This window comes from Haliotis rubra, unplaced genomic scaffold (assembly GCF_003918875.1).
Source record: "Haliotis rubra isolate DU_JTF1 unplaced genomic scaffold, ASM391887v1 Scf68, whole genome shotgun sequence".
Lineage (NCBI taxonomy): Eukaryota > Metazoa > Mollusca > Gastropoda > Lepetellida > Haliotidae > Haliotis > Haliotis rubra.
The window spans coordinates 491,708-563,796 of record NW_025767390.1 but is presented as its reverse complement, the minus strand read 5'-3'; the positions used below and the strand labels follow the sequence as shown (position 1 = coordinate 563,796).

At 40.8% G+C, this 72,089-nt stretch overlaps 4 protein-coding genes across 4 annotated transcripts in view; 2 read left to right on the top strand and 2 right to left on the bottom strand.

The window, feature by feature from the left end:
- The window catches only part of LOC124257963 (NADP-dependent malic enzyme-like), a 20,548-nt gene extending 14,189 nt beyond the window's left edge, over positions 1-6,359 (bottom strand). Inside the window, exons 1-3 of the mRNA XM_046692037.1 lie at positions 6,230-6,359; positions 2,626-2,770; positions 199-482 (exon numbers count right to left, since the gene is read on the bottom strand). Coding sequence (XP_046547993.1) covers positions 199-482; positions 2,626-2,770; positions 6,230-6,288 — 488 coding nt within the window. The 5' untranslated portion in view covers positions 6,289-6,359. The remainder of the gene's footprint in view (positions 1-198; positions 483-2,625; positions 2,771-6,229) is intronic.
- Positions 6,360-16,115: 9,756 nt separating this feature from the next.
- Positions 16,116-17,261, top strand: LOC124258014 (spermidine/spermine N(1)-acetyltransferase-like protein 1). Its single transcript, XM_046692089.1, has one exon. It carries the CDS (start codon positions 16,116-16,118, stop codon positions 17,259-17,261), a length of 1,146 nt encoding a protein of 381 aa, XP_046548045.1.
- A 9,798-nt stretch (positions 17,262-27,059) lies between these two features.
- On the bottom strand, positions 27,060-49,794 carry LOC124257973 (eukaryotic translation initiation factor 2 subunit 3, Y-linked). The gene is made up of 14 exons (XM_046692048.1): positions 49,700-49,794; positions 47,772-47,890; positions 46,737-46,800; positions 45,437-45,498; positions 44,964-45,029; positions 41,629-41,750; positions 41,400-41,494; positions 39,302-39,460; positions 37,348-37,482; positions 36,813-36,907; positions 36,321-36,465; positions 35,093-35,262; positions 28,580-28,752; positions 27,060-27,909 (listed from the first exon to the last, which is right to left on the bottom strand). Exons 1-14 carry the CDS (start codon positions 49,773-49,775, stop codon positions 27,855-27,857), a joined length of 1,536 nt encoding a protein of 511 aa, XP_046548004.1. The 5' UTR covers positions 49,776-49,794; the 3' UTR covers positions 27,060-27,854.
- LOC124257974 (membrane-bound transcription factor site-2 protease-like) lies at positions 48,177-70,728 on the top strand. Its single transcript, XM_046692049.1, has 9 exons — positions 48,177-48,532; positions 51,407-51,676; positions 54,323-54,426; positions 55,621-55,867; positions 57,030-57,210; positions 57,768-57,862; positions 66,437-66,632; positions 67,493-67,568; positions 69,154-70,728. The coding sequence occupies exons 1-9, from the start codon at positions 48,458-48,460 to the stop codon at positions 69,371-69,373; spliced, it is 1,464 nt and encodes a 487-aa protein (XP_046548005.1). The 5' UTR covers positions 48,177-48,457; the 3' UTR covers positions 69,374-70,728.
- Positions 70,729-72,089: the final 1,361 nt, after the last annotated feature.

The following is a 72,089-nucleotide window of genomic DNA, read 5'->3' as shown; positions in this document are numbered from 1 at the left end:
GGCATTGATCTACGCAATTGGGATACGATGACATGTGTCAACCAAGTCAGCGAGCTTGATCACTCGATTCAGTTAGTCGCCTCTTATGACAAGCATGGGTTACTGAAGATCAATTCCAACCTACATCTTCACGGGTTATGCATCTTTAATCAACAAACAACAAATACCATATGAAGTCCCACCAGCCCAAAACTTTACCTAGGTCTCCGAAACACGACACCATACTCCTGACAAGCCTGACCAACAATAGGAGTGTACACGATGGGCATCATCTCTTCTGTATGTTCTGTCAACACACGATAGAACAGACGCTCATTACGATCCTGGAGTGCCGTCAGGTACACATAACGGTCAAGATCATTTGCACGTTTGTAGAAGTTTGTCATGACCCTGACAACTTGTTCGTCCTGGCTTCTGACTGCCGGCGGAATAAGTCCATGGATTCCCATCAGCTGGCGTTCCTTCAGAGAAAAGGCTGTGCCCTAAAAAACAAAATCTGCATGGTTAAAACATGTGTGTTTACCCAGAAGTTGATGCTGAAATCAGGAATCTTAATGGGACCATCACCACTTTTGTATCAGTTCTTTTTCAAATAGCATTCTTTGAAACTTGGTTCTAAACATGAAACAAGCATTCAATTAATGGATCCATGATTTTGTCAGCATTTGTGTGGAAATATAAATGACAAATGCAGAATATACAGAATTCATAAGATCAGCAAATAAAGAAGCCAGTGAATCCACAACATACACACTTGTCAGCATGCAGCAAGGTTTGAACCAGTACTTTTCTATGTGTTTTGTTTAAAACCTCACTCAACATTACCTGCCTGTATGAAAGTAGTGGATGACATCATGAGAATCAATCCACATAATTGGGATACACTGAAAAGCCTCAACAAGCCTGACGAACCGATCTCATCACTTGTCTCTTACAACAAGTTTCGGTTGCTAAAGACCACTAATAACCTAATGCTTTAAGCATCCTACAGTCCCATCATTGAACAATGAATGAATGAGCATGGGTTTACGCCGCCTAACAATATCATGGCGGGTGACACCGGAAATGGGCATCAAGCATTGTTCCAATGTAGGGAATTGAACCTGGGTCTTCTTCATGACAAACATACACTTTGACCATTAGCCTCCCCCACTGCCCCAGTGCTTCAGCCAGAATTTTTTTGAATTGCCAATTGGCACCTTAACTACTAAAATGTGTGCCACTGCAGTTGAGACTTTTGCCAGTCATGGTGATCATGGTATAGGAGACCTGTGGATTATATTAAATGTTGCGCCAATGGGCGCTCTAGCATTGAAAAAAAAAGTGCCATTACATATTTTTCAGTGTGAATGGCGCAATGGTGCTTGCCTGGCTGAAGAACTGCTGCCCCATGTCATGGAATAAAATGGCCCTGACAATTATTGAACAGTATTATATTATTATAGGATATTTATATGGCACACATATCCATGGAACTAAAGTACTGTCGGAAATAGAAAAAAACTCTTTTTAGGCTGTTACTCTGTATCCCTAAAATTTAGACAATTGCAAATAGCATATGTCGAAATAACCCACTTCGGCCTAACTGGGCGTTCAGTGGGATGAATAATATGATATCCAGAAAAGCATGTTTACTCGTAAAATCGGGCAAAACTTAGAAAAAATATGAATAGCTGCTGAAAACAATAGATCAGACTACAGATGGCAATTAGGTCGCTCAGCCAGGTATGATGACGGACCGTCGACTCACCTGGCATGAAATGCACATGTTGCCTACAGGCACAAGGGGTCATCTCAAAGATATTTTGTGCTTTTTCATGTGTGTTGACTATGTCTCATCTATTGATTAACATCTTACGTGTCTTTCTTTCATATAGTTTCATATAGTTTATGTTGAGATATGTAAAAGAGTATGATACCCAAAAACCATAGAAACGCATCGTAGAATATAGATGGCATGACCACCCGAAGATCGACAGGACTGGATATTATTTGTAAATTGTTATGACGTGCCGTGTACCTCCCCGGTATAATTGCCCTAAAGGATTATCTTATCTTAGCTGATATCTCTATCCCCAAGCCCGACCCCAGGTTTTGCTTTTGAGATGGCCCCTCCTATCTGGTTCTTTTTATAGTGACAGTGAGACTGCATGGTAGCTACATCCTTAATAGTTTGAGCATAAAAGTTATTATTTTTTACGCCAGCTATCGTTTATAATGAATCTACGTCTAATTTCAAATTGGGCATTTAAAAAGTGTCCTTTGTAATACAATATCGTCGCACACTAATTTGCATAAAGCCATGGTCTGTTCCCAAAAAGTCTTTTTGGACTTAGAAAAAAACTGCATTGCTCATTTCTGCACTAATTTCCCCTCAGTAAAGTCCTTTTTCTCTGTTTCCTATCTCTCTACCACCGAGACTGTAGTTAGGCCGAACTTAGTTTAACAGATATTTCACACTTTCACATATCAACAACATAAATTGTAGAGATAAATGAGAAAATACAGTTTTTTTCTATTTCCGACAGTACTATAGTACATGCTCAAGGTGCTGTGTTTTCCCTCGATCATTGGATGTCAATCTCAACAGCACTACAGCTCATATACTTGAAAATGTCTCCATACCTTGTTCAGTTTGGGGTTCCTAAGAATGTCCATCCCTCGGACCCTGGAGTGATTGATTAGGTACTTTGCTGGCCTTGTCGACACATGTGGTTTGTTTGCCTTCCTTTCCGTGCTTGTGTGTAAGCTTGAACTCGCTGGGATACATCTAAAACAAAACAAAAAATAACTCAGACCACACTAAATTATTTACCTGTCATACAGAACCCAGGGACATAAAGTTTGCTAAAAATGTTATTAAACTGACACGGCTGAAATTAAAGCCTTTAAAGTTTAATTCCAATACTGAGTTTTTCAAATCAAATCAATCCAACAACCTTCATATATTGCAAGGCGAATAATAAAACTTATTGTATCATTATGTTTTGACAAAGATAAATAGAACATTATTGTGTCATGTGTCATTAAGTATATTTGTGGGTTATCATCTTTGAGTAACTCTGCCAAGGTCATCATTGATATAGAATCTCCTATCCCCAATAGAGAACGTAATATCAGTGGCATGTAGTTCTTATGAGAATCAGGGGTTTACTCAACTGCTGCTCTTTTGGCCTTGGGCCAGAAGAATGTCAAGGGGGCCTGCTTTTGTTAGAGGTCAGCTGGCAGGTGAGCTTGATGGCTTATACTGACACCATTCATGTTGCACTATACAGAGGTTTGGGGCCTTGCATGGAGGAATGTGGAATCTTTTGCTGTTGACATTTTATGATGCCTTACAGGTATATCGACAAAAACTTGTGTCACCAGAGCTAATTGGTTTGTTGTGACAAGTCAGGAAAATAAACAAGAGTCTGTGATCTTTACAAAATTGACAAACTTGACTCTTGAGGAACGTGCAGTGATCAAATATTTGTTTGAGTGGCATTCTAGAAGTTGGTGGTATAGAGATGAGAAATAGGGACAAAATTTTATGCATAATCAACTTCTATATTTTCACAATAGCGATGTTTCGGTATTGCTTCTTACGTAATGTCAAGCATATGCTTGAAAATGGTATACATGGTATAAGAAGACATACCATAAGGTCACTATTGTGAAAATAAAGAGGTTGATTATCCATAAAGGTAGTCACCTTAGTGATCAAGTACTTGCAGAAAAGCGTTTAACTGTAATAACACCAAAACCTGAAGATAACTGTGCAAAAGGACTGTCACAATTCATGAATTGAATCTTACATGAATTGAATTTTGAAATCAAATATTTAATGAAATGAGTGTTTTTCATTGACTTTGGGTTTTGAACTCAAGATATGAGAATCAAATATTCGGGCTAGATTTCTCACGGACGGTCTAGAATGTTTTAGAGAAATTGGTGTGTTTTACTCTGGTAACATTTTCAAGGTTGGGTTTTTGACTTATTTCATACACTGGCAATAAGGAATATATCCAAGCCAGACAGGACAGACCCAAGACTATTATACATTTTATTTGACACTCATATATAGTTATTGTCGTGATAAATTAACACTGTCAACATGGTCAAAACATCTCAAATATATATTTTGTTCCCATTTCCCTGGATATATTGAATAATACGTCAGCTGACAACTTGTTATCATATTTGTTACCCAATATGGTTTAAACAGTATTTATTCAAAATAGAGACAATACACTAGAAAGACAATACAGAGCTGAACAAAAAGGATTTGGCAAACACGCCGAACAAGACCTATATTACTGCCTCTCCCATTACACCCAATATGTGTCAGCAGTGTTGCAGGAGAGCCTTCAAGATGACCTCCCTGGAAGGGATGGCCCGTCAGCAACAAAAGAAATTATCCAGAGAATCAATGTTATTTGCTGAATGACACCAGCACAAAAATCAGTGTCATCATTATTGCCCACAAGTATGGCTTTGAACCTCCTTCAGCCTGTTCAACGCCCACATATTCCCCTGATCTGGTTCCTGACAACTTTATTGTATTCCAAAACACGAAGGCAAATGTAGTTGCTGACACTTTCGACTGGGAAAACAATCCCTTTTGCATAATTGGCAACAGTGTACCAAAGTGGTTGAAAAATACATCATTTAGGCCTTATATAAAAAAAATGCCATTCCGATTATTGTAACCCTCTGTGTCCAATGCTAAAGGAGCATCTCATTTGCTCTTTTATCAACTGCGGTGAAACTTGTATTACCACACTTTTGTCTGTGTCCATGTGAATTTTGCTAGCACCATGCATCGTTGTGGGTAATTCAGTTAAGAGGTGAGTATTTAGAAATGTTATATGTACAAAACAAATTGCGAAATCATAAAATACAAATTTGAAATTATAAAATAATGTTTTTCATCAAGTTAAACATATTGTTCTGTCAATTGAGAATTTAAAACACAATACAAATAAAACATTCACCTCTCTCTTAATTATGTCAATATTTTTCTTAAAAATGCTTTTCATTTTCCAGAAGATACAGTACATGTCTGAAAATGATATGTCACATGATATAAGGGTGAGGCAGAGCACAGCATTAAAATGATTAAGTTTTATAATGTTTTTTGCCTTATTGGGATTATAATATAATTCTGAATTGTTATTTTTTTTTTATGAACTACAAACCTACTTCTAAAACTGGTGTAACTGGAACCATAACATTCTTTCTGTGTGGCCTTAATGACTCTGGGTTTTAATCTTTCTTTGTGAAGCTCAGATAATGTAATTCATCCTGGAGTGTGGTGTGCCAAATTCTGTATATTTTGGAGGGTTAGTTATAACTGGAGATAAACATACTGGGTTTATTACAACATGGACCATAATAAATGTAACGTTTGAGATGCTAAATTGATGGGCATCTCCTAAATTAATTCTGTCATTGACTCATAATGGCTGCACAGGTTGGGAACCCAATCAATAATTTGAAACATTAGATCTATCTTCCTTGTTGCATTTCTCAGTTTTCAAATCATAAACAAATTTGAATAGGTCCTGGACCACACTGCCTGCTATCAAACAAATGAATATCACAGGTCCCTTTAAAGCAGGACAATGTCTACACCAGATCATTTAGGGTGGGTCCAGTATTTGATAACTGTAACTTCCCTGCTTCAGGGCATCCCTGGCCAGCAGGTTGGAGCTGATTGTGACCCTAACACCATTCACCAATTTTCAGTGACTCTCAGTAAAGGCAGGTTATAAACGATTTTAACCTTTCACATTTTAACATCTAGTGAAAGAATTTTTTGTTTGGTCTCAGCTTAGCACTGTCCTACTTTTCCGCCAATCACTGGCATGGGTGAAACCACACCCCCATCTGAAGGGGATTACCTAGGTCAGAGCTACTATAAATATATCGTACTATAATCCCAAAATTGAGGAACCTCTAGATCTATACCCCATTTATGAGGCAAGGCAACTCTCACAAGATCTTTGCAAGATATATACGATCAATATTAATATCATAAATAAATAATGTGGTTCAAATCGATACTGTAATTAACAATGCATGCAATAATTCAGTCAAAGCAAGAAATCTTAAAAGCCATGCAAAAGGTACTATCACAGATCAGCTGAGAAAATGACATTGAGAGGATAATGGGGTCAATCGTGTCAAGGCGAGACAGTAACGTCCTTTCTAAACACGCACATAATATCATGGAATATCAACTTACTTTTGAACCACTGATGGTGCCACCTTTTTGGCAACTCGAAGCGAAAGATTCACAGCCATTTTCAGTAGATTAATTAGCCAAATATCGGCGTTACCGGCGAAATGTACTGCTGCTATGGTGTCAGCGCCATCTACCGACAGCAAGTGCTCGAAGGGCAGGTAACTTAGGGAAGCGTATTTACCCGTAAAATCAAAAAAAAAAAAAGAAAGAGAAAAGATTTTCAATATTGATATATGCAAAATACAATTTACGAGTTTGTTTCGGTTAGTTAATGGTAAATGCAAAACTAAGAAACAGACAGATGGAATAAGTTGAATAAGATTGCCAACATAATGAAAATAGAAAACCTCACATTCACTGAACGTGAAACTTTCGGTCAACACCCTTAACTATCGCCCTACTTCTAGACATCAGTGAATACAGAGATATAGAGTTGCTGTTGACTTGCTCTCGTTAACAGATAATGCGACACCAAATCTGAAGTTCAAGACCGGGTACGAAATGTGAACCAATGTCACTGGGTGTCACAAGGCAAATATAAAATGTGGGTTAAAACGAGCAGCGGGTACAACGAGGTCGGAACACCTGAATAAAGCACAAATGGTAATTTCGATACGGTTTTGTACTCGTGTCGTTTGAATGGCGTTATGCATTCGCCAATGTAACACAATATGAGTGGGTGTGAAAGTTTGACTGCGGAAAATTGAATAAAAGCTTCAGTGTGGTAAGGGACCGTTCGTAATTTATGGCTAGGGGGTGGGGTTGTGTCGGGGTGGGGTGGTGATATGATAATTGGGGGCATTTTGTTCTGGGGAGGTGGGGGCATCAATTTCTATTGTATTAAAAGATTATGCTAAACGTGTGTGTGTGTGTGTGTGAAGTTTTGTCATTGTGTCATTGACACATGCTTTGTACATAACATTTAGGGGGTACATTCACATAGTACATGCTTCTCCATAAAAATCATCATGAAAGCCATAAATTATGAACGGTCCCTAACATCAATACGGTTCTCATGATATATTGTTTAACTGCCGTTATGCATTTGTCATTGGAATGGAAAAGTAACCCTCGATGAAAATATGCATGGCATCTCTGACATCATTACACCGACGCATTCTCCTAAATCTTCTCCAAAATGTCTCAACTTAATTTTCTGATTAATTCCCGCATGCCTGCCACATATTGTAACGTCTTTTGGTATGCATGCAATCGTGGGTTGAACCATCGACGTTCGTGTCTCACGGCATAATCTGTCCTCCATAGCACGCAGGCAGTGAAAATGTCTTCAAATAGGATCAGTAGACATAAAATAATATTCAACAAACGTCCAGCTAAGCCAGAGTCTGTCACACTGTCCCTGAACCACGTTATTTTCCCTACAGCCTAGCCCTCTCCTGCAATGCTGAAGCCGTAAATGAAACAAGTCCAGATTTCTCCAGATCGACCATGAATCTCCCAACTCACTGGGTCTCTTTTCAATTTAAAGGTGTATATTTGTTACTATCAAAATTATATATATTCTAGGATACGTTGTGTGAAGAACGATCTCTCCTCCACAGCATCAGGCACTAAACATCTCTACCAATAAGATCTCCTGTATATGTTCATATTCAGCAGACGTCTGGCAAGGCCACAACTGAATCCGTTGGTTGACAGCACGTGCAACTATCCTCTCTGGGGGTCGGGATACGACGCCTCACAATATTAACAGCAGCAGCAGTAACAACAACTACAACATCCCCACCACCGCTAATAATAATCATCATCATCAACATCAACATCATCATCATAAAGCAGCGGGGGCGGTGGGGTAGCCTAGTGGTTAAAGCGTTGGCTCGTCACGCCGAAGACCCGGGTTCGAATCCCCACATGGGTACAATGATGAAGCCCATTTTGGTGTCCCCGCCGTGATGTTGCTGGAATATTGCTAAAAGCGGCGTAAAACCAAACGCAGTCAGTCAGTCAGTCATAATGCAGCGACAACAACGAACGACAACATCATCACCACCACCAATAATAATGATAATCATATATAGCAGCGACATGAACGTCAACAGCATCGCCATCACCAATAACAAAAATCAGTAAAGCAGCTCCTTGGGTGATATTTTCATGTTTCCTCGAATGACCGATTACCCTGCATGGCAGCTGAAATCTGAGGAAGAGATTACTGTTGACTGGAGAAGTGTGACTGTTGTTTCCGTGTTTCCGTGTTCCCGTGAACTGATGTAGACACACTTCCAACTACAGCCCATCTGTAACCCCATTCTTCCCCTGAATGTGATGTAGATATGAGTTTAGATGGTGATATAAAGAACAACCCATATTGACAAAGGTTCTGTCGGGAATTAATTTGTATAACACGGAAGCTTATAGTACGTTTGCATCCGACTTGACTCCAATATGAACACTTTTCCTACAAATATTGACACGGGTTCCGTCGAGTATTAATACGGAAGCGTATTGTACGTTTGGATCAGATTTGACTTCAAAATGACCATTTTTCCTGCCACAAAAAAACCAAAAACGTCTGCATGAAACGAAAACAAATGTCCAGCGAATAGTTTCGCCTTGGTAAGGAAGGTCTAATGAAACACGGCAGGCAGGTGTTTTCAGGTACACGTCTTGACACCCGGTGTCTCATTGTTTGTGTATGTAGCTTTGTATACAATGTAACGCTAATCATCAGTGATTTCTGTAAATGTTTGATTCAGAGATTGTCTTGTATTGATAAGTTATATCGACTTTTGAATTTACGTCTTTGGTAAAATTAATTTTCAAGCCTATCCGTGTCGTCGTTTTCATATTCGGGATGGTGTTTGGGGCCGTTCCCGCCAGTGAAACAAATTTCCGTTTTAGCCAGCACCCTTATCAGACACGTGAATGTACACGCGGCCCTTATTACCATTTCTATGAGGTGAGGTGAGGTGAGGTGAGGTGAAAGTGGGTTTAACGTCGTGCTTGAGAATATTTCGCTCATATGACGACGTGCATGCGTGTGTAAGTGTATGTGCGGCTGCTTGTACTAGCCCAGACTAAAGCTGGTTTTATAGTGCTAGCCCACCGAGATACCATGCCGCAGTGAAGCATGAATACCCCACTCAGACCCATTATACTGACTCCGAGCCGACCAGTCCTTGTTGCAGCCATTAATGCCGAGCGCCAGGCAGGGACCAACAAGTACCATATTTTAACGTCTTTTGGTATGACGCGGTCGGGTATCGAACCCGCGACCTTCCGCTCTCCGGGCGGACGCTCAAACCACTACACCACGGAGGCGGTATACCATTTCTATGAGAGCAGTATACCCAGTGGAGACAAAAATATTACCTTGGCTGTATAGCTAGTTATTAAAGGTCTTGCTTCAAGAGCAGATACGGTATGTCGATTCTGTGAATGAGTGAGTGTGATTTGAGTCCACTCTCACTCCATAATATTTTAAGCTCTAAACATCCACGTGTTATATTCATTACTGCTTTATTCATACACCAAATATTCTCTTTCAGATATATTAACTGGTTAATGTGAATGGCCACTGTCCATCTATATCTTATATTATGTAACTGTATTATGGGCAGTTAGGCCGACATTACAAAATCAAATCTGTCTGTCGATTTGTCTGTCTGTCTGAGTTTGATTTTACGCCGTGGTGTGTCGGCTTGATGTTGGAGCAAAGTAATGCGGACACTCTTTGCTTGCTGTCAAATTTACAAACATTTTAAGTTGAATTTTAAATTAAAACTCATGATTATACATTTTACAGTGAGTGGCTGAATATGGTTTTACGCCGCTTTTAGCAATATTCCGGCAATATCACGGCGGGGGACACCAGAAATGGGCTTCACACATTGTACCCATGTGGAGAATCAAACCCAGGTCTTCGGCGTGTCGAGCGAACACTTTAACCACAAGGCTATACCCACAGTCCAGCAGGTATAGAAATCCGTATGTGTAGAGACAAATACAACGGCTTCGAAGAAATCGACCATTTCCGAGAAGGACCTCAATTGACATTTTGATCCACGCCCCTCTCAACCAAAGCAGATCGCACTCGCTGGTGTGGGGCCTGCAATACATGTGTTCATTCGTAACTACTCGTGTCATTCCGGCAAGCCGCATGACATGTGTTGTTTGGTCGGAAGGGGGATAACTCTGATCAAACTCGCTTTACATGAATTTCTTAAAAGAAGATGATTACTCTAAAACGGGAGGTCGGTTACTTCACCAAACACAGGCATGTGCGTCCGCATCTCACGGTACAGCCATTAAAATGATTATTTTCGAATTTATTTCCAGTTTCACGTTTTCATGTATTCCAATGACGCCATGATATCTATCGTTACGTCATAGTTCAAAGTGTCATTCTTTTGCTTGCTCGCTAGCGCGAAATCAACCCTCGTGTTTCCAGACGTTTTAATCGGTAAACCACTCCACACACAAGATGGAATCTTTCAGGTGAGCTCTAAAATACATTGTTTTCATTGCGGATGTTCTGTAGTCGTATTAACTGTAACAAATACTGACATGTTAGACGAGGACTGTCTGAAACTACGAAGCATCGTTTCCAGACTCAAAATTCAAATGATGAAATGGCTTCAACAAAGGCCCCTCAAAAACGAGCTTAGCGCTAACACTATTGAGTCAGTGAGTATGGTTTTACGCCGCTTTTACCAATATTACATCAATATCACGACGGGTTACACCACAAATGGGCTTCACAAATTCTACCAATGTGGGGAATCAAACCATGCAGTGTCTTCGGCGTGATGAGCGAACCCTTTCACAACTAGGCTACCCCAGGGGCGGATACAGCTTTTTGAGAAAGGAGGGGTGCACACTATTCAGAAAAAGAGGGTGCACACTTCATTTTCAGAGTTTCAATGGTCATTTAATCAAATTTCAGGCCAAAAGAGAGGTGCGCACCCCAGCAAAACAACACCACACACACACACACACACACACACACCACACACACACACACACACACACACACACACACACACACACACACACACCACCACACGCCTATGTACCCCCACCGACCCTTAACGCTGGTGGTACAGTGGGGAATCAAGGAAACTCATAAAAGGGAAATGGACTCATTGTACGTAAAAAGTGACTTGGTCGAGGCTGCAGTATATACATGTCAGGTGAAAACAGTCTGGATTTGGGTTGCTCTCTGGATCCGCCAGGGACGTACAACCCAATGGTGGGGTTTTCATTTCGTGTCAGACACCTTTTTAGCTTTAAATGAACACACATCGGCGTCATAACATATTTTTATGCTATACTGTGCAGAGGTACAGATAAGCTGCGTATCTCCGTAAATTATGCAAATATTTATGTGAAAACTCAATTCCTATTAAGTTTATTGCGTCCAAGTACGCTTGACTTTTTGTAAATACATATACTCAATAAATGTGATCTTACATGCGTACAAACAAAAATGTCAAATCTTAGCTTGAGTACCGGTGGATAGATAAAATAACTGAGTTATATTGATTGAGAGGTTCTATTTCAGGACTTGAACTTGGCAACTTGCAGTCTTTCTTATCGTTTCTCATATTGCAGATCAAATATAAATAACAAACACTAACATTTAAACTTTATTATATTTTAAAAATGAATGGAAAATGGCAAAAAAACCCAATTGAGTTTGAGTGAGGTGAGTACAATTTTCAAATGAAAATTAGGATATCCAATTGAGATGAACACACGCGAGTACATCACTCAATTACCCAAAAAGTTATCTGTAGCTCTGACTGTATCATGTGTATGGTCTTGTGTAATTACAAAACCACCCGATACATCGTGTAGTAATGATCAGTCCAGTCTCTGTTTTATGATTAAGGTGTGATGGTATGACCAACACTGTGACCTGGCATGACATGGTATGACACACTCAATGACATGTTTGATCTGTAGGTTATCAATTATGTGTAGCGTAAAGCAAACAAAACGATTGACCTGCTTGATGAAAAATCAAAGCAAACCATGCATTGACTTCTTATAACTGAAACTATTTGTTTAAACAGTTGGACATCCAGGAATTCAGGCACACGTCCACACACAGATGCTATAACGAATTCCAAAGACTACCACTACATCATGTCTACAAAGGCATCTGACATAGGTTCCTCCCCGTTGTCATCCAAAGGTTGTCCTCGGAGACCTGAAGGTCCTGCCAAGAAGCCATTCCGGGTAGATAACTCCATCAAAGCAAAGGGCTACCTCTATATTATGGACGCCTCGGCTTCAGACGTGTCGTCATCTCCATCTCGCAAGGCTTCTAATGAATGTGTCAGAGTGTCGCCCCTAGCAGCTGTCAAATGAGTCCTCGTGAATTCGTAAGTGGATCAGACAATGTTAAGACAGAACCTCCAAGGACACAACATCCAGAGAACTTGAAGAAGCCAGATGACCGTAGCTACACTTCGCCTACGTCAGCTTCTGACATACTGCCATCTACATCCCTATATCCGGTCTCTCATTCCCTCCTACCATTCTGTCTGGTCGTCTGAGGTGCTGGACAGCATCTCTTCTGACTCGGAGAGTGTATTCGACTCAATCGTGGAGGACCACCTTCAGCCCAGACCTTCCCCCAGGGAGCCATCTGTAGATGCACAATTCCCGGTAGCTAAAACAATCTCTGAGATCTCCCTGGCCAACAGGAGTGATGAGTCGTGGTTCACAGGATCCAGGGAGTCGAACAGGAGCTCCGCACACGCAAACTTCTACTGGACCAGAGCTGAGTCAATCACAGACAGCAGATCATGTCGGACTGGGTGTCGTCTGTTCACGTCTGGGAGGAGGATGGTAAGTGTTTACAACAGTAAGAGGAACGACATCAGATAAGTTAGCCGTTTACCTGGTGATCCATCTGTGGAGGCCCAATTCCCAGTCCCTGAAACAGTCTCCGAGATCTCCCTGGCCAACAGGAGTGATGAGTCGTGGTTTCCAGGTTCCAGGGAGTCGAACAGCTTCCACCAGGAAGAGCTACATCTATGGAAGGTGATGATGGATCAGGCCTGGGTATATGGCAGGCAGCAGTCCATGTCGGACTGGGTGGCCTATGTTCACGTCAGGGATGATGATGGTAAGTAATTACATCATTAACATCAGTGAACATAGATATTTTTCTGGGTTACATCTTTTTATTCTTGAGTACAACGTTTCAGGGCTTGTTCTGGCGCCATCATGTTTTACCTGATGATGGGGCCAGAACAAACGTACTCAAGAATAAAAAGATGTAACCCAGAAAAATCTCTATGTTCATCAAATAGCATCTTCTAAACTGCCAATCAAGCAACTAACATCAGTGGTTGGAACATCATCATATTAGTAGCATACATGAGTGAGTGAGCATACATGAGTGAGCAGGACTCCAGATAAGGGCCGTATCAGCGTATGTAGAGATAAAAAATATGCACGATACGGTAGGAAATATTTTAGAAAACGTAGCAGATACGCACCACAGCAATGGTGTACGGTCTTAGAAATCATTTGCAGACGTATATATCTGAAAGAGTATTGTTTTATTGTTTATTGACCTGTTTACACAAGAGTAGCAATGTTGTGGTGCATATATGAAACGAAACACACGATTACTGGGACTCCATTAAATTCCATTCAGTACTCTAAATGTACTCTTACGTTTTTTCAGTACTCCTATATTGAAAAAATAAGGAGTACGTACTCCTGGGCCCAGATTTTCGAAGCTCTCTTAGCGCTGAGATCGTCGTAAGTTAATGTTAATGTATGGCACGTACGACTATCTTAGCGCTAAGAGCGCTTCGAAAATCTAGGCCCTGGTGTTTAAAGATTATCTGGAGCGCTGAGTGAGTGAGCGTACATGAAGTGTTGCGCTGTTTTCATCTAACCCCAAAACCGGTTGCGCCAACTTGTGTTTCACTCTTCTTGAAATCATAATTATAGTGAATCTTAATGAGCGTTAATTGTACAAACATTAGTTTGACTATCACCATGCAGTTTATACAATGTCTTCTCCATATAGCAGACAACCGAGCGGATAACGGGTTGGAATTGGTCTCTAAAGCCTATGCTGGTTTAGACTGACAACTAGTCTCTGAAATGAACGAATGTATAGTTAAAAAATTAAATATAATGAAAAGGAGCCCTGGGGCCTTTTTCATTGCCACATTTTCTAGACTTGCGTGGGCTTTCTTGCTTCAGGGTCTGTATGACAGACTAATGCTGTATGTAAGAGGCGACTTACTAGATAGAGTTTTCAGGGTCGGTGCGAGGTGGATAACTTGGATTCTTGCTCACAGTATCGACCATGGGGTGTGTATGGTTTAGACTCCATTACATACAGACAGCCGTGCAGTGGGAACATTGCAGAATGCAGCGTGCCACAGGCACACGCACACACACTACAAATAGCGCGAAAGTTCTCATCTCTGTGTACGGTAATATTCAATATCTGTGTTTGTTTCTGTTTGAAGGGGCGGTGGGGTAGCCTAGTGGTTAAAGCGTTCGCTCGTCACGCCGAAGACCCGGGTTCGATTCCCCACATGGGTACAATGTGTGAAGCCCATTTCTGGTGTCCCCCGCCGTGATATTGCTGGAATATTGCTAAAAAGCGGCGTGAAACCATACTCACTCACTCACTCAATTGTTTCTGTTTGAAAAGTTGCAATTGGGGTGGATTTCATCCTGACCAGACACAAGAAGCGGTTTCAGGTGAGTGCAGTAATGTCCGTGTTCTTGTCCATGTGGTCAGGTAGTGATGACCAGGGGGGTCCTTTCACGAAGCAACCTTTACTAAGGTTAACCTTAACTCCCATTCTTTAACATTGCACTAAGGTTACCTTAGTGACTTACGATCACCTTAGCGCTTTGTGAAAGGAGGCCCAGCTTCCTTACCCGACCTCTTCAGTACAAAGGAAGGCAAGCAGTTCTGTTGTATACAGATAATGTTTTTCAATGTATACTTTAGGGCAAGTGGTTGAGACACATTTATTTCAGGACACCCAGTAAAGAGGAGAGACGTAATCGTATTTCTTCCAGTTAATCACAGGTGTGGTTATGTTTGATTCATCATGATATTCACTAAACTATTTGTGCAGATCAGGGCCCACTTGCACAAAGCGATCCCAGCGCTACGACTACCTTAAGTCTATGTTGGAGAATGGGAGTTACAATCATTGTATCGCTAAGATCGCTTTGTGCAAGTGGGCACATTGCATGCTCAAAGCGCTGACATATTACCTCTGGTCAACGAGTACAGAACACTCCATGTGGAGAATACAACCGGTTGCCTGTCAGGCGCTCAAGGTTCAAATTCAGACTACCATTGCATCATACCAGGTACCCATTTTTACTGCTGGGTGGACAGAGGCAATTTTGAACAAACTCACTTGCCTAAGGTAAAGCCACATGTATCCAATGTGCTTCATTGTGGGGTAGGACTGAAGTCCTAGAAACTTTCAGGAGTCAAGCTGCCAAACACGGTCACCCATCCGAGGACTGTCCGCGACAAACGTTGCTTAACTTCAACTGATTGTGACCTGATCTCTACGCACAGGACCACACACCGCCACTGGGTTAGAATTGGTATACAGCAATCCATGCTTATCGAGGTGACTAATGGGATGGGTGGTCAGGTTGGCTGACTCGGTCGTCACGTGTCATCGTTTCCCACTAAAGGTCACACTGTCAGTGAGTAGAGCAGGGTGTTCCTAGTCAGGGTTAGTTTCTCCACAACCTTTTTCTTTTCATGGCGCGAAAATGTAAAACTACAAATTCTGAATACTGAATGTTCTTGCAGCAGCTTGTCATTCAGCTTGGTGTAAATGATCGAATTAATAGGGCAGAAACGGTGTGAGTATTATAGAGCTATTCAGTCTTTGTTTCCCCGAACATGTTGTGTGAACCGGTCGGTGTGCAGGTGTTAATGTCAGGCCCAGAGACAATGCAGGTGTCACGGTCAGGTCCAGACACAGTGCAGGTGTTAATGTCAGGTCCAGACACAATGCAGGTGTCACGGTCAGGTCCAGACACAATACAGGTGTCACGGTCAGGTCCAGAGACAATGCAGGTGTCACGGTCAGGTCCAGACACAATACAGGTGTCACGGTCAGGTCCAGACACAATACAGGTGTCACGGTCAGGTCCAGAGACAATGCAGGTGTCACGGTCAGGCCCAGACACAATGCAGGTGTCACGGTCAGGTCCAGAGACAATGCAGGTGTTAATGTCAGGCCCAGAGACAATGCAGGTGTTACGGTCAGGTCCAGACACAAAACAGGTGTCGCGGTCAGGTCCAGAGACAATGCAGGTGTTAATGTCAGGCCCAGAGACAATGCAGGTGTCACGGTCAGGTCCAGACACAATGCAGGTGTCACCGTCAGGTCCAGACACAATACAGGTGTCACGGTCAGGTCCAGACACAATACAGGTGTCACGGTCAGGCCCAGACACAGTGCAGGTGTTAATGTCAGGCCCAGAGACAATGCAGGTGTCACGGTCAGGTCCAGAGACAATGCAGGTGTCACGGTCAGGTCCAGAGACAATGCAGGTGTCACGGTCAGGTCCAGAAACAATGCAGGTGTCACGGTCAGGTCCAGACACAATGCAGGTGTCACGGTCAGGTCCAGACACAGTGCAGGTGTCACAGTCAGGTCCAGACACAGTGCAGGTGTCACAGTCAGGTCCAGACACAGTGCAGGTGTCACGGTCAGGTCCAGACACAATGCAGGTGTCACGGTCAGGTCCAGAGACAATGCAGGTGTCACAGTCAGGTCCAGACACAATGCAGGTGTCACGGTCAGGCCAAGACACAATGCAGGTGTCACGGTCAGGTCCAGACACAATGCAGGTGTCACAGTCAGGTCCAGACACAGTGCAGGTGTCACAGTCAAGTCCAGACACAGTGCAGGTGTCACGGTCAGGTCCAGACACAATGCAGGTGTCACGGTCAGGTCCAGAGACAATGCAGGTGTCACAGTCAGGTCCAGACACAATGCAGGTGTCACGGTCAAGCCCAGACATTCACCGGTCGGTGTAAGGCCAAGCCACAGTGCTGGTGTTATTGTAAGGCCCAGACACAATGCAGGTGTTATTGTAAGGCCCAGACACAGTGCAGGTGTCACAGTCAGGCCCAGACACAATGCATCCTGTATACTACATACTTGGAGATCTTAATGGATGTACCCTGAAGTGTGTGCTCCCCACCTACAATCAGTATGTAACATGTTGTACACGGAAAGACAATGTCCTTGACTTGTGTTATGGTAACATCAAGAACGCCTACTATAGTAAACCACCACTAGGAGCTTCGGACAATAATCCTGTGTATTTGCTGCCCACGTACCGTCAAAAGTTAAAAACAGAGAAGGCTATTGTTAAGACTGTCAAATCATGGAACAGAGAATCTATTGAAACCCTACAAGGATGTTTTGCGTGTACAGATTGGGACATGTTCTATGATGCAGAACAAACATTAGAAGGAATGTGTGACGTCATTACTGATTATATAAATTTTTGTGTCAACAAGATAATACCAGAAAATGAAATCAGAATTTTTGCTTTACCAATCTTGTGTAGAAAAACAATTTTTATGTTTTCAATTTGATTGTGACAGGTACGCGAGATTTTGAACAGACGCGTTACCAGGCAACCTAGAATTAATCGACACGTAACCTTACGTAGTTCATACAGCCTGGAAAGTGCTGATTACAGTTGACACCTGTCTAAACGAACCCAGAAACGATTTTGCCAAACAAATACGTCACCAACAGATACGTTACTCGTTGTCTGTATACGTACAAATTTTTAATTTCCCGCTAAAATTACAATTAAATCGCGCGTTATTTCAGTTGACACGTTACAAGCTAAAAAACTACACAGGAAGAAGATTTTTAAAGCTTATCAAAATATTTTGGGGGGACTTTGATGAAAACAGGTAATTAACAACATATGATGGCCATCGCAGTTCGTTTCTGGCTTACTGGGTGCTCTTTGACTTGTAGTTTAGCATGGAAGTTTGCAGGTTAAATAGAAATGATATAAATTATCTTTTCTGATTATTCTGTTAGTAAGGTATCTGATTTTCCAATAACGTATCTGTTTATTAAGCTCATATCTAAATCACGTTTTTCTGTGCATCAATATCAAAAGAGAAAGGTATATGGTTGAGGAAATTAACAAACAAGCAAGTCTAAAGCAACATCCAAATAATTTATCAAAATATTCCCGATAAGCCTTGTGATTGTTAGACAAAACCTGTCATCTGCAATGGTAACGCACAAAACCAAGATGAGGTTCTCATGGCTTTGGTGAAAAAGGATCTGAAAATGAGAATCTTGCAGTTCCTAGAGCCATCACTCGATGCTCACAGTTCTTTAAATCCAAGACAGGTACCAGATGCATGTCATTCATTACTGCAGTGCATGATGACTAGTGGTACGTGGTACAAGTTCTGGAAGTGAATGAAGTGGATTTAGAAGCGTTTACTTCCTCCATTGCCAGTCCACCAACGAAAGGTCAGAAACAATTCAAATGGCCCGATCAACCTGGTGAGATTTTTGTTCCATTTCAGGACATTCTCTGTTAAGTGGAACCCACTCCAGAAGGTCCTAAACGTTATCCACCGAAAGTTCAAGATAACTTTGCCAAGTCCTTTTAGTAACAAACATGAAGCTTGTCCAGTAGTTTTAAGGTAAATTTAAATTTAAATTGTTAATTCTAAAATTGTTATGCTAGCTCCTTGCAGCTGTTTTAGTTTGTCGTGATTTGTGTTACAGCGGGACTGAAATCTTGACTGTATTTGGAACAGATTCGTTACTGCACATTTGTCCTGAGCGAAATGAGACACATAATAATTTGTGATAAAATATTATTTTTTCAGTTTCTTGACAACACCATTTAGTGTAACAATGGTTGATTTGCTGCAGGATTCATGCCTGGGGATGGAACTGTATACCAAATGACATACTTGTATGATTTTATACTACATGCATTAGACAATGGCAAAGAAGTCAGGGCAGTTTTCTGTGACATAAGCAAGGCTTTTGATAAGCTTTGGCATAAGGGAATCATAGCGAAATTAGAAGCTTATGGTATTAAGGATAAGTTACTTGATTGGTTTTCCAGTTATCTTGACAACAGATTACAGAGAGTAGCTATAGACAATTACAATTCAGATCTAAAGAAAGTCACTGCTGGGGTGACACAAGGATCTGTCCTTGGGCCATTACTGTTTTTAGTTTACATAAATGATATCATTGAGGGTATCAGTAGTAACATTCGTCTTTTTGCCGATGATACTTCGGTATATGTTATTGTTGATAATCATGTTGTTACTGCCGCTTCCTTAAATAATGACCTAAACAGGATCTCTCACTGGGCTGAACTATGGCAGGTTAGCTTTAATCCTGGTAAGACTGGTGTTTTATTCACTCGCAGAAATACCGGTAATCAATTTCCAATTCCTAAGCTTAAAATGCATGGAGTAGACATTACTGAAGTCGGCAACCATAAACACCTAGGAGTAACCTTGCAATCAGACTGTAAATGGAACTCCCACATTGGTGAATTAGTTAAAAAGGTTCGTCCATTGGTAAATTGTCTACGTGGTTTTAAATATAGATTATCTAGAAAATCATTAGAGCAAATGTACAAGTCATATATATTACCAACGTTCGATTACTGTTCGCACCTTTGGGATAACTGTACTAAAGAACAAGAAAAACTTGTCGAAAATCTACATTTAGACGCACTGCGGGCGATTTGCGGGGCAGTTAGAGGAACAAGTCATGATTTAAAATATAAGGAAACTAACTCTATGCCCCTAGTTGACCGTAGACAAATAAGCCAGTTATCATTATTTTACAAAATGGTTCATCATATGACATTAGTTTATTTAACTGATCTACTGCCCGAAAAAGTATCACAGTTAAGTGACCATAGATTAAGAAACAGTAAAAACATTCAAACTATAAGATGTCGTAGTGATTTGTATAGCAACTCGTTTTTACCTGATACAATACGACAATGGAATGATTTGCCTGAGAATAGGTACGATACTGAAACCATAGGCCAATTCAAAAATGCATTCCAATCATCAAAACCACCCAATTTTAATATATTTGATAAAAACTTTGGTACACGTTTCTGCCAAATTATCCACTCACGCCTCAGACTTGGGGGGCAGTAATTTGAAAGCGCACGTTTGAACAGCACATTTCAGTTGATCCACTCTGTTCCTGTGGTCACCCCTATGAGGATACTTTACATTACTTCTTTACTTGTCCTAATTATTCTAACATCAGACATCGCATGTATTTTTACGAACATGGATATAATTTAAATTCTGTCCTAAATGGTAATCCAAACAAAAATGTACTTGTAAATTCTTTCATACTACAATCTGTCCATACTTTTATAATAAAATCGCATAGGTTTGATAAATGATTAATAATGTTTAATACGCAGGTTGCTTGCTTTCCTATCATGCTGCATATTATTTAATATTTGTTTTATTCATGTATCAATGAAATGGAGAGGTATTCAAATAAGCCATTACGGCTTGTTAACCAATCCTAGTTCAATTTATTTTGAATAAAATATGTTTACACTATTTGCTGCCAAACGAGTAACAGATGCATTACACTGGAAGCTGAATTTCTTCAGCGAAAATATCCTCAAGTCCTCAGTTGGTCTGAAAACATTGACTGCTATGTTAAGTGAAGAGATAGTGACTGCTATGTTAACTGAGAACTTTTCTTGACACATCGTGGAAAATAAATGTTTGTTTTCTTCAAATACAGACTGTTGATCTTGCTTTGAAAATTTGACAGATACGTTACTTTCTGCAACTCTATCAAGAAACATAATTCTTTCGTCACTGGCGACATATGTTTTTATTATTATACCTTATAAAGTTTGAGAATATAGAAAACAGCTTTCTCTAGAATAACAAATAACTAGCTAGTGTACCCTTACCACTTAAAAACCAGCTCATATGCATTTGGATGGGAAAGTATTTGGAACAATATCAAGAAATAATAAAATAGAATATGTTGTAACACTAAAGTTAAAAAACTGTCAATTAATGCATGTTTCTTCTCCAAAATACTTTGATACTCAGGCTTTAAAATCAATACATTAAAAATTGCAGGAAAAATGTAATTACGTGAAAACTTCACCCCAAACTGGCATTCTTGAGGTAACGTATGTCACGTGACAAAATCTTTGGTCTGTTTTTGAGAGTCTGTATCAAAATATCCCTGCGGAAGGGAAGCCGTTTTAACATCATATCTAGGCACTATCCAATTTTGATTTAATACATAGTATGAAAGGAAAAAATAAAGTTCATTTTTGAAAGTTAACAAAAGAGGACTGGCGCCTGTTAGTGGAGAATGACTGAAATATCAATAAAACTACAACAGTGCCATATAGGTGACATTAAATTAAACACTGAATACAGTTCCTAGCCTTAATAATACACCCACAGAACATCTGTTACCAATGTTCATGTAATATAAGTAAAATTAAGTAGTCGGGGACGTTTAGGTTTTCGAATTTTCTAAAACACAAATGCAACCTGCTTGCCAGGTGTGTGTAAAACTTGTACTGTTCTGAGAAAGGGATACAGTTGAACGTGTGTTGTCAGTTTGGTTTGGTTGTTGTTTCATCTATATACCTCGAAAGAGTGAGTGAGTTTAGTTTTACGCCGCGCTCAGCATTATTCCAGCTATATGGCGGCGGTCTGTAAATAATCGAGTCTGGAGGAGACAATCCAGTGGTCAACCATCAGTGAGCATCGATCTGACCGCAATTGGAATCCGATACCACAAGTGTGAAGAACCAAGTCAGAGAGCCTGACCACCCGATCCTGTAAGTCGCCTCGTTGAGCGACATATCGCAGTTGCTGTTGAGACCAATTCTAACCAGCGGATCTTCACGGGTTGTAATCGAGTCTGACCAGAAATCCAGTTATATATGTCATCTAATTGGGAACCGATGACATGTGAAGTCAGCGAAACTGACCACCCGATCCGTTGAGCGACGAAATATCTTTTTGTACACATGGGTTGCTGAAGGGGTGTTGACGGGAAGCACAAATATCTGGACTCTGAGACATGGAAGATTATGTTATCAAGAAGTATTTTAACTGTTCTCACTGATACTTGCTTATTATTATTGTACCTCGTGTAAAATATTGTTAGTCTACCAGAATTAAACTGTTCTTAAATTGTTGTGTGATCTCTGTTATAAAGGGGACAGTATTGTGAATCTACTCCTAACACGTGTAAGATGTTGTCTGTAGTACCTGCTAGCAGAGCGCCTTGTACAGCAGGTAGTACCTCTATTAGGCAGGTTATGTAGTTGTACCTTCAACGAGGCACGTACACTGTGACATTTGTTGTCTGACATACATGCTGGTGCTGCCGGTCGAGCATCCAATACAACACGAGCGTGTATGAACAGGTGGCATTGGCGTACACATCTGATGAGGCAGTTACACGTTGTCTGAAGTCCATGCCGCTGCTGAGAGAGCACACAGTACAATACTGGTCATATCATGTTTATCAAGATCATATTTGTGAAAAATGGGGATCGGAGGACTGAGTGAGTTTAGTTTTACGCCGCTTTTAGTAATATTCAAGCAATATCACGGCGGGCGGCACCAGAAATGGGCTTCACACATTGTTCCCAATATGGGAATATCGAACCCGGGTCTTCGGCGTGACTAGCGAACGCTTTCACCACTAGGCTACCCTACCGCCCAGGGATCGGATGATCCGCTCCCTTAGAGTAGGGCATTGATGGACGCCATTAGTATGCTAGTGTCATGACAGCTGTGGAGAACTTTGGGGATATTCTGGGTGGAGAACTTTGGGGATATTCTGGGTGGAGAACTTTGGGGATATTCTGGGGTTGTACGAGACTGGGATACATTTCTTTATCATAGGCGAAAGTATCAATGAGTGAGTGAGTTTAGTTTTACGCCGTACTAAACAATATTCCAGCTATATGGCGGCGGTCTGTAAATGATCGAGTCTGGACCAGACAATCCAGTGATCAACAGCATGAGCATCGATCTGCGCAATTGGGAAACGATGACGTGTCAACCAAGTCAGCGAGCCTGACCACCCGATCCCGTTAGTCGCCTCTTACAAGCATGGGTTACTGAAGGCTCATTCTAACCCGGACCTTCACGGGTGAAAGTGTCAATGAGGAAGGGGAAGCTTATTAAGGCTGTAACACTATTTGCCGTGTACACTTGTCAGAGGTAGGTCAAGCTAGTCTAAAATGTGACCAGCTAAGCTGACTACGCCTATGGGAACTGCCTGCACTTGTCAAACATATGTCAAACAAGTCGTGACCAGCTAAACAGATTGCTAGTCAGTCATCAGCCTTTAAAATGTTTATTTTTCAGCGTATTTTAACACCTCCGGTGCTCTTGAAACAACACGAGGCGTTGTGGCGTACAAAGAATGGGTTGTTCTCGCAGTACAACTTTGTGAGGGAGGGCGAACGGCTTACACACAGTTGCCAGAGTCCGACAGAGTCTACCAGGGACAGGCGGCCAAGTCATGCTGACAAATTGGGCCAATCCAGCCCATCTGCTGCCAAAGTGTCGGCCTGCCTTAGCTGCATTCTGTCGGACTCGGTAAACTCTACGCCCACCTTTACTGCCTTCCCCGTCTGTCGGACTCGGTAAACTGTTCGCCCACACACACAGTCTTCGTTCACTACTACGACTCGGGTTGTTTGTAGAGGGCCAGAATGAGTACGGTTTTACGCCGCTTTTAGCAATATTCCAGCAACATCACGGCGGGGGACACCACAAACGGGATTCACTAGGCTACCCCACCGCATATACTGTCATTGACGGGGTCTCAACACTATATATACATCAAACACAAGTTAAGCACCCCCATAATTAAGTAGTGACATCACTTCAATCCTTTGAGGAAGTGGTTTGAAAGGATATATTTGCTTGAGTAGATTATCATGAACCTGTTTTAGTAGTGATTAACGGAAAACGCAACCATGTCAGCACGCGAACGCAATAGCGCACGGTTTCCACAAAATGCAGTTTGCACTCGCCCCACAATATCTGTATTTAAGGGACCACCCGTATCAATACTGTCACATGGACCCACTCTCTGGAATCATCTTCCACTGGAGCTAAGGACAATACACAACCTGAAGATTTTCAAATCCAAACTGAAGACATACCTTTTTAAGAAAACATACAGAGCGCCACTGAGCAGTACTTTTGGACTGGAATTGGCGCTATATAAATGTTTTCATGATGATGATGATGATGTGGTCGTCATGGCGCGAATAAAGATAACTGAAGCTCAAAGATGGCGAATTATCGGAATGCATTCAACTGGAATGTCTTTTAGAGCGATTGGACGTCAGCGCTGAACATCCACTACACTGCCATCAATCGGGTGGTCAGATAGTACAGGCAGACAAACCAAGTCAGAGTTCGGCCCAGGTGTGGAAGACCACCAGTGACCTCACAGCGTGAAGACAGTGAGGTGAGGTGAGGTGAAATTGGGTTTAACGTCGTGCTTGAGAATATTTCGCTCATATGACGACGTGCATGCGTGTGTATGTGTATGTGCGGCTGCTTGTACTAGCCCAGACTTAAGCTGGTTTTATAGTGCTAGCCCACTGAGATACCATGCCGCAGTGAAGCATGAATACCCCACTCAGACACATTATACTGACTCCGAGCCGACCAGTCCTTGTTGTACCCATTAATGCCGAGCGCCAGGCAGGGACCAACAAGTACCATATTTTAACGTCTTTTGGTATGACGCGGTCGGGGATCGAACCCGCGACCTTCCGCTCTCCGGGCCGACGCTCTAACCACTACACCAGTGAAGACAGTGCATGCCCTAGTACGACATGTGTGCCGACATCCGTTTGCGTCGAGCAACGAACTGCGACGTCTCTGGTTACCAGGTCGACGGATCTCCATGGGAACTGTGAGGAATCGTTTGAGACATGCTGGTTTGAGGGCAAGGAGAATCATCAGACGTCTGTTAACAGATCGTTATTGGAGGTTACGTTTAGCATGTATCAACCAAGTCAGCGAGCTTGACCACCTGATCCCGTTATTCGCCTCTTAAAACAAGCATGGGTTACTGAAGATCAATTCTAACAGAACCGATTTATGTCACAATTATCACCGCTATTCCCTTTTTAGAAGGGGCGGTGGGGTAGCCTTGTGGTTAAAGAGTCCGCCCGCTCGTCGCGCTCACGGGTCACCAAAAAAGAGGTACAAAGTCCCTTGGTGCCTGTCACATCGACCACCACCAGTGGTAGACCGTTGCTGCAAACCACGAGGTCTGGCGTTACACCACCCACCAGGCTGTCTTATCCTTTGAAGACGCTCGCAGGGCCAGTTTAAAGAAAAAGAGGCAGAGGAGGAAGAACCGCGAAACCTCAGCACCAAACCCAGACCAGATCTTCACCTGCGGCTCCTGCGGTCGTACTTGCCTGTTCGTCATTGGTCTTATCGGCCACGAGCGTGCCTGCGGTCGACGTGGACCACCCCCTTCACAGATCTTCGTTTGCGAAGCAAGGTCGTGATGATGCTGCTTTATATTCTGTGTATGCCTCGAGAAGCTTCATGCTATGCCTACAGAACGGACATGTAGTACCCGCAATCATATGGCAGGCAATATATTTTTTGTGTACAATTTGTGAGAAAGGCTGGTATTTTAAGCCAGGCTAGACAGGCTCACCCTTTTCGTGAACACCTGCTGTCGTTCCTATTTTCTGGTGAAGCATCTATAACTTTCACTGTTTTGCATTTTCCGTCGAAAGAAATGTATGCCACATAATAGAGACTGGTGATTTTCTTGCACTTAAATGGGTGTGCTTTCAAATACAGCAATCCATCTTAGCTCCTTTGCTCATATACTTCCTGTCAAAAGTTTAGACTCACTAGTGTAAATATAGCCACTTATTTCAGGCAACTGTTCTTAACTAAATTTTGCAAAATATTCCATACTGTTTAAAGGTACTGTTTACACATGAACTGATGTATTGTAAAACAAATTCGTAAAGTTGAAAAGATTATTGTCATGAGTTCAATGAATGATAAAATTCAGTGACAATTGTCGAATTCTTAACAAAACCACATCAAAAACGCAGATATTCACATGCACAATATTTGCACATGCTTTTCAGTACAATTTGATGCATGATCCTCGTGCAATTCATCTACATACGGTTTGCAGTTGGTTCCCCCCAAGTTAGTGAAGAAATCAATCTTCAATGTAACTATACATATATATATATATATACATAATTTATAGTGAGTGTTTTAAGTGAGTAAACTTTTGATGGGAAGTATATATAGGTCTTGTATGATATTTGGTTTAGGGCTGGTGTGAAGGGTTAATACCACAGAATGTCCAAAACAGTAGGAAGCCTCATGTGACCCAGGTTAAAAATCTGACGTGATATGCCTGCGTGCACTGGACACTTGCATAGCGCCAGTCAACTGTCGTTTCATGCCCCACCTTCTGCCCCAGGAAGGAGCATTTCTCTCTAACCTTTGGACTTCATGATCTATGTGCATCCCCCCCCTTCTCCCAAATCCTTGATCCACACCTGGGTGGGGTAGCCTAGTGGTTAAAGAGTTTGCTTGTCACATAGAAGACTCTGGTTCGACTGTACACATGGGTACAATGTATGAAGCCCATTTCTGGTGTCCCCACTGCAATATTGCTGGAATGTTCTAAAGGTGGCGTCAAACTACTCTTTCATTCCTTCGTTGTACTCCACAGCATCAACATTTGTTTAGTTTTACAAAGAACCAAAACAATTTTTTTACAGAATTTACATGTAAATTTATTTTCACATGAATGTTGAATTATAGGATACATAAACATTGATAAGGACTCAAACCATCAGAAAGACCATCAGAAAGACAAACTTCTTCCTGAACATCCAGATAGTGTCAACTTGTTCAGTCCTCAGCTTCAGCAGGCGGTCGGTCACTACCTGTTTGTGGTTTGGGGCATGTACCAGTGTTGCTTAGTTACCAGTGTTGCTTAGTTACAGACACAAACCATCATACCTTTGCCATCGGGGAAACAGAAATTAAATAAAACCATCGGAACTGCTTGACGTAATATACCACTCAAAGTTAATGAAGAACCACTCCCATGTATTACGGTAGTAAACCCATTAACTACAGTAATAATAAAAGCTTGGTCTTAACTTTCTTTGAATAGTATACATTAATTAATACACTTTTCATCAATAAAGATGTTGAATAATGATTAAATCAATGTTTTCTCTAAAGTTTTATGTATTCTAGGTGATGTTAAAATCGGAACAATCAAATTGCAATGAATAAAGAGTATCACAAATTTAACCTTGAATCCTTGTATGTACATGAACTGTCGAGCAGTCATACTCTAACATCACATGACTGATCATATTTGAAATAGGTCTGGGTGTTTAACTGAATAGAAACATGATGTAGGTTTTAGTAAATTCCATGGCGATGCTTGCTTCTATCATGGCACTGTCAGTTGGTGCAGCTGTTTCTTTATGACCACTCAGGCACTCGAGTGTCGGAAAATTTGTTAATTTAGTCCTAAAACATTGCAGTTTAAGATTCAGGATTTACTTTCACGCCTCTTCGTATCTGACCCCATCCGATCAATCTGAAAAAGAGAACACAGTTGTTCAAGGAATGCATAAAATGTTCTGGAAAGTTACCATTGTGACCGAGTGATCCAAATTTACACAATTTGAACTTCAACCTTTCAATATCATCTCTTTGCTGTTTAATGCATTGATCACACATTTCAGCAATATGATGAAGATCTTAAAATAATCAAGTCCGAGCTGTACAATCCTGGAATCTGTTTTACAAGCATGATCCAAGCTGTCTGGTTTATGCCTTCAAACAAGTAAATAGACTCTGTTGTTTCATGCTGCACTCAACAATATTGCAGCCATGTGTCTGAACCAGACAACCCAGTGAAAAACATCATGAGCTTCGATCTACTCAATTGGGACATACTTAATGCTTATGACAAGCATAGGTTGCTGAAGATCAATTCTAACCCGTCTACACCCCAATACAGCCCTACCCAGCACACACCATACAATGGGGTAGCCTAGTGATTAAGTGTTCGTTCGTTACGCTGAAGACCCAGGTTCGATTCCCCACATGGGTACAATGTGTAAAGCCCATTTCTGGTGTCCCCTGCCATATTGCTGGAATATTGCTAAGAGCAGTGTAACACTAAACTCACTCACTCTGATTTAATGTAAAGTATCAATGTGCAACACTATACAATACACGTATAATGCAACCAGTCTACCTACCTCCAGTGTTTCTCAACTCTCCTACTCAGGGCAATTTTCTCTCCAATCTCTGTACATACAGGATTGGTCAGGCCGATCTTTGCCAAATCAGCCTTCACAGCCAACACACGACCTCCTGTCGACAGCGAGCCGATGTTCACCATCAAAATCTCATTCTTTGCCAGTCTTTGGACCTGTACAAAACAAATCAATTTTTCATGTGAACTTCAAACTTCATAATTACAGGAATATGAATGTGTAATACTTTATCTTTTATAGCTGAGCAATTTCCTTGCCTGCTTAGAGGTCAATATTCAGCCACAGGTCTTTAGAACTGATGAATTCCTGCTGCTAACTTATCAGCTGCCATATAAAGGTTATTACAATGTACTTATTACAATGTACTTATTATGATAAAGTATATATAACATTAATACAATGCTTAAGACTAATAGACTTAAGCTTGTTAAATTGCTAGTATAAACTCCTTAGAGTTTGTTAGCTAAATTACTTTTAAGATATAAACATAGTACTAAGCTTAAGATATGCTTAAACTTAAGCTAATTATATAATAGCAAAACTCTTTAGAGAGTTTGTTAGCTAATATACTTATATGATATGAGCTTAAGATATGAATAAGCTTTAGCTACATATATAATAGCAAACTCTGTAGAGTTTGTTAGCTAATATATTTTTTTACAATATGAGTATAGTACTGTGCTTAAGATATAATTAACTTAAGCTACATATACAATAGCCAAAACCTCTGTAGAGTTTATTAGCTAATAGACTTATATTGTTACCATAGTATTAAGCTTAAGATATGATTAGACTTAAGCTAAATGTATATAGCAAAAACTCCTTAGAGTTTTTTTAACTAATATACTTTTATGTTAAAAACATAGTACTGAGCTTAAGATATGATTAAACTTAAGCTATATATATAAAAAGCAAAACTCCTCAGAGAGTTTGTTAGCTAATACATTTTATAATGTAACCATACTGCTTAAGATGAACTTAAGCTAAATATATAATAGCAAAAACCTTTTAGAGTTTTGTTAGCTAATAATACTTATATGATATAAATATAGTATTGAGCTTAAGATATGAAGGAAACCTTAAGCTACATATATAATAGCAAAAACTCAGAGAGTTTGTTAGCTAATACATGTTATAATGTAACCATAAAGCTTAAAATATGAGTATGAAACTTAAGCCAAATATATAATAGCAAAACTCTTTTAGAGTTTGATAGCTAATATACCTATATGATATAAACATAGTACTGCGCTTAAGATATGAATAAGCTTAAGTTACATATATAATAGCAAAACTCCGTAGAGTTTGTTAGCTAATACATGTTATAATGTAACCATAATGCTTAAGATATGATGAAACTTTAAGCCAATTAAAAACCTCTTTAGAGTTTGTTAGCTAATATACTTATATGATATAAACATAGTACTGAGCTTAAGATATGAATAAGCTTAAGCTACCTATATAATAGCAAAAAACTCCGTAGAGTTTGTAAGCTAATATAATTTTTACAATATGTGTATAGTACTATGCTTAAGATATAATTAACTTAAGCTACGTATATAATAGCCAAAAACTCTGTAGAGTTTATTAGCTAATGCATTTATAATGCAACCATAGTACTACTTTTTAAGATATGATTAACTTAAAGGTAAATATATAATAACAAACTCTGTAGAGTTGTTAACTTATATTGTATGATGTAATAATCATAGTACTGTGATGATAAAAGAACTTAAGCAAATTATATATAGCATGTAGCTATTTAGTACTGTTATAAGATAAGTAGAAATCTGTAAGATTGACTTATCTTCTCGAGGAACTCGTCAACTGTTGTCGCGAGGACCCTGGAACCCAATTGGTGGATACCTGAGGCGTCCTTGACGGTGATATCTCTCAGATAATGGTTGGCAACCACCATATCGGATCTCCAGAAATAACCCCTCCATAATTTCAAATAACATTTTGTGTAGATCAATTGTAGAAGTTTAGCTCTAATATCATGAGTATTAGAAGCTCATGGAGGGTCGGATCGGGTCCATCAGTCTTGTAGGCACATAGTATGACAGTTCTGATCCAAGGAGATGGTAGTACATGAGACTTCAGTCTGCGTAACTTGAATATAGAGGAAATAATCTGATGCATTTTTCCCTCCTGTTTGGTTCGGTGGAGATAAATTTACAGTGCTCTTGCTGGCCATCATTGATAGAATCATCATTATCATGAAGTCAAGTATGTCATCCAAGCGTGTTCATAAACCTCACTTGTGAGGTGTTGGAGAACACTATATACAGATCGAAGTTGGGCGTGAAACTTCCGTTTTAATCCTCAATCAGAAAGCTTAAGTAGGTTTACTAACCATCTAGTTGTGTTAGTAGTTTGATGATGAAATTCAGTTGTAGACTGAGGCGCTGTGGATTTAGATCCACTTGTATTCCGTCGTCTAGGTAAATCCGCTCGCGAAGTCCTTGACGATGTAGGTGCACAACCAGGTGTGTCTGTCCTCGTTGAACTTTATGTAAAATCAGCCTGACTGCCGTGCCTCGTCCTAACTTGACAGGGGAGGTCTCTAACCTGAAGAAAGCAGCCCAATCATGAAGGTTCAGATTAACTGGACTGTAAGGAGCTTGCTTGCTCGTTCACTGATATATAGTTGTCACTTGTAGCGTGAGTCTTGAACTGTGAACTAAGACCGACCTCTCGTGGAGTCGTTGTCCATCATGGTCCAATCAGAACAAGGCATTTTGATTCTGTAGAATACCAGCTGTGATGTCACCGGTGTAGCAGGAAAAACCTTGTATAAAATCTTGCCGTCGTTTATATTAGCATAATCGTCGGTCTTCACCGTAGCTTTCGAAGTTACCCGAGTGACCACGTGTTTGAGGGTTAATGTAAAGCGAAACCTCCGGTAGCGAAATACCTCGCTCTGTAATATTAATGCTGGGTAGGTTATTTTCCTGGCTGTCGTGAAAGTAACTTCAGTTTTGAATATAATTCCGACTTCCTTATATAAAGGTACAATAAACTTGCAAGTTGTCAGCTTGTAGACTGTATACATGAATGTATCGTCATAATTGTAGAATTAAAGCTGAACTTGTTGTACATATTACTTCTCAGAAGCGTTGGCGATTATGAGTTATACTCGCTGTAACAGGTTGCTGTTCAATTTCGATATTGAATTGTCTGCAGATCTGCGTAATGGTCACGCATGTAGATAATCGTATCGTAGTGTGGGATAGTATATTCTAGCAATCTATACGGAAAGTTGATTTCTGTGAATATCTATGAAACGTCGTTGACTAATTAATATAGCGACGTTCTGTGTTGTAAATAGCCTGTGCAATTGTCTTCGCGTAGGCTTATAGACGGCATATGGCATACAGTTGATAGACTGACTGACTGACTGAGTTTAGTTTTACGCCGCTTTTAGCAATATTCCAGCAATATCACGGCTGGGGACACCAGAAATGGGCTTAACACATTGTGCCCATGTGGGGAATCGAACCCGGGTCTTCGGCGTGACGAGCCAACGCTTTAACCACTAGGCTACCCCACCACCCCAGTTGATAGACACTTTATGCGATGTCTTGAACGGACTGACGAGTAGCTATATATGACGAGTGGCTAGTATATGGAGACCTTGGAGGATACTTCCTCGGTGAACGACGGAGACTTCACGAAGCTCTCGAAGTATCCCTTCTAGATCTTCTGGGTGAAGCAGACTTGGAGCCACTTAGCCTTCGCGACCTTCGCGAAGGTATCGAGTCAGAGCCCGATCAGTATATATATATGTAATTTTTAGAGTAAAAATTGATATTTTATACTTATCCTGACTCATGCTTGCTTCGTGAACGACCTCTGTGTTCAACAGGATGTGGGGTCGGCGAAGCGCTACTCCTCCGTGACGTCCCTTGTAACTGGTGAGGCTCTAGTTCCTTTGAGGCGGCCTGGGACTTCCTTATCGAAGTGTCTAGAGTCCGATCAATATATGAGCGTTAGCTTCATACAGGGTGTGGTTCTTGCTGGTTCTGCATAAGTAGAGCCGAGTAGATCATCCTATCATCTTCAGAAGTCGTGTCCGCGAAATCTGGTGATAAGAATCTCATTGATCGTTCTAGATCTATTAAGGCCAAAGAACATACGCCTCTGGCGTTTGAACTTACATGCCTTTATGGTAGGCTGTGTCCACATTCTGTGGCACCGCGGCAATCGGGTCGATCGGAGGTAGGGTGGTGACGGCGTCTACATCGTCTTCCTTCATCAGGTATGTCTGCGCTGAGTTGCCACTCTTGGGCCGGTGAAGATAAATCTAGGTTGTTTACCATCCAATATCTTATCTCAGCGTCTGAGAAGATGATGTCTCCATCATCTTCTGTACCAGCATCGGTGATGAGAGGTTGATGCTCTTCTGATGGTGACCTGTGTGCTGCTATCTCTATGTCGGGTGACGCTGCCGACTTGTGTGGTGACCTGCGAGGTGATCGACGTGGTGATGTACGTGGAGATCGTCGTGGTGAACGGCGTGGAGATCGTCTAGGTGATCTGCGTCTATGGGATGACCTTGAGTCCGCATCTGAGGATGAGGCCGAGGACGGTGACGATCTCTCCCGTCTTCGCGAAGACTGTACATCTGAGTCCTTCGTCGAGGTGGTCTGTGACTTCCTTCTCGAAGGCTGCTTCGTCGTGGCTGCTACGCTGACTGGGGGTGCCTCTGGGGTGTTGTCTGCGTTGCTCAGGCCCTGGGCTGGCTGCTTCTCCCGTCTGTAGTGGCCCTCCATCATGGTCATGATCTGCCGCAACAGCTCGTCTGGGATGGTCTGCGACGAAGTGGTCGGTGCCCTCTCTGCGATGACAGCTGCTGAGCCCTCAGGGAAGTCGTCTGACATCAGTGTAGAGACATCAGGCTGCATGGCGATCTCTGCTGATGTCACTGGTCGCTTCTTGTGGCGTACGCCGGGGATGATGATCGGTTGATCATCGTAGAGGCCCAGTTCAGCGGCTGGAACAATCTCGGTTGAGAAAGTCCTAGTAGACTTCGTTGATTTCCCCTCAGAGGTCGTGTTGGTAGCGACGGGACCCTCAGGAAGATCATCGAATATCAGCGTTAGAACATCAGGCTGCATGTTGATCTGCGCTGACATCACTGTTGCCGACATCGGTCATTCTTTTGATGTACATCAGGTATGATGATCGGCTGATCATCATACAGGCCCAAATCTCGCGGCAGGGAACAATCTCGGCTGAGAAAGTTCTAGTAGACCCGTTGATTTCCCCTCAGAGGTCGGCGCTGCCCTGGGGTGTGAAGTCTGCGTTGAGATGCAGTAGAAGCCCTCTAGTCTTCGGCTGCGACGATGGGATGTCTGGGGAAGCAGGACGCTTCTAGGAGGCGGCGGACTACGTCCCACGCCTCTCCACCACTCTAGCGGAATACCAGACGGGAGGGGGGTCGACCAACAGCAGTAGACTGGCGAGGGTTCAGGTGTATCAGTCATGGCTAGACTCTGCATCGTGACCTATCTGCTGCTGCGTCTCAAACATAAAGTATTTATTTATTAAAGGCAGAATTGGATAAATTAGTACGCAACTGCCACGTGAATAAAATGAACATGGCGCAGTACAGCTAGGGCATATTAAATGCGGATCAGCAGCAGAATAAAAAGCGTAATCTGCAACAGTACAGAATTTTCATCAGCGTAATCCACAGAACAAACATGGCGTCCCGTGAATAAACAGTAGAAACCGCGACTAAATATCAATATATAATTGTTGAAGGATACTAGCTAAACCTCTATAGATGTCTATACTGAGGTAACTAACTAAATATAATCCAAGGATATAGTGTGTCGGGAGACACAGGCGCTCTCACGTCCAGCTCACTGGGCGAAGAAGGAGAGAGTGAGGCACATGGGTAGAGGTGGCGCCCTCGTTCCCGCGCTTGTGGAAGGGAGGTAACTCGTGGTGTACTAATTAGTGATTTTACATTGAAGGGAGCTTCAATTAGGGAGATACAAGTGTTCCACTATGTTCGCAAGAAGAAGAAGACAAGCAAAAAGAGCATGAGTCAGGATAAGGAAAAATAACATATTTCATATATAAATATATATTGGTATACCTACTGCCAGTCTGTAGATATGAAACAGGACCAATATAAAGGAAGAGACTTTAATGCCATGGTTAAATATTATCCCATCAAATGCCAATTTAAAAAATCAAGAGAATGAAATTAAATAAATACTAGGGACTAAGAGCAGGTGTCGGTCACCTATGTGTCATTGAAATGAAGATGTGAATTACCTCCCTTGGTTGGATACTCAATTTGGTGTTTCTTCTTCGGAGTCACATTTGTCAATATTCAAGCTATATGACTATAATAGAGGCTAAACCAGTGATTGATGTTACGAGCAGCCATCCACTCAAGCAAGTCTGCAGGCCTAACCACCTGATCCATTAAGTAGCCATGACATTGATCCTATGACCATGTGATGCACCACTACTGACCTTGGCGCCTTTCTTGTCTCCCTCTGTCTTGACCCCGAGGAGTCGTCGGAGCAGGAAGAATGAGATTTCCAACTCTGTGTAGATGTCCGGCAGGGCGTCCACTGCTCCAAGCACCTGTCCAACCATGCGGTCAGCTCGACACAAGGTGGGGTCAATCTTGGTACCAACACCTGTAAAGGTAGAAATATGACTGGATTATGAAACTAACCATTCAACCATATTCTCAGAAGATAAGGGAACAGACAGAGGACAGTGAGTGAGTGAGTTTAGTTTTACCCCGCTTTTAGCAATATTCCAGCAATATCATGGTGGGGACACCAGAAATGGGCTTCACACATTGTGGGGAATCGAACCCAGGTCTTTGGATTGACGAGCAAACGCTTTAACCACTAGGCTACCCCACCACCCCAGATAATGGACAAGAATACAGAACAAGACCACCTATTTTGACATAAAACATTAGGCTAAATTGAGCTGAGAATTTTGTTTATTTTATTAATGAAGTTAGTGTGAAGAAAAGTGACCTGTGGCAGAAATGTTCTCATTCAAGATGATAAACAAGGGTTCACATGACCCGGTGTAGCAGCCCAGAATAACCCCCCACCAGATTATACCCCGGGGTAAACTATAGGCTAGCCCAGTTTATACCCCGGGGGTATATTCTGGATCAGGCCAAAGTATACCCCTCCAGCCCAGACTATACCCCTAAAAAATTATGTTGACAATTCACTCAATATGAGTGTGTGACTCAGGGCAATGGTCTTGGCTAGCCCAGTTTAACCCTGGGTATAGTCTGGGACAGGGGTATACTCTGGCCTGTTACACCGGGAAAATCATTCACAGGGGCAAGGGCAACTCTTCACAAAAGGTTATTTTTCACCAGGACAGGGATACCACCTCTTCAAAAGTGTAGGGGTAACTGCTCACCAGTGTGAGGCAAACTAAAGTAAAATTCATTTCAACAGGCAATAATGGCATGACATGAAAATATTTTGACAATTCTGCTACCTTTAAAGGGGCGGTCGGGTAACCTACTGGTTAAAGCGTTCGCTCGTCAGGGTTCGATTCACCACATGGGTACAATGTGTGAAGTCCATTTCTGGTGTGTCCCACCGTGATACTGCTGGGATATTGCTAAAAGCGGCCTAAAAATAAACTCACTTTTTTAAGATCTCGGCCAACTTTATTAACCATCCAAGAATATTCAATCAAGGATTCATATTCTCACCTATAAGCCCACCAGGAACAGCATACTGCAAGTCATTCTGTTCAGCAAACAGAGAAACAATTCGGGACAGGATTGGCCGACACGTCAGTTTCCCCTCCTGGTCACGTGACACGATACCAGGCCGCACCTCAATCTCCTGCCCGACCTGTAGACCAAGACACGACATAAAGAAATGAGCTTGTTCATAGTGCCGACAAAACCTGGAAACATACATTGGATGAATTTCTGATTCAAACCTAAACTCATAGATTTTTGGTACACCTAAGGGACATAACTCTGCACAATGAACTGCAAGCTCCTTATGCTTATTTTGAGATACTTTCACCTGAAAAGGGCCCCTTGACATACATGGAACCTATTCTACCCCAGACAGCTCAAAGTCAAAGTGAGTTTCATCAGGATTAATGGCTGTTATGCACAGCCAATTGTAGGCTTGGTATGGACGTATTTTGCTTTGAGGAAAAGTCATAATATAGGTCGAGGTTTTCTTACCTTGAGAACACCTCTAAGGATACTTCCACCTGCCACGCCTCCCTTGAGATCGTCGACCTCACATCCTGGTTTGTTGACATCAAATGATCTGATAACTGAAAAATAGAAAAGTTTACTTAAAGCAGGTATTGACAATTTTATGATCAAGATGTGCATATTGACTTCTTACATGATCAATGATAAACACTGATAACGATTCGAATCAAAATTGCAAAACAATCAATGATATTATATATAATGCTTTGTTTGGATTTCAACAAACACAGTGAAAAGAGAGACGTCTGTCTCTTTCACCAAGTCTGACAACCTAATTCAGAATCATACGTAATCTGGAATTCCAAACTGTTTTTTATGTACGAAAGATTTTAAAGTTTAAAAGATATTGCAAGGCTCAGGTGTTATGCTTTAGAAACAAGACAGATAGATGGAGCCCATTTCTCTAACCAACAAAAAAATTCACTTTGTTTTTTTTTTAGGTTATTGCAGACATTCATGGGTAACAACATTGCATTTTTCAGTTGCCATGGAAACAGACCTATTAGCCTTGGTTCTGATGTGAAATCTCTGACTGGCACGGGGATACTCTTGACGACATATTCACACACAACGTCTATATTGTACTTGAGCTGAGCCGACACTGGAATAACAGGGGCCCCCTCAGCAACTGTACCTGAAACACAAATAGATGTCAGTTTGTTATGTTGGAGAACATCAGAGCTTTGGTAAACTTCACCTACAAAACTAGGGGTCCCATGAGCCCCTAGTAATGACTAGTGGTGTGATGATTCATCGATACGCATTGATGCATCAATCCATGGGCTGCCGATACACTGAATCGATACAAAGTTTTACATTGTTGTATATCCCGATACGATACTTCAAATGGGCCACGATACATCAATGTTTTACTTTGAATATTGCTGAATCACGATATCTGTCAAGAAAGATTTACTTTTGTTTGATGATTAAAATATATGCATACTTATTTTCCCTTCATAAGTTTCTCGGAAATCCTTGCGTCAAACATAGCGGTCGCATTTTATTAACATTCACAAAGTCTGTGTATAAACTTAATTCTCTCATTTACAAATGAACATTGAAAAACGCTGGCGGAATTTGGCGAAATACTTTAAAATGGTTTTGTTTGATCTTAAGGTGTTTTATAGTTGATGTTAGAATTCAAGATGTTAGTATCATGATACGTATCGTATGGCCACCCTTATATCGGGATTCGTATCGTATCGCAGCTTCAGTGTACAATACTTGGCAATATATCGTCGTGACTAAAATTTTAGTATCATGATGTATCGTATCGCAGGTTGTATGCCAATACCAGCACTAGTAATGACTGACATGATAAGCCATGACACATGCATCTATTATTTCCTCAGGTGGTGTGTGGCAAGGTAGTGTGTGGCATGTTGTGGCAAGGTGGTGTGTGCTATGTTGTGGTTGTATGTGGCGTGTGTCAAGGTGGAGTGATGCATGCAAGTCCAGGTGGTTTGTAGCATGTGGCAAGGTATTGTGTGGCATATGTACTAACGTCAAAATGCGTATCCATGTACCCCCAGTAATGACTGATTGATGGAGTTTAGTTTATGCTGCACTCAGCAATATTACAGCTATATGGAGGCTTCCCCAGTAATGAATTTGAGGCCCACTGCCCCATGTGAAACAGGTGTAGTAGTGAATAAAATCGTTATCAACAATCCACACAAAACAGGAAAACAATGTCACACAGATCAGCGAGTTCATCCAACCAGTCCTCATATTTGTCTTTCTGGTTGCAATGTGTTGAATACCATTAAAAAGTTAAACGGTGATTCTTTGGGACACCTGCACTTTTTGGGTCCCTGCCTTAGGTACTCTAACCCTAACCTAACCCTCGTTAGAGTAAACAAAACTGACGTAAACTTCTGGGGACTCGTAAAGTGCAGTCTACCCGAATCTTTCATAATACTACAGTATTATCTGACATGTAAAGCAGTGACACATACATCTATGTAATATGAAGGAATCTGGTGTCTCTGAGTAGAATAATAATTAGCAGTATAACTAACTTGTAACATGTATAAGCTCACAGTAATTGTGATTCTTTATATGCAGGTCAATTAAGTGAAGTCCCTTGGGCTGACAAATCATACCTGCAGTACTTTCATTAAAGTGTTTAACCCTTGCTGACAAGCATTCTAAAAATGAATTGGTTTAATAAGTGGTATCCATATCTCAAACTAAACCCATGAGGTGTACCTCACCTGGATAAATAGCTCAAAATGCCAACATTGAACAAAAATACTGAAAATTATGGTTATATCAACTCAAAGAGAACTCTAATTTCAGTCTGTTATACCTATTTGGACTAATAAATATAGACAGAGCATCAGACCCCCTACAAAGTTTACTTTCAAAAACATGTCTGTGGACAAGTGATTTCAAACACAAACATGAAAATTCTGGATAATACATGAAGTCTGGCACCACATTTTTACCTTTAACAAAAGCTAGGATCTGTTCATACTGCTCCTTGGCCTGTGTTTCTTTGACCAAGTCTATCTTGTTTTGGAGGATGAGGATGTGTTTCAGTTTCATAATCTCCACAGCTGCCAGATGCTCCGAGGTTTGGGGCTGAGGACAGGACTCGTTCCCAGCTGAAATGTGAAACAACAATAACTGACTGACTGACTGAGTTTGGTTTTACGCCGCTTTTAGCAATATTCCAGCAACATCACGGCGGGGGACACCAGAAATGGGCTTCACACATTGTACCCATGTGGGGATTCGAACCCGGGTCTTCGGCGTGAAGAGCCAACGCTTTAACCATTAGGCTACCCCGCCGCCCCGAAACAACAATAAACAGCAGCTCACATTGGTCAGAGGTCATTTATGGTCCATATCTCCAACAGCACTGAAGAGGACCAAGGCAGACCTTACTTCTAGAGCTAGTGACTAGTCCTGCTCAAACAAACGGAACTGTTGAGTAGTTTACATTTGTCACATATTTATTCAGTTTCAATATGTCCTAAAATAAAAGTGTCGAGAACTTGATTTATAATCCACAAATGCCATGTGTCAGTGAGTACTACCTCCAATGGATTTTACATGTCCTTCGTAGAATTTAGTTGTAGGGCTGTAATGATGAATCGAACTATTGATGGATTGCAATTGTTGAGTCTCTGATAGCAAATATTTGATGGAAGAAATGAAAAACTATTTATGCATCAATAGTATGTGTGACTATCGATAGTTTAGTAATTGACTTCCGTTGATAAATACGCAGGATTTATACAGGATGTGGGTACAGTCTTGCAGCTTCATTGAGTTTATGCTTTAACTGTTAACTTGATCTGGGTTTCAAGTTTCTTGTCAGTTACTAAAAGATACAGAAACTACTTCAACTTGTTTTTATTTCATATAAACTATACATTTGGGAAATGACTTCAGATTAGACAATTCAAGGAGAAACAACACTATTGCAATAGTTGTTTCCCCCTCAATAGTCACCCCTTTTTTGTAGTCTCGGACTAGTTAACTTCTGTGAGTTTTGGAAAGGTTGATGTGGAATGTTTATTTTGGATCTGTTTTATTTGGTTATTTGATACCAAAACACAGTAATACTACAGTCATATTACGGTTGCCTGTTTATAATTAAATCTGAAAGAGGGTCCACATCATCCAGTTATCCAGGGGCGGAAATAACTTTAAAAATGTACTAGTGTACTCCGGATACAGTTGCACATGTAAAATCACTTGCCCTGATAAGTTTTCTATATACCGGCTGTCTTCTGGTTGATTTTTTAAATAAACAACATAATTAACATTGGAAAGTCAAGTGGACACCAGTACAGTGTGATATACAAATTTGCTTGCCCGACAGAAAAAAACACTGGACTCGGACGTCGGGCAATGGGTTATTTCCACCCCTGTTATCGATAACAACTATCTCTGCCATCAGGGTTCGGTGACCTCACAGTGACATCATGGCCCTGACCACCATATCCTTTTAATCAAATCTTCGACCACTGAGCTGCATGGTGCAGTTTAACATGGACACCCATCTCAGACACAGTAGATGAACTATAAGCAGACCCCTCTCCAACTTATACCCACAAAGCTGTGCCCTCGTATGACGACATGCATGTGTGAATGTGTGGCTGCTTGTACTAGCCCAGACTTAAGCTAGTTAAGCCGCAGTGAAGCATGAATACCCCACTCAGACACATTATACTGACTCCGAGCCGACCAGTCCTTGTTGTACCCATTAGTGCCGAGCGCCAGGCAGGGACCAACAAGTACCATATTTTAACCTCTTTTGGTATGACGCGGCCAGAGATCAAACCCGCGACAATCCATCCTCCAGGAGAACCCTCTAACCACTACTCCACTTACATTAGTATAATACGGTCGTTGATCAACCCACTGTCCTTACACTCCCCTCGCAGACTATGTCCACTAGACGATGAACTCTATTGAATACACAGAAACTATGGCAACGATGTTTCAGTATCTTCATATTGCAAATAATGTTCACCCATAAGTAAGTCGCTATATGGCTGAAATAATGCTAATGTAAAAACTTGACTCCCTCACCTATAAGAAGAAGTGCAGCATCCATAACAGCTGCTCCGTTCAACATGGTTGCCATAAGAATGTCGTGCCCCGGGCAGTCAACAAAGGAAACATGTCTGCAAAAAAGTCAGTTCTTTCATTTGACATTTAATTAAACATTTTATTCCAATTTTTGTTATTTTCTCTGCAACACTTAACATGCAGTCATCACCACCAACACCATCATCATCATCAACCACCAGTGCCTCACCTCAGTAGTCTGAATTTGCCGCTGCATCCGATTCTGTCACAGGGAAAGACATCTTGGGTAGCGCTACCACATGACCTGTAACAGCCCGGTCTTGGACAAGACTCGTTTTCACACTTGTAAATCTGGAACAAGGATAATTTCTCATGTTATATCCTCAGGCTGTCATTATCTTGGGTTATCATTTTCTCAGGTGGTGTGTGACAAGGTGGTGTGTGGCATGTGGCATGGAGGTGTGTGGCATGTGGCAAGGTGGTGGTGTGGCATGTGGCAAGGTGGTGTGTGGGATGTGGTCTGTGGCAAAGTGGTGTGTGGTCTGTGGCAAGGTGGTGTGTGGGATGTGGTCTGTGGCAAGGTGGTGTGTGGTCTGTAGCAAGGTGGTGTGTGGCATGTGGTCCGTGACAAGGTGGTGTGTGGCATGTGGCAAGGTGGTGTGTGGGATGTGGTCTGTGGCAAGGTGGTGTGTGGGATGTGGCAAGGTGGTGTGTGGAATGTGGCAAGGTGGTGTGTGGCATGTGGCAAGGTGGTGTGTGGTGTGTGGCATGTGTTGGCATGTAGTCTGTGGCAAGGTGGTGTGTAGCATGTTGTATATGTGGCAAGGTGATGTGTGGCATGTGGGAAGGTGGTTTGTGGCATGTGGCAAGCTGGTGTGTGGCATGTGGCAAGGTGCTACATGGTCTGTGGCAAGGTGGAGTGTGGCATGTTGTGGTTGTATGTGATGTGTGGCAAGGTGATGTGTGGCATGTTGTGGTTGTTTGTGGTGGGTGGCAAGGTGGTGTGTGGCATGTGGCAAGTTGGTGTGTTGCATGTTATGTTTGTATGTGGCAAGGTGGTGTGTGGCATGTTGTGGTTCTATGTGGTGTGTGGCATGTTATGGTTGTATGTGGCGTGTGGCAAGGTGGTGTGTGGCATGTTGTCGTTGCATGTGTTCGGTGGCAAGGTGGTGTGTGGCAAGTTGTGGTTGTGTGTGGCATCTGTCAAGGTGGTGTGTGGCATGTTGTGATTGTGTGTGGCATTTGTCAAGGTGGTGTGTGGCATGTTGTGATTGTGTTGTGTGTGGCATGTGTCAAGGTGGTGTGTGGAATGTGGCAAGGTGGTGGTGTGGCATGTGGCAAGGTGGTGTGTGGTGTGTGGCATATGGTGGTGGTTGGCATGTGGTCTGTGGCAAGGTGGTGTGTAGCATGTTGTGGCAAGGTGGTGTGGCAATGTGTGGTGTGTGGCATGTGGGCAAGGTGGTGGTGGCATGTGGCAAATGTGGTGGTGGTGTGGCTGTAGCAAGGTGTGTAGCTGTGGCAAGGTGGATGTGGCAAGTTGTGATGTATGTGGCATGTGGCAAGGTGGTTTGTGGCATGTGGCAAGGTGTGTGGCATGTGGCAAGGTGGTGTGTATCTGTAGCAAAGGTGGAGTGTAAGTGTGGTTGTATATATGTGTGCAAGGTGATGTGTGGCATGTGGGAAGGTGGTGTGGCAGGTGGTGTGTGGCATGTAGGTGTAATTGTGTGGCATGCCGGCATGTATGTGGCAAGGTGGTGTGTGGCATGTTGTGGTTCTATGTTGTGTGTGTGGCAAGGTGGTGTGTGGCATGTTATGGTTGTATGTGGCGTGTGGCAAGGTGGTGTGTGTGGCATGTTGTGGTTGTTTGTGGGGTGGCAAGGTGGTGTGGCATGTGGCAAGCTGGTGTTGTGGTGTGGCATTTGTCATGTGTTGTGGCAAGGTGGTGTGTGGCATGTTGTGGTTGTGTGTGGCATTTGTCAAGGTGGTGTGTGGCATGTTGTGATTGTGTGTGGCATGTGTCAAGGTGGTGTGTGGCATGTCAAGGTTGTGTGTGGCATGTGTCAAGGTGGTGTGTGGCATGTTATGGTTGTATGTGGCGTGTGTCAAGGTGGTGTGTGGCGTTGTGGTTGCATGTGGATGTGTCAAGGTGGTGTGTGGCATGTGTCAAGGTGGTGTGTGGCAGGTGGCAAATGCCATGTTGTGGTTGTATGTGGTGTGTGGCAAGGTGGTGTGTGGTAAGCTGCTGTGTGGCATGTGGAAGGTAGTGTGTGGCAGGTTGCAAGGTTGGCATGTGCCATGTGTGGTGGGTTGTATCTTGTGGGAATGCCATGCTGTGGTTGGTGTCTGTAGCAAGGTGGTGTGTAGCATGTGGGATGGTGGTGAATGCCATGCTGTGGCTGTATCTTGTCTGAGGCAAGATGGTGTGTGGCATGTTGTGGTTGTATGTTTTGTGTGGCTAGGTGTGTGTGTCTGTGTGGCAAGGTGGTGTGTGGCATGTGGCAAGATGGTGTGTGGATGTGGCAAGGTGGTGTGTGGATTGTGGCAAGGTGGTGTGTGTGTCATGTTGTGGTTGTATGGTATATGTGTGTGGCATGTGGCAAGGTGGTGGTGTGTGGCATGTGGCAAGGTGGTGTGTGTGGTCTGTGGGAGATGTGTGTGGGATGTTGTGGTATATGTGGTGTGTGTCATGTTGTGGTTGTATACGGTGTGTGGCATGTGGCAAGATGGTGTGTGGAGTGTGGCATGTTGTGCTTTTATGTGGCAAGGTGGTGTGTGCCATGTTGTGGTTGTATATGGTGTGTCATGTGGCAAGGTGGAGTGTGGCATGGTGGAGCGTGGCATGTGGCAAGGTGGTGTGTGGCATGTTGTGGTTGTATGTGGTGTGTGTCATGTGGCAAGGTGGTGAATGCCATACTGTGGTTGTATTTTGTCTGAGGCAAGTGGTGTGTGGCATGTTGTGGCAAGGTGGTGAATGCCATACTGTGGTTGTATCTTTTCTGAGGCAAGTGATGTGTGGCATTTTGTGGCAAGGTGGTGAATGCCATGCTGTGGTTGTATCTTTTTTGAGGCAAGGTGGTGTGTGGCATGTTGTGGCAAGGTGGTGAATGCCATGTTGTGGTTGCATGTGGTCTGTGGCATGTGGTCTGTGGCATGTTGTGGCAAGGTGGTGAATGCCATGTTGTGGCTGCATGTGGTCTGTGGCAATGTGGTCTGTGGCATGTTGTGGCAAGGTGGTGAATGCCATGTTGTGGTTGTATGTGGTGTGTGTCAATGGTGTCAAGGTGGCCATGTTGTGGTTGTATGTGTGATGCATGGAAGTCAAGATGTGGTTTTCAGCATGTGGCAAGGTATTGTGTGGCATGTGGTATGCTGTATGTGACATGTGGCATATTTACTAGTCTCAAAATGGGTATGAAGTACCATCTGTTACCCTTTTTCAGCATAACATGGCCAGTGGTTGAACCACTGAACTTATTCTCTCCATGCTGATGCGGTTTCCAAACACAAAGTTTTGACTGTATTAGAACCAATAAATTCGACACGAAAAACAACATATGTATTTACCTTCGCATTGGCATAACCCAGTTTGATTGTGATGTTTCTCTCCAATTCATTCTTAAATCTGACAGTCTGAAACAGAAAAACCAGAATGTAACCATGGTAACACCATTAAGGCACATGGAAAATGGGTCACATATCTAAGCACTTATCACAAGAAAGCAAGTCATAAACATGATAACACAGGCAAAAACAAGCCATAAAACATAATCCAACATCTCTTACTGGCCATTTGTTATGTGTTGGTATCGAAAGGATTTTACCTACGATTATTTTCTTTTTTGAGGTGGTAGGGTATTGGAAGTCATTTTGTTAATTTGATGGTATTTTTTCAGTACTCCATTTCTTTATGTATAATGTACACACCCACACCTACACAAGAAAATATCTGTGTAAATGGGTGTGCTTCAGTTTTTAATACATTTCATAACGTCAACATATTACCATGAACGCATAACCTTGAAAAAAAGCATGATTACCTGCACTCCAGATATGGCTTTGACGACTGTTGACTTCCCATGAGCCACATGGCCGATTCTGCCTGAAACATGCAGAGGTACAGATAAGCTCCGTATCTGCGTAAATTACGCAAATATCATTGTGAAAACTCAATTCCTATTAGTCTATTGCGTGCAAGTACACTTGAATTTTTGTATATACGCAATAAATGTGATCTTACATGCGTATACACAAAAATGTCAAATCGTAGGGTAGATAAAATAACTGAAGTATACTGAGAGGTTCTATTTCAGGACATGAACTTGACAACTTGCAGTCTTCCTTATCGTTTCTCATATTACAGATCAAATGTAAAACACAAACACTAACATTTAAACTATATATTTTTAAAATTAATGGAAAATGGCGATATACCCGATTTAGTTTGAGTGAGGTGGGTACAATTTATTTGGTTACTCAAAGAAAAATTAGGATACCCATTTGAGATGAAGACAAGCGAGTACTTAACTCAATGACCCAAAAGTTATCTGTAGCTCTGAACATGCAAGTAAATCAGTGAGTGAATTTAGTTTTATGCCACTTTTAGCAATATTCCAGCAATATCACAGCAGGGGACACCAGATTGAGCTTCACAAATTGCACATATGTGGGGAATTGAATCTGTGTCTTTGTTTTAACCACTAGGCTACCCATCCACCCCTAACTCACCGAGTCTACGTTAACGCCAATATCTGATACCGGTACTTTTAGACCAGTTTTCTAGACTGTAGGAAATTACTCAACACTCGGGTGTCAGACTGCCCCACAACGAAGTGCATCTGATGCATGAGGTTTCACCTTAGGCAAGTGAGTTTGTTAAAAAAATGCATCTGTTCACCCAGCAGAAAAGAGGTACCCGGTGGGATAAGTCCTGTGACTGTTAACCTTCCTGTGCCTCACAGGCAGTTTGGGTTATCGGGGTAATAAAGTGAGTGAGTGAGTTTAGTTTACGCAGCACTCAGCAATATTCCAGCTATATGGCGGCGGTCTGTAAAGACAATCCAGGGATCAATAGCATGAGCATCGATCTGCGTAATTGGGAACCAATGACACCGATCCCGCTAGTCGCCTCTTACGACAAGCATGGGTTACTAAAGATCACTATTCTAACCCGGACCTTCACGGGTCCTGGGGTAATAAAGAGATAATGTTTTTGATTATGCACAAGTGTGTGAAAACAGGCGCCTTATAATAGCCATTATTATTTTTATCATTATGGTTGATGAACTTTCAAATCAATCACATGAATACTGATAAAATTCTAAACTCTTAACATCTTACCTATGTTTATGGTGGCTTGTCTACTGATGACATCTGGTGTCAATGGGGTCAACTTTCTCACATCCTGAAAAACAGACAAGGCAATATGATCAATAAGTGACTTTACACCACAGCATTGTTGTTCATATACCACAGTAATGTATTACTCCCTCCTGCCTGTCTTTTTGGTTGGTTGAGTTCGTAACTTTGTATAGTTTGTTTTCATGTTTAGTGCCACACTCAGCAATATTCCAGCTATAAGATGAAAGTGTGTACATAAAGTCATGTGACTATAACCTTCTAGCGCCTAACAGGCAGCTTGGGTTATCCGGGGTAATAAGAATCAGATTCCCATTAAGTGCCGCGAGCAATCACTTGGTGTTTGGAAACGTGCGCTATAGATGACTTATTATTATTATTAATATAAATGAGTCTGGACCATACAATCTAGTGATTGGCATCTTGAGGATAGATCTATGGAATTGGGATACAATGACATGCATCAACACAGTTGGTAAGTCTGACCACCTGCTCCTGTTAGTTGCCTCTTATGACAATCATGGCTTGCTGAAGGCCAATTGTAACTTCACTGGTCCTGACATATCTATGCCATTAATAAGGATGCTTCCAAACTAAAGAAAAGAAACTGAAATCTTTTTGCAACTTTAGCAGCTGGCAGATATATGCCCCCATATGGATATATTCCTTAAAATGTTTTCAGAATTTCGCTGATAGTTTATGCTCATCCTTGAAGTCAGTGACACTCCAATGCGAAACATATGCACTATTTTAATTATGAGCAAGTGAGTTAGGTTGCGGTATTAAAACGAAAATAAAATAAAAAACACTTTCTTACACAGAGATAAAACGATCAAATTAAGAACAGCTGCTTGCACAGAAATCGCGGTTCAGCGACAGATAACCATGTCAACAGACTAGCTGATAACCACGCCGGTATGCAATATGCTCTGGGAAAGAAATGTATTTATCTATTTGGAAATATACTGGTTTTATTCATTGTCTTATAAGCGTTTAGCCCATCGCCTCTTTACTCACAAGAGTAGTAAGATCTTGACGGGACAAGTGAGGCTGTCTGTTCACCGACTTATCTTCTTCTTCGCCGGCCATGCTTTCTGATGCAAGTCTCTCAAATACCACAATCCTTCCGGAACTTCCTGAATACAAGATACTATGTTTATAAAACTAATGCAGTACATTAAACTCTCCAAACAGTCATATGTGTAAATACTTCATTGATAAAAATACAGGAACGCTAAAGTAATGATTTTAACATGAATATTAATAATAATTAAATATGATATGTTTTAATGCTGCATATACAAACAGCAAAAGTCGGACACACACAATGTAATTCTTAAATATTATTTGTCTTTGTACAAATAGTATATATTCTAACCAATCGGAAATTAAAACGATGATTTACTCCGGAGCAGCTTTTGACCCAGATTATGCACGCACACCTGATTGAAAGCGGCTCACATGAAAGAACCATTTCCTGATTGAGAAATGAATTAACGGTTAAATAGCCGTTATATATCTCATGCGACAATGTTTTCATGGATTTGACAACGGTGTCATCCCGTTTCAAGACATACATGATGCAATAACGCTGTCACGTTGTAAATGTGGTTGTGTGAAGGATGATTCATGTATATTTCAAGACAAAATATTGATCAAAAACCACATGTTGCACTGTGATCAAAATTTGTCTTATCACAGCCATGCTACAGTCAACATGGATAGCTCTTGTGCTTGGTTTCTGGTCGTCGTTGTACCTCTTGGATGCATTTCTGAAGGTATATATGTTTTCAGTGTGATCACAAGTTAATCATAATCATTCAGTGCTAAAGAGATCCATTGTAAGACAAGCTGCATTGTCGAGCGTGTTTTGGTTCTCATTAACGATTGCCAGTTTCTATTGTTAATGAATCTAATGTTTCGACCCAGTCATTGTCAGCTCTTCTTTTCAAAGACTCCATTTCATCAGATTCATTGGAGATGGTACCTGGCTTAAATTTAGACCTTAGTCATGTCTAAAATAATGGCGATAGGCACTGGATATATGACTTATAAGGCCCAGTAATACAGTATAATAGATTTAATTAAGAACACACACATGGTTTGTGAATGGAAAGTTTTTCTAGTTATGTGATATTTATTTCTGTCAAGTTTAATTGCCATCTTGAAGATATGTTACCATAGTTACCTGATACCCCACATCAAACATATAATTAATTACGGTACTTGCATGGGTGATGGGAATTTGTTGCTGACATTCGACATTTTCTAGCTTTCAAATAACCAATGACAGTATACTACTTTTGTAGCTGAATAAGCATTTGAAGATGTGAAATGACCGTGTTTGTAATGAGACCTGTTCATCAGCTCCAAGAGACTCGGGTAAAGTAGTAATATAAACTATTGTTCTGATATTTTGCTTCTATAGCAGTTTATGCCATAGGCATAACAAAATCAACAAAATGGACTAACTTTTGATAGTTATGTCATGTTCATTATTTGATCATGGGCACAATGTGTGAAGCCCATTTCTGGTGTCCCCCTCCGGGATATTGCTGGAATATTGCTAAAAGCGGCGTAAAACTAAACTCAGTCAGTCAGTCATTATTTGATCATCAGGTCATATTTAACTAGCATATTTAATCATGGGATCACATACATTATCAACACACTAACGTCAAACAGTGATTTTGGCATGCAAACTGTTGTCAAATTGATTTTGGCCTTGGATACAATTGTCACATTGAAAACCTCTGCATATGATATATAAAACTGACATTTAAATTAACATGATTAAGGACAGTTTTAAAAACTAATGTTTTAAACTGCTAGTATTATCATCTTCTATAACTAAACTGATGGTTAGTTTTCTAGAAATGTTCATGTGTACAGTCTCCAAGTTAACAGCAGGTTTTAATACTGGAAGAGTTTGTTCTAAGTCTTACCTTTGGAAGCCTTTCCTTCAGTCATGTCAGATATAACTTCTGCTTTTGACTTTTGTGTTTGCTTAGACTGTTCCATGATGAATCTTGGTTCAAATCTCTCTTAAATTCTTTTTCTCTAATGCAAATCATTACTTTTCTGGAGAAATGGTTGGAGTATATTCTTTCCTGATGTAAATCAATGACTGATGGTCAATATCTGATTTTCTTTATATAGTATATCTGATGCAAGAGAACTGATGCAATGAAAGGAAATTGGAGTTCTACTGCAACTAGTATGACTAGTTCTATTAATAAATATTTTAGTATGCTTGATGTAAGCATTTGGAGAGCACACTTGTTTAACCATGACCTGTAACTTAAACATGCAACCTCATATATGACCAACTTGCACCCAGTGCATGTTAATACTTTGCTGTTCAAAGAAGACAGGGCGGTGGGGTAGCTTAGTGGTTAAAGCGTTGGCTCGTCACGCCGAAGACCCGGGTTCGAATCCCCACATGGGTACAATGTGTGAAGCCCATTTCTGGTGTCCCCTGCCGTGATGTTGCTGGAATATTGCTAAAAGCGGCGTAAAACCAAACTCAGTCAGTCAGTCAAAGAAGACAGACTTCAACTGGAAAACAGAGAGATGAGGAACTGGCTTGGTGCAGTAACTCTGAAGACAAATATACAGCGATTGAATGACTGTTACTGTTCATATCATAAAAAAGTTATGAAGTAAATTATAACAGGGTTCAACACTAAGGCACGTCTGAATGACATTGTCTAGTAAATAGCTGGTTGGGTCTTCCGGTAGTTAAATTATGTCTGGCTAACCCGACTGGTCTTGTAGATATTTAATGAACGCTGTTTCAAATCATCTTATTTGTTAATTTTGTTATTATAATGAGCATTATAGTGATTGTTATAAGCTTATTAAAGTGTAAAAAGGCTATAAAAGCTACACTTCAATGATAAACGTTCTTCAGAAAAGTAAAAAGCTAAGGTATACAATATTCATAACGGACAAAAGATAACAATCATCACATAGTTTTGTGTTTAATATGGTTTGTTCTTCTAGTATGCACTATAAAACTGCTGGTAACCAAACTAACCTTGTTTTGTCTTCCCACAGTATAGTCTAGTTGACATAGGTCTGGTCTTATACATTATATGGTCCACAAGTCCACTGGTCTAGTAATAAAAGAATGTAAACGTTGAACCCTTAACTGAACAAAAATAATTTTGTTGTAATGTTTTCAATCATTGCTATAAAAACTCATTCATTGAATATTATTCTGTATTTAACAGCAGGTGTAGCCTATTTTTGTTTTTTTTGAACAAGGTTATTACCAAAAGTTGCAAAAGGTGCTCGTAGGTATAATTTCCTCAAATCGAGCCCAGAAAGTATCTGCTTAAATGTGTTAAAGGTGGAATTTTTAAATTTTTATTTTATTATTCCATAAATGGAAATGACATGACACTTAATACGTGCTCTTCCTCAGACCCCCTAATAAAGTGGCAATAACCTTCGTATTCCTTGAGGCGGTGAAGTAACCAAGTGGTTAAAGTGTTCACTCGTCACGACAAAGACCAGGGTTCGATTCCCCACGTGGGTACAATGTGTGAAGCCCATTTCTGGTGTCCCCTGCTGTGATACTGCTGGAATATTGCTAAAAGTGGCGTAAAAATAAACTCACTCACTCACTTACTCACTTTGTATTTCAGACGAAGAAGTCAACTAGCCGATCATACCGTCATGCACTGGACAGCAGTGGACTGACCGTGTCCGTGTGTCAGCTGAGATGGTACACCAACTCCCTGAACCGGCTGTTCCTCCGTGTAGGGCAGTGGAACCCACGTATGCTGCGCTTGTGGTTCACCGTGGGCGTGTTCTTCAGTCTGGTGGCGATGCTCATCTCCATCTTCGTCTTGACACTACTCGTCCTCAACACTTTACGCAGGCAGCCGGTGGAACACCAGGTCCTCACACCTGTGGTAGGTGCTGTCGTGATTTACTTCTGGGGTGATTCTCGGACAAAACAGGTTGCCAGTAGGCTACTATGGTCAGGGAGGCAAATAAGTGGATTGGGTGGTCAGATTTGCTCATTTGATTGATTGGGTGTCATTGTACCCTGAAGGCGTGAATCTGTTTGTTTCATCATTGGATTGTCTGGTTCTGATTCAATTATTTACAGCCTGCTGTGATGCAGCTGAAATATTGCTGAGGGAGGTGTTGAGCAAAAAGCAAAATAAAAGCAGGGCTTGATTTAGTGATTTGTTACTTGCACTGGTGCAACCTATTATTATAAAGTGCAACCTAGCTATTAGTCTAACTTGCACCAGGTGCAAGTCAATTTTTGAGTGGGTAAACTGCTGAATAAAACATTGAAATAATTCAATAGCATACTAGTATTTCTTTCATTACATATTGCAGTAAAAGCAGTGCAACTGGAATTTGTCTGGTGCAACTAGGTTTTTATCTTAGGTTGCACCTGGTGCGAGTAGGTTAACATATCTTAAATCGAGCTCTGAAAAGACTGTAGGTTCCACAGTTACACACACTGTGTCAAGATTATTTCTTTGTATGCAGAAGTCAATATACCTATTGGGACCTGAATTTAGATTTTTTTAATTGTTAAACATGAGAAAACAGAATCATAAAACATTATTAAATTATAATCTGAATAAATTTATATGTGTTAGCAAACGATTAATCAATACAATATTTACATTAAAACACATCTAATTCATCTGTCTTGCAAGACATTTCATTATCTGTGACCAGCTGTGTAATGCATTGAAGGGTCAATAAACTTCAATTTTTTGGATTTGTTACTTGTAACCTTATGATGATGGTGGTTATACAGATGTACACTTTGTTTTAATGCAGTCATCAGTCTAGTATGTGCAAGGCTGTCAGGTTAGTTTCATGAAGATCTCGGTTAGAATTGATCTTCAGTAACCCATGCTTGTCGCAAGAGGCAACTAACGGGATTGGGTTGTCAGGCTCGCTGACTTGGTCAACGAATCCCAATTGAGTAGATCGATGCTCATGCTGTTGATGACTGGATTTTCTGGTCCAGACTTGATTATTATTTACAGACTGCTGCCAACCAACCAAGTTATGTTTTTGTTCAAATTTGATGCATGGGTGCTCTGTTCAAAGGGAGATAACTCTAAGACGAATAGTTTTGTGAAGTTGGGTACAGACAAGTTCTCCTGTTCTTGTGGGTAATGTGGTTGCTGACTTGGTTGATGCATGTGCTCATATCTCAACTGTATAGATTGAGGCTTATTATGTCAATCACGGGATCATCTGGTCTAGAGTCAAATATCTTCAGAACACCATGATTCAGATGGGACGATATGGAGTATGACATAATCTAGGGATGTCACTATACATAAGTTTCATGAATCGATACATATCACGATACCCATGTCACGATACCCATGTCACGATACCCATGTCATGATACCCATGTCACGATACCCATGTCATGATTCGATACGTATCACGATACCTATTTTCGCAGCATTAATGCGTCAATTTAGTTACATTTTGAACATTAATCATGTTAATATTTCATATTTTGTAATTGTCCATGAAAATATCAACCTTTTTAATTCTCACAGATTAAAAAGTTCTAATTTCCCATCTTTGTGCATGAAAAATAATCATTTATAACTCTCATAACATCAAAAAACATGATACAATTGCAAAATGTAAACGATACATAAACATATTTAAACCGATACTTTCAAAACTAAATATCAATACAGTTTTTAATGTATCGATAATTGTATCGTCTTAAAAAAAGTATGGATGCATCGATGTATCGTGGCATCCCTAGCATTATCCAACAAACAAGCTTGTAATAATCTGTGAAATTTATCATCATTTAGTTCAAAGGTGAGGTGAGGTGAGGTGAAATTGGGTTTAACGCCGTGCTTGAGAATATTTCGCTCATATGACGACGTGCATGCGTGTGTATGTGTATGTGCGGCTGCTTGTACTAGCCCAGACTTAAGCTGGTTTTATAGTGCTAGCTCACTGAGATACCATGCCGCAGTGAAGCACGAATACCCCATTCAGACACATTATACTGGTTCCGAGCCGACCAGTCCTTGTTGTACCCATTAATGCCGAGCGCCAGGCAGGGACCAGCAAGTACCATATTTTGACGTCTTTTGGTATGACGCGGCCGGGGAACGAACCTGCGACCTTCCGCTTTCCGGGCGGACGCTCTAACCACTACACCACGGAGGCGGTCTTTAGTTCAAAGGGAACCATCATGTACATAAAGTAAAGTTCACAGAAGTATTTAACTGATTATTTGTACCTGTGAAGGTCCAGGGTTAGAATATTGATCTTCAGTAACCCATGCTTGTCGTAAGAGGCGACTAACAGGATCGGGTGGTCAGGCTCGCTGACTTGGTTGACACATGTCATCGGTTCCCAATTGCGCAGATCGATGCTCATGCTGTTGATCACTGGATTGTCTGGTCCAGACTCGATTATTTACAGACCGCTGCTATTTGGCTGGAATATTGCTGAGTGTGGCGTAAAACTAAACTCACTCACTGATTGTTTGTAGATGTTGCAGTGACAGGAAGCTGTTCATACCTGGTCTGCTGTTTCAGATGCCAGGGGTGAATCTGCCGACCAGTCAGATCTGGTACTATCTGCTGACGCTGCTTGTGTGCGGCATCTTGCATGAGTTTGGACATGCTGTTGCTGCAGTCAGGTACGTCAAGTTTACTTCATCTGTCAGGTTCGTCTAGTCTCCGTCATATGTCAGGTATGTCAAGTTTCCTTCATCTGTCAGGGGGGCGGTGGGGTAGCCTAGTGGTTCAAGCGTTGGCTCGTCACGCCGAAGACCCAGGTTCGATTCCCCACATGGGCACAATGTGTTAAGCCCATTTCTGGTGTCCCCCGCCGTGATATTGCTGGAATATTGCTAAAAGCGTCGTAAAACTAAACTCAGTCAGTCAGTCAGTCATCTGTCAGGTTCGTCTAGTCTCCTTCATCTGTCAGGTACGCCTAGTCTCCTTCATCTGTCAGGTACGTCTAGTCTCCTTCATCTGTCTGGTTCGTCTAGTCTCCTTCATCTGTCAGGTACGTCTAGTCTCCTTCATCTGTCAGGTACGTCTAGTCTCCTTCATCTGTCAGGTACATCTAGTCTCCTTCATCTGTCAGGTTCGTCTAGTCTCCTTCATCTGTCAGGTACGTCTAGTCTCCATCTGTCTGGTTCGTCTAGTCTCCTTATCTGTCAAGTAATGCCCTCCTTCATCTGTCTGGTACGCGTCTAGTCTCCTTCATCTGTCTGGTTCGTCTAGTCTCCTTCATCTGTCAGGTTCGTCTAGTCTCCTTCATCTGTCAGGTTCGTCTAGTCTCCTTCATCTGTCAGGTTGTCTAGTCTCCTTCATCTGTCAGGTTCGTCTAGTCTCCTTCATCTGTCAGGTTCGTCTAGTCTCCTTCATCTGTCAGGTTCGTCTAGTCTCCTTCATCTGTCAGGTACGTCTAGTCTCCTTCATCTGTCAGGTACGTCTAGTCTCCTTCATCTGTCAGGTACGTCTAGTCTCCTTCATCTGTCAGGTACGTCTAGTCTCCTTCATCTGTCAGGTTCGTCTAGTCTCCTTCATCTGTAGTCTCTCCTTCATCTGTCTGGTTCAGGCGCCTAGTCTCTAGTCTCATTCTTCTGTCTCCTTCATCTGTCAGGTTCAATGCGGTACATCTCCTTAAGACCCAGGCTCGATTCCCACATGGGTACAATGTGTGTCTCCTCTTCAAGAAGCCCATTTCGGTGTCCCCTGGCCACGCCAAGGTCGTGATATTGCTGGAATATTGCTGGAATATTGCTAAAAGCGGTATAACAGTACTCACTCACTCATCACAAGGATGTTTGTATATCTGAAAGATAACATTTTACATATTACAGGGAACAGGTCAGAGTAAATGGGTTCGGTGTCTTCCTGTTTCTGATGTACCCAGGCGCGTATGTTGACCTCTCCACAGAACACATCCAGGTTATCTCCCCTTTACGACAACTGCGAGTCTACTGTGCAGGTGTCTGGCACAACTTCATTATCGTCATTGTTGCGCTGTTTGTGTTGATGCTCATGCCCCACACACTGATGCCGTTCTACACACTCGGCAAGGCGGTGGCCGTTACAAGTGTTATCCCGGTGAGTAGAGCAAATCAAGAGATGTAACCTTGACATTGACATGGAAGTCCAGGTTTCAATCCTTGCCACCTTGACTGAAATTTCTTGGCTTGATTGTAGCGTCACAAGTGGCTATTATGAGCTACAGTATGCTATGTTTATGTTGATCAGACTTAAAATGAAATGACAGATATAACAAACTCTTATTTGTCCAGGCCACATGTATATTTTAGTTGAAATGCTTTTAACAAACTCTGGTACTTGCCTCTTTTTGATCAGTCGGATGCCATCTCTCTTTTCACTTACATTTTCTTCAACAAAATGGTGGCACCCAGTCAATGGAGTCAAGATGATCTCATCAGGATCAAGAAATTTGAAGCTTCATTGATGATTTGCTTAGTGAGATGTTCACCTCCTCAGTAGTGGTGGTCCGATTAATTGAAATAATCGAAGATTGGTCGCAGTGACTAAACGACCAAGCAATCGATCATGTTTTCTCATAATCAAACACAAACAATTCTAGAACACTTGTTTTCATTAACAGTATTTTTCACTAGGTTGGTTTTGTGTGTTACATTTCATGACCACTACATGCTCGTTCCAAGTCATGGTTGAATTTATCTTAAAGACTCTAAGAAATTTATGTTCCTAACATACTAGTCATCCTTTAAAGATGTGAAATTTTGCCCCCAACCCTCCAAAGAACTACATGTTGTTTTCCTTATTTTTTTGTACATTAACAAATTTCATAAATGACGCTAACCAATTATTTTCGATGATTGATCGGTTGTAATGAACCAACCATCAATTATGAGATTTTAACCAATTCCCAACACTACTCGTCAGGAATAGTTTTCAAATGTTAAGACTGGCTAGGGAAGACTATCAATATGATTTTACTTTCCACACTCAACACACTAGTTATGTTTTTGTTCATGGCCTGCTTCTAAGTTAAGTTCAGAATACTGTTTTTGTCAATAATCCATGCAAAATGTGTCACTTCTCACCAGTGACTTGAACTATGTTGATTTTTTGCTCACTTTTATTTATTGATAAGAAATTGATATTTAGTTCACGATTGTCCATCTCTGTGATGTACATGGATAGCCAGCCCTAATAGATCTTCATACAAGAGTTGTTGTATTAAAAGATGGCATTAATATAACTGCATCCTATGTTGCAGAATTCAGCTGTATCCGGACCTCGAGGTCTCCTGCTGGGCGAGCCAATCACACGGATCAGTGACTGCATGGTGACCGACCTTGACACTTGGCACGACTGTATCGTGGCAAGCATGAAACAACAATCTCTCGGACACTGCATGCCGGTGCAACTTATTCGGGATCTGGATACTTCACCTAAAAGTAGGCTTCTTTTTGTCTGTTCAAAAATAATGTTATTTTGCCCTATCATATCTCTTATCACTCCATATGAGGCTGGTGATTGTCGTAAGAGGCGACTAATGGGATCGGTTGGTCAGACTCGCTGACTTTGTTGACACATGTAATTGTATCCTAATTGTGTAGATCGATGCTGATGCTGTTGATCACTGGATTTTCTGATCCAGACTCGACAGACTGCTAACATATAGCTGGAATATTGCTGAGTGTGGTGTAAAACCTAACTCACTCACTCACTCACTCTCTATTATTACTAGAAGTATGTTTAAAGTTTCAAATAAGAATCATCAGAATCAGTTTTTGGCTTCTGAGCATTATGTTTCAATTGTTTATTCAATCTTTAATTTAATTCCAAACGCACAATCATCAGTATATGTTCATGGTTTCTGAGCATATGCATTGATGTGTCATCCATGAAATTCTTGGACAGGTGAAGTACACCTTTAGAATTATGTGATGGAATTAGGTAATTACTGTGATGGTGATTGTTATTATTCATCTGGTTATGATGAACATTGCAGATTACAGTCACACACCTGACTCCCTGGATTGCTGTAATGAAACGAGCAGTACACACCTGTGTTTTCTATATCACACCAAGTCCAGGGCAGACACAGTGAGTACACTCTTGAGTACACATTTGAATGTACATTTGAGTATGGTTCAAAATAGAAAAGACCTGTGAGGAGCCGAGTTAGAATTGATCTTCAGTAACCCATGCTTGTCGTCAGAGGCGATCGGGTGGTCAGACTTGGTTGACACATGTCATCGTATCCCAATTGTGTAGTTGATCACTGGATTGTCTGGTTCAGACTCGACATTTACAATATAGCTGGAATATTGCTGAGTGTGGTGTAAAACCTAACCACTCACTCACTCACTCTCTATTATTACTAGAAGTATGTTTAAAGTTTCAAATAAGAATCATCAGAATCAGTTTTTGGCTTCTGAGCATTATGTTTCAATTGTTTATTCAATCTTTAATTTAATTCCAAACGCACAATCATCAGTATATGTTCATGGTTTCTGAGCATATGCATTGATGTGTCATCCATGAAATTCTTGGACAGGTGAAGTACACCTTTAGAATTATGTGATGGAATTAGGTAATTACTGTGATGGTGATTGTTATTATTCATCTGGTTATGATGAACATTGCAGATTACAGTCACACACCTGACTCCCTGGATTGCTGTAATGAAACGAGCAGTACACACCTGTGTTTTCTATATCACACCAAGTCCAGGGCAGACACAGTGAGTACACTCTTGAGTACACATTTGAATGTACATTTGAGTATGGTTCAAAATAGAAAAGACCTGTGAGGAGCCGAGTTAGAATTGATCTTCAGTAACCCATGCTTGTCGTCAGAGGCGATCGGGTGGTCAGACTTGGTTGACACATGTCATCGTATCCCAATTGTGTAGTTGATCACTGGATTGTCTGGTCCAGACTCGATTATTTACAGACCTCTGTCATATTGCTGGAATATTGCTGAGTGCATCGTAAAACCAAACTGACTCACTCAAAATAGAAAATAATGCAACAGCCATGTATCACTCAAAATAAGTTCAGAACAGCAGATTCTTTCATACGACTGTGTGGGGAGGTGGGGTAGCCTAGTGGTTAAAGCGTTTGCTTGTCATGCTCAAGAATCGGGTTTGATTCCCCACATGGGTACAATGTGTGAAACCTATTTCTGGTGTCCCCACCGTAATAAGTTCAAGGATCTGTACCAAACATGACATGCTTGAAATCAGTTCAAGGACCTATACCAAACATGACATGCTTGAAATCAGTTCAAGGATCTGTACCAAACATGACATGCTTGAAATCAGTTCAAGGATCTGTACCAAACATGACATGTTTGACAACGGTACAAGAATCTGTACCAAAACGTGACATGCTTGACAATGGTGTAAGGAACTATACTAAAATGTGACATGCTTGACAATGGTGTAAGGAACTATACTAAAATGTGACATGCTTGACAATGGTGCAGGGAACTATACTAAATTGTGATATGCTTGACAATGGTGTAGGAAACTACTAAAATGTGACATGCTTGACAATGGTGTAAGGAACTGTACTAAAATGTGACATGCTTGACAATGGTGTAGGGAACTGTACTAAAATGTGACCTGTAGGGAACTGTACTAAAATGTGACATGCTTGACAATGGTATAGGGAACTATACTAAAATGTGACATGCTTGACAATAGTGTAAGGAACTATACTAAAATGTGACATGCTTGACAATGGTGTAGGGAACTATACTAAAATGTGACATGCTTGACATTGGTGCAGGGAACTATACTAAAATGTGACATGCTTGACAATGGTATAAGGAACTATACTAAAATGTGACATGCTTGACATTGGTGTAGGGAACTATACTAAAATGTGACATGCTTGACAATGGTGTAAGGAACTGTACTAAAATGTGACATGCTTGACAATGGTGTAAGGAACTATACTAAAATGTGACATGCTTGACAATGGTATAAGGAACTGTACTAAAATGTGACATCCTTGACATTGGTGTAGGGAACTATACTAAAATGTGACATGCTTGACAATGGTGTTATGATCAATGCAGAAATCTGACATCAAAATAGAGTAAATTGTTACGTGTTGAGTATCTAACCATTATTGTTTCTTAGCCGTTTCTAAATGCCAATCTAACAGACTAATTGTAAGGTTGGGGCGGTGGGGTAGTCTAGTGGTTAAAGCATTGGCTCGTCATGCCGAAGACCCGGGTTCAAATCCCCACATGGGTACAGTGTGTGAAGCCCATTTCTGGTGTACCCAGCCGTGATGTTAATGGAATATTGCTAAAAGCGGCGTAAAACCAAACTCAGTCAGTCAGTAATTGTAAGGTTGAAAAATCAGGTGTTTAAGTTCTTTTGAGGTGTATATATACTAACAATTTCTGTTTCGTATTTCATGTAAAAGTACCAAAACAAGATCCACAGGTTCATGTGTGCAATACATTTATCAGTTAGAGTTATCTCCCTTTGTATGTTGCATGAACTGATGGTAATTATTTCCTCCCATCTCATTTCTTTAGGATGGTTTGGTAATTGTTTGAAGATATTAGACATCAAAATATTCTGAAAAAAATTTAACATTTTAGAAACATGTTTCTTGGATGTGATACCAATGGTTTACATAGATCCATCCATTTTGGGACCTGTGAAGATTTGGGTTAGAAACAACCCATGCATGATGTAAGAGGCGACTTATGGACTCGGGTGGTCAGACTTGCTGGCTTGGTTGACACGTCATCGTAACTCTATTTCATAGATCACGGGTCATGCTGCTTATCACTGGATTGTCTGGTTCAGACTCAATTATTTAGTTTTCAATCCAGGGCATGAAATCATGTGACAGACAGCTTCTGTTGTGATAAATATTTTTAGAGTAATGTCACAAAACTGATGTTGTAACTATGTTGAATTAAACTTGTGCAACACCATGTCGTATTGATATTGATCTTCAGTAACCCATGCTTGTCGAAAGAGGCGACTAACGGGATTGGGTGGTCAGGCTCCCTGACTTGGTTGACACATGTCATCAGTTCCCAGTTGCGTAGATCGATGCTCATGCTGTTGATCACTGGATTGTCTGGTCCAGACTCGATTATTTACAGCCTGACGCCATATAGCCGGAATATTGCTGAGTGTGGCATAAAACTAAACTGACTCACTCACTCCCCCTCCACACTGATCTCACAGGATTGGGTGGTCAAGCCTGCTGACATGGTTGACACAAGTCATCGTATCCCAGTTGCACAGAATGCTGCTCATGTCAATCACTGGATTGTCTGGTCCAGACTCGATTATTCACAGACTGCCGCCAAATAGCTGGAATATAGCTGAGCGCGGCGTTAAACAACCAACCAACCGACCAACCAACCTCCACACTGACATACTATGCTTGTGTTCCAGTTGATCCAAGTTAAAGTGGTAGTGTATTTTGTGGGCATATCGTTCATTGAGGGTATATTAAACAGCAAATGCTTTTTATGTGTGGATAAGGTATTAGCTCACCTGGTGGACAGAATGTTTTTGTTTGGCGTTAGGCACCGGCCATTTGTTTGAGAGTGAGATTGGCTAAAGGGAATTGGAGGAGGTACCATACTTCCAAAAATATGTCTCTTGAGGAATATTGGAAAGTGACATCAAACAACAATCAATTCCGGCTGCTGAAATACAGCTAGAATATTCTTGAGGCCCTTTTTATTAATGATTTGGTTTATGTGTTATTATTTTTTAACCTTTTTTTAAAAAAAAAAAGTAGACTATTTTAAATGATCTTGTAAAGAGAATTGTTAACCACATAAGGGAAAAAATAATTGAAAATGCTTTTGAATGGTTACCTCATTTTCCGTATCAATGTTCATTAAATCTTTTTAAATTGCTAAAATATGGTGGTGCTTCACAGGAACACAAAATATTTTCAAAATGATCTTTTTGTCACGTCCAGTAAAAAGTAGTCATTTACAGAATGCTATTTTATTCACAAGGCCTTGGTTTGTAGTGAATTAGATTGCGGTCTACAAGTCGGTCCAGGTGAGCTGTGTCTTTGTGGCTGCGAATATTTCTACCCTTTGTTATCTTTGTATTTACTGGACTTACAGAGAATATCCAGTGTGTTTTACTATAACATACAGACAGCATAATCAGGGTTTTACACAGACTTTGAAAAATGGGAGTCATGGTGACTCACAGTATGTATTTTGGGAGTCATTTTCAATATTTGGGAGTCATGAAAATTTGAGTATAATATTTCTTTGAGTAAATCAAAAAGCAAGAGTTTTGCAAAGATTTTGTTGTTTTGTGTTGTATTGACATTTATATGATTAGTTAATAAATAGTAGGACAGCACGGTATTCCCGGTATACAGGTATATCGCAATATGCTTTTCAAACGATACGTATTGCAATGTTTTTCTGAGAACCGGTATATTGGTTAGAGAACATATATGAAGTATTTGTGATTATCTTTATGGTTTTTCATTAAAATCTTCACATCTTCATTGTTCAATTACAAAACAGTACACTGTAATGCAATAAACTGTATAAAAAAAGAAAACAGAATCCATCACTGTGCAACCCAATTTTGAGATTGCTGTTATCAGAACCAGAACATTTGTTTGGGGACTTATAATGTAGAAAATAGGACTGACATGCACAAATAGTGTCACACAATGTTAAACACTGAAGTTCCCAATATATCGCAATACGGGTACCTAATTCGCAAGATATTGCAATACAATTTATTTGCCAATACACAGCCCTAATAAATAGTATATTTTTCACTGTTCAGGGTTCGAAATACCCAATATATTAGCGTGTCATGGCACAGTAAATATCGAAATGGCACGGATAAAATATGTTCTCGGTGCCCTTATGGCACGCCTAAGACATAACACACCTAAGACATAACACACCTTTAGTCACTTAATAACCAAACAAAACACTTATGCAAATGACAACCAAGTAAAAACATTTATTGACTTTATCGCCCAGGAAATCACTGGGATTATGATGGTTCATGTAAAGAAATCTGGTTGTTTTTTCATTTAGAGTGTTGGGAGTACTGATAGATAGTTCAGTTATTGAAGAGGAAATTGTGTATGTTAGATATATTGAAAAAAGTGAACCTCTCACACAATTCTTAGCTATTAAAGGTGCTGGGAAAGCAGAACAAATGAAACATAAGAAAGCCATCTTAAACAGAAGACATATCAGTGATAACAGAAAACTTGTTGTTTTCTGACAATAAATTTCAAAAGATCATCATCTTTGCTACAGTCATTTATTCTAAAAACTTGAGTGCACACCATTGATAACTTGTAGATTCATCAAATATTAAAAGTATCAGCAGGGATATTTATTTAGCCATGACATTAACAGTGCTCATTTGTTTAATGTGACCAGCAATCTGGTCACTATTGTGCACTTCTTCTGCCTTTTCTGCATTATTGACAAATGCACTGAAATGCTGTTGCATTTTGTGAATTCAAACTACGTCGGTGTGATCTTTAGAAGCTTGATGTCTCATTCAGGTTGACTTCTGAAAATTTTGACAAGCAAATGTAAATGGGCTAGGTTTATATTTTGCCTGAATGCACATATCACAGGCCTTGATATTATTGATGCTGTCATATTTTAGCCAGGTGTTTAGCGACATCCAATCGTCACAAAATACCATTGTGACTGATTTTCATATCTTGCAGTTAGTTTTAGTGTTCGATTTACTTGCATCATCATTAGAAACGTAAGGAGATTTGCTTTTCTTGCTGTCATTACCAAAAAACGAGTCAATCCACTGCTGTTTCTCAGCAGTACTGGCCATGTGTAATGACCAAAACTAGTCTAATTATAGCAAATGACGTGCTCAACTGCTATTGGCTGTATAAATATAGTGAATGACATACTCAAATGCTATTTGTTGGCATCTTTACTGCATCGTGGCATAGCTCTATTTTTCGCCACTCAGTGTTCCCGTAGTTTTTGTTAATAACACGAGCAGTTTGCGATAAAACGAAAACTATCATTGCTTGCTTATCAATTCTATTTTCTTGAACAGAATTCTTATTTTCAGTCATAAAACTTTCGTCAAACTTGACTCGTAAAACCCTGCATATGATAATATTCTGAGAGTCTTTTAGAAAATTGTTAGGTCAAATACACCAGGCCTTAGGAATCATCCGTCATGTAAAACCCTGCATAATGCATAAATTGATATTCGTAATACTAGTATATGATTTTTGCAATATTGAAACACAAGGATAATATTCTCTTTACATGGGGGCCAGTGGGGTATTCTTATGGTTAAAGCTGAAGGCCTGGGTTCGATTCCTGACATTGGTACATTGTGTGAAGTCCATTTATGTCTGCTGTCCCTGCCATGATATTTCTGGAATAACCCCACTCAGTGACTCACTCACTCTTTATCATGTGATGTCATCCTTAAAATTTGTATCCCAATTGTGTAGATAGATGCTCATGCTGTTGATCACTGGATTTTCTGGTCTGGACTTGATCATTTACAGACCGCCGCCATATAGCTGGAATATTGCTGATTGTGGCATAAAACTTAACTCACTCACTCACTCACATCCTTAAAATTTCAGATATGTTCTTTGTAGAAGTAGCTTTAGAAATGGCACAGTAGCACATACCTGCATGAATTGACAATTTAATAATTTGTGTTACTGTTTGGTGGAAATAATTTGGCCCACTGTTTGTTTTGGAAGCACTTGAACATGGGGAACTTATTTGTAAAAGATTTTGGAAAATTGGCTTTAAATTTTAGCAAAGAGTATCACATCAATATTTATTCGACTTCATTTGCATATTTTCATACAGTGAATGTGTAAAGCCTATCTGATAACTTGGCATCACCATTCAATAGACATGCAAATTAGGTCATTCATTCGTAGGCTGTATGCAAATATATAAATCAATGAGCTATTCATGAACCTTTGCACAATACAAACTAGACTACTATACATTATTATTCTGAAGATATGCAGTTTTCATTGCCAAAATACACTGGTATAATAATCTCTTTTCTTCAGATGTTTACAGATCAAGATGCACTAATACAAATTCTTTGAACGAGGTTTTTTTCACATGTAGGACTATCCATTATATCTGTATTTTTCACTTGCGGATATGTTCCCTTATGCTGTAGGTCAATAGAGTTGAGGGGTCCTGTTGCCATTGTTTGTAGTGTGTTGACAAGTCCGTTCATTTTTAACTCCTGAGGAAGCTTGTTGGTTTGATCACTGTCCGTATTGTAACAGTGAGTGTAAGTTGAGGTTTACGCGGCTTTCACATCAGAAATGGGCTTCACATATTGTAGCCGGCATTAATGGGTACAACAAGGACTGGTCAGCTCAGAGTCAGTATAATGTGTCTGAGTGGGGTATTCATGCTTCACTGCGGCATGGTATCTCAGTGGGCTAGCACTATAAAACCAGCTTAAGTCTGGGCTAGTACAAGCAGCCGCACATACACATACACATGCATGCACGTCGTCATATGAGCGGAATATTCTCAAGCAACGACGTTAAACTCAATTTCACCTCACATATTGTACCCATGTGGGGAATTGAACCCGGGTCTTCAGCGGGATGAACCAACATTTTAACCCCGCCCTTCCATATTGGAAAAGATGTGAAAAGATGGCACTTGTTGTTACACTGCCTGGCGCTCAGAATTGAGGGATAAAACAATGGTTGGTTCAGAGTTGCTATGCTGTGCCTGACACCAACGGAGATATCCATGTTAAACTAGACCGCCTCCTTGGTGTAGTGGTTAGAGCGTCCGCCTGGAGAGCGGTAGGTCATGGGTTCGATCCTCGGCCGCATCATACAAAAAGATGTTAAAATATGGTACTTGTTGGTCCCTGCCTGGCGCTCGGCATTAATGGTCGGAATGGTTTCTCAGTGAATTAGCACTATAAAACCAGCTTAAGTTTTGACTAGTACAAGCAGACACACATACACATACATGTATATCGTCATATGAGCAAATTATTCTTCAGAACGACATTAAACCCCATTTCACCTCACCTCACCCATGGTAAACTGCGGCATGTTATCTAAATGGACGAGATAACATTACACAATTGTCTGTTATGGTACAAAAATTCATTCACATAGATTATATCTGTAAATGTCGCTACATTCAGTACAAGTGCATCGTGAGATTTTAAGTCCTGTTTCAATTCACATCAGTGTTAACTCTTACGTTTCATATCATCTCAACATTCCTCTGCACAATCTTTTCCATGGGTGGTTATGTCTCAGAAAGTTACTTGTAGAACTGAGGCCCAAATTTTACACTGGTTTGTTCCATTATCAATACTTCCCAAGTACGACTGTCAAATATTCCTAACAGATATTGGGGCAGTGGGGTAGGCTAATGGTTATAGTGTTTGCTTGTCATGCAGAAGACCCGGGTTCGAATCCCCACATGCGTTCATGTGTGAAACCCATTTCTGGTGTCCCCCGCCATGATATTGCTGGAATATTGCTAAAAGTAGCGTAAAACTAAACTCACTCACTCTCTCACTCTAACAGATATTGATGGATGTAGTGTATGCAGACCTGTGACATAATGATGGAGAAATGGTGTGCTTTATCTTCACATATTGCATAAATCGTGTTTCAGAAGTATGCTTGCCTTCCGGCTCGGACAACAACTGACCGTCCGATCTGTCGGCTGCAGAGTGACTGCTATACCCCCAAGGTAGAGATGGCCTGTGTATATCCAGCTGTCGACAATGAAACAAAACTTTTACGGATATATCATGGTCGGAGACCGCCATTATTATTTCTGGGGCATCCAGTTGACTTATTTTATTCAGGTGAGTTACATGAGAGGAAGTTTATTTCAGTTTGTTTATAAGGAAGAGCGTTTTATGGATGACAGCTTCTTTCTTATGAGGAACGCAACGTTTCGGAAAGGTCCTCATAATATAGAAGTTGACATCCATAAAACTCGAAATGCTCACTTCTAAATGCCATTCAAATACCTGAGTTTGTTTATAATTTGGCTGACAGTTTCTGGACAAATTTAACATAACGACATATGAACAAACACAATACCAGAACTACTTACCATTATTGTCCTGGACTTTGGGTGGTGATGTAGCCCCATTGTTAGTTGTTGACTCATCATTTGATTCCTAACATTGGTGCAGTGTCTACAGCCCTGCCTTTCTATGGCTGGAATATTGCTTTATAGGCGTAAGATCCATGTCACTTGTTCCATTGGAAGTGAAATATCTGAAACGTTCATCAGGAAAGAATGGTAAAACCTTTACTGTTCATTTGTTTCTTTCCGACTAGGCGTTTGTTTCAAGCTGGTAGTTATGCCTAGCAGATCTTTTCAAGTTGTTTCAAAGTACAGTGAAACCCTGTTTATCTGGACCTTGGTATTCTGGAACCAAGCTTTTTGGATGATCACAATAATTTGTGTTTACAAAAGAAACACTGTTGTTTTAATCTTCAAACTGGGTAATCTGAACCTTTTCACTAAGATTAGATCTGTCCAGATTAAAGAAGGTTTGCTATATATGTCCCAGATGATGTACTGTTGTAAGCTGAGGCCATTGTGGATACAGTGGAACACACTCCTCCATGTCATGTTGTTTTTTATTAAAACATTTTATTTTCTTTAAAAACATTTTTATATATATTTTAAAAACATTTTGTTTATTTTCAGTGTCTGTGAGCAATTATGTGCCAAACAGTTCCATCATCCCACTTAATCTTCCATATGTCATAGAAACATTTTGCAAGTATCCTTTTACAGAAAAATGTGTCATTAATAGTGCTGGGAATTGGTCAAAATCTCATAATTGATGATTGGTTCATTACAACCGATCAATCATCGAAAATAATTGGTTAGCGTCATTTATTAAATTTTCCTGATTATTTTTGTTAATGGACAAAAAAAATAAAGAAAAAACCCTGTAGTTCTTTGGTGTTTTTGCAAATTGCACAAAAGGCATTGGCAAATTTCCCATCTCTAAAGGATGACTAGTAGGTTAGGAACACTAATTTCTTGGAGTCTTGAAGATAAATTCAACCATGACTTGGAACGAGCTTGTAGTGGTCATGAAATGTAACAGACAAAACCAACCTTGTGAAAAATATTGTTAATGCAAACAAGTGTTCCAGAATTGTTTGCGTTCGATTATGAGAAAACATGATAGATTGCTTGGTCGTTTAGTCACTGCGACCAATCTTCGATTATTTCAATTAATCTGACCACCACTAGTCATTAATGATACAAGAAGCATCTTTGTGATGATGGGGTGGTGGGGTAGCCTAGTGGTTAGATCGTTCGTTTGTCATGCTGAAGACCCAGGTTTGATTCCCCAGTTGGGTACGATGTGTGAAGCCCATATGTCGTATCTCCTGCTGTGATATTGCTGGAATACTGCTAAAAGCGGTGTGAAACTCCCTCTCTCACTGTACTCAGCCTTATTACAGTCATATGCCTAACATTGGTCTGTGGAACCAGCGTTCGAAATAGCTACTGGCCCGCTAGCCAAATGCTAACTGATTGTGAATCAGGCTAGTAATATATTGTTAAAGCTATCACAACTGGCTAGTTGAAAATCTCAGATAATTTGTTTTCTATTTAATGCACATGAATATGATGAAGTCATTATTAAGGTGTTAAAAGTTCGCCCACAAAAATGTCATGATATTTATTATCAGTTGTCACATGAAGATCGCTATATAAATTTTTTTAATAGCTTTGCGCAAAAGAGGTTAGGAACCATTACAATAGGAACCATTACAATAGAAATGTAACGTTAACATCTTTAATTTCCAGACATCACACCAATTTAGACCAATGTGCATTTTGATATTGATATTTTGCAGGGCCATTGAAGTATGATGTGGGCCAGCAGCATTTTAACTTGACTAGCCCTCCTGGCCAGTGACTTTTCAAAATTAATTCATACACTGTGTGGAACTGCCAGCATATTGCTGGAGTATTGCTGAAAGCGGAACCTGTGAAGATCAGGGTTAGAATTGGTCTTCAGCAACCCATGCTTGTCGTAAGAGGCGATTAACTGGATCGGGTTGTCAGGCTCGCTGACTTGGTTGACACATGTCATCGGTTCCAAATTGCGTAGATCGATGCTCATGCTGTTGATCACTGGATTTTCTGGTCCAGACAAGACCATTTACAGACCGCAGCCATAAAGCTGGAATATTGCTGAGCGCATTGTAAAACTAAACTCACTCACTGTTAAAGCAGCTGATTTTGCAAGTCAGACTTGCACATGTGAGATATTATTAATTTCCAGAGAATCGATGCTGTTTGAAACTTCATGCATACTGATAATCAGACCTTAACTTCGTCAGATATTTGATGTCACTATCAGGGGCGCTAGTGATCCTCAACGTGGTTCCCTGTTATGCTCTAGATGGGCAGTGGATCTGCAAGGCGTTCATAGAGCTCAGTCTTCGATCGACCATCCCAGACAGTGATATACGGAGTCTTATATACAGCCTGTGTATATTGTATGGCACTGTGCTGTTACTGCTCAATGTTATAGTGGCTATGTGGACACTGTTCTTATAGCATTAGTGGGGGATACGTGATGTGTCCCTAGTGCCTTGAATGCTGCCTTGGATACACCTCAACATCAGCTGAACATCACCTCAACATCAGCTAAACATCACACATAACATCACCTCAACATCACATATCCTACATAACATCATCATAACATCCCTTCAACATCAGCTCATCATCAGCTCATCATCAGCTAAACATCACCTCAACATCAGCTAAATATCACCTCAGTATCGGCTAAACATCACCTCAGTATCGGCTAAACATCACCTCAACATAACATATCCTACATAACATCATCATTACATCCCTTCAACATCAGCTAAACATCAGCTCATCATCAGCTAAACATCACATCAACATCAGCTAAATATCACCTCAGTATCGGCTAAACATCACCTTAACATCAGCTAAACATCACCTCAACATCCACATAACATCATCTCAACATCACATATCTGACATATCATCAACATTGCATCCCTTCAACATCAGCTAAACATCACCTTAACATCACATATCCTACAAAACATCAAGATAGCATCTCCTCAACGTGAGTGTCCCCTTAGTGTCTTTTCAACTATCCATTTAACATCACCTCATCATCTTCTGAACATCACCTAAACTCGACTTTAACACCACCTTCACATCAACATTGCCTGTACATCCACTTAACATCACAATATCATCTCTTCAGCAACAGTGTCCTTCAACATCACCATAGGAAAGCATCAACATCACCTGAGCATACCTAAACATCACTACTGAAGTCACATCCACATAACATCAACATCACATCTCTTCAACATCAATGTCCCTTTAGTATCATCTCAACAATCAGTTTGTCACCTCATCTTCTGCACATCACTCCTCTGTAACATCACCTCATCAGCTTTGTCAACATCACCATTGTATCTAACATCAACATTGTATCTCATCACCGTTTATCTCTTTAGCAACAGTGTCCCTTCAACATCACCATTGTATCTCTTTAGCAACAGTGTCCCTTCAACATCACCATTGTATCTCTTTAGCAACAGTGTCCCTTCAACATCACCATTGTATCTCTTTAGCAACAGTGTCCCTTCAACATCACCATTGTATCTCTTTAGCAACAGTGTCCCTTCAACATCACCATTGTATATCTCTTTAGCAACAGTGTCCCTTCAACATCACCATTGTATCTCTTTAGCAACAGTGTCCCTTCAACATCACCATTGTATCTCTTTAGCAACAGTGTCCCTTCAACATCACCATTGTATCTCTTTAGCAACAGTGTCCCTTCAACATCACCATTGTATCTCTTTAGCAACGGTGTCCCTTCAACATCACCATAGTATCTCTTTAGCAACAGTGTCCCTTCAACATCACCATTGTATCTCTTTAGCAGCGGTGTCCCTTCAACATCACCATTGTATCTCTTTAGCAACAGTGTCCCTTCAACATCACCATTGTATCTCTTTAGCAGCAGTGTCCCTTCAACATCACCATTGTATCTCTTTAGCAACAGTGTCCCTTCAACATCACCATAGCATAACATCGGCATCACTTTTCCATTTTTATAGCAACTGAGCTTGAACTCACCATAAGCTCAACATCACCTTAACATCACCCTAACATCACCTAAACTCTCCAGTTTACAACTTCTATCATACTGCATATTTGGGATGTGATAACACAGGACTCAGTGAATATTTTTCATATTGCCACAGATCTTGTTCATTGTGTATTACAGAATTGATTCATGTAGTTTCATGTTGGATGGATGGATGGATGCAGCAGCTGCAGCAGCAGCAGCAGACGAACTTGGATGAAGTTTTGAGGATTTATGAGGTGTCTGATGTTTTTGCCCTTTTGCATCCACTGAATGTTTTGTTACATCCGTTTTGATTTGTGGACCAGTTCTAATTTCAGCCATTCCTCACATCAAGAGTACAGCAAGACCTCCCTGCTCCAGATATTACCATTCCATTTAAATTACCTGATAAACACATGTCTGGATAAACGAATCATGGGTACGAAAAAAAAAGAAAGATTTTATTTGGTTGCATATGGACGTAAGCTGTTTGACACATATCAAAGATCAGTTGCAAAGATCAATGCTCATTATGTTGATACAGATCACTGGATTGTCTGGTCCAGACTTGATTATTTACAGACTGCCATCAGATAGCTGGAATATTGCTGAGTGCGGCTTAAAACTAAACTCACTCACTCTGTCAAGATTGTTTAAATGTGATGTTTCATGGTTAACAGTGTCCAGTCTAAGAAGGTGTCGTCACAGTACACATACTGTTCAGTTGTCTATGTCAATCTGTACATTTTGCATCAATGCAAGGTCATATGTTTATTGCTGCCAAGAATGTTTTTTCTATGTCAGATTTAACAGATAATATTTGTTCACTACTGTCTTATTTGACAGCTCAAGATAGTAATGCCTGTTTACTTCGCCTTCAAATTTCACATGCACAAACACTGATTATTGTTAGATCAACAACTTGATGTTTAAACCTGTAAAGATCCGGGTTAGAATTGGTCTTCAGCAACCCATGCTTGTCGTAAGAGGCAGCTAACGGGATTGCTGACTTGGTTGACACATGTCATCATATCCCAATTGTGTAGATCGATGCTCATGCTGTTGGCACTGGATTACCTGGTCCAGACTCGATTATTTACAGACCGCCATCATATAGCTGGAATATTGCTGAGTGCAGTGTTAAAC

What these genes read in the sequence shown, in the direction of transcription:
- LOC124258014 (XM_046692089.1), top strand. Translation starts at nt 16,116, where the DNA reads ATGTTGTGTGAACCGGTCGGTGTGCAGGTGTTAATGTCAGGCCCAGAG.
- LOC124257974 (XM_046692049.1), top strand. Translation starts at nt 48,458, where the DNA reads ATGCTACAGTCAACATGGATAGCTCTTGTGCTTGGTTTCTGGTCGTCG. An exon ending in CATGCTGTTGCTGCAGTCAG is followed by an intron (nt 54,427 to 55,620) that starts GTACGTCAAGTT and finishes TACATATTACAG; the next exon opens with GGAACAGGTCAGAGTAAATG. An exon ending in GTCATAGAAACATTTTGCAA is followed by an intron (nt 67,569 to 69,153) that starts GTATCCTTTTAC and finishes TAACTTCGTCAG; the next exon opens with ATATTTGATGTCACTATCAG.
- LOC124257973 (XM_046692048.1), bottom strand. Translation starts at nt 49,775, where the DNA reads ATGGAACAGTCTAAGCAAACACAAAAGTCAAAAGCAGAAGTTATATCT. An exon ending in ACAAGCCACCATAAACATAG is followed by an intron (nt 45,499 to 46,736) that starts GTAAGATGTTAA and finishes TGCATGTTTCAG; the next exon opens with GCAGAATCGGCCATGTGGCT. An exon ending in TGCTGCACTTCTTCTTATAG is followed by an intron (nt 39,461 to 41,399) that starts GTGAGGGAGTCA and finishes TTCACATTTCAG; the next exon opens with CTGGGAACGAGTCCTGTCCT.